The 60,948-nt window shown below is 30.9% G+C and overlaps 2 protein-coding genes across 2 annotated transcripts; one reads left to right on the top strand and one right to left on the bottom strand.

Annotated features, from left to right (window-relative positions):
- Window positions 1-2,043: 2,043 nt before the first annotated feature.
- LOC129945921 (protein artichoke) lies at window positions 2,044-18,359 on the top strand. Its single transcript, XM_056055896.1, has 4 exons — window positions 2,044-3,158; window positions 15,692-16,706; window positions 16,771-16,969; window positions 17,028-18,359. Exons 1-4 carry the CDS (start codon window positions 2,866-2,868, stop codon window positions 17,756-17,758), a joined length of 2,238 nt encoding a protein of 745 aa, XP_055911871.1. The 5' UTR covers window positions 2,044-2,865; the 3' UTR covers window positions 17,759-18,359.
- A 3,069-nt stretch (window positions 18,360-21,428) lies between these two features.
- Window positions 21,429-37,254, bottom strand: LOC129946169 (SEC14-like protein 2). The gene is made up of 8 exons (XM_056056252.1): window positions 36,652-37,254; window positions 23,324-23,393; window positions 23,191-23,234; window positions 23,005-23,122; window positions 22,653-22,943; window positions 22,388-22,587; window positions 22,005-22,314; window positions 21,429-21,939 (listed from the first exon to the last, which is right to left on the bottom strand). Exons 1-8 carry the CDS (start codon window positions 36,709-36,711, stop codon window positions 21,797-21,799), a joined length of 1,236 nt encoding a protein of 411 aa, XP_055912227.1. The 5' UTR covers window positions 36,712-37,254; the 3' UTR covers window positions 21,429-21,796.
- Between the last annotated feature and the right edge of the window lie 23,694 nt (window positions 37,255-60,948).

Here is a 60,948-nt window from a genome sequence, read left to right as displayed (position 1 = left end):
ATTGCCATTTGATGACGTACTTAGGACAGACTAACTAAGGCGACGCACGACGTCGATGTCGACGAAGACTAAGACTAAGACTAAGACGAAGACGACGACGATGATGTTAGACTCTGTCATGTGCCACAAGTTGATATTACGTCCTTTCTTTGACTTGGTGCTGTTAGTGCTGGGAGCTGGGTGATGGGTGCTGATGGTGGTGGCTGTCCGTCAGCCAGAATACTCGTAGTTTTGTTAGTTGTTAGTGCACGAGACATGCCCCAACTGAATGTGAGTATATAGTTTGTTGTACGCAGATTAACTAAAAATAAAACAACAGTATCAAGGATGTTTTTTTTCTGTTTTATCATTTGATTCTTTATTTTTCGTTTTTGGTTAATTAAATAGGAAAATATGCGCATTTTTGAATGGAAATTGCTTCAGACGTCAGAAAACAAATTGTTCTGGAATGCTGTCGTCAGTCGTTTGGATTGGAATTTTTCGGCCATAAAGCAGACGCCACTCAGTAAAGAATTTTAATTTAGTCAATAAGTTAATTAAAAAATTCCAGGGCAAATCAAGTCAATCGGTTTACGTAAGGAACAATAGCTACATATAATAATATGTATAGGTACCTATGATATGTAAGTTTTCAAGAGGACAGGCCTTTCAGAGTTTGTACGGATCATAAGGGTATTATATGAAGGCATATTCATACATATGTTTTTTTCTTTAACAATAATTTAAATGTCTATATTCAACTTTTACATGTTTGGGTGGTTAATTTTGGGCAGCGGCGGGCTTTAAACAACTCCTATCATGGAGAAGCAGTTCTTTATTATCACACTGAAGGATTTGGTAAAGGGTTATAATAAGTCTTATAACACAAACTAATTTTGGTGTAAACCCAGACTCTTGTAAATTTAATGTTTGACCTGCAGGCAGGTTATCTTGTCATTGTCATTAGTTTTTGGGGTTTTCCCAAGATGAGATTAAGGGCTTAGATATGTAGAAAAAATTCATCGGGTTTTTATTTATAATCTTTCAAAATTTCACTTTTTAAACGAGAAAAATAGATGCAGAAATCTCTCTTGTAGGTTTTTAAGAAGACATGAAACGCATATATGTTATAACAGCTTTGATAGGGGTTTGACAATTTCAACGATATTTATTTAATCTAAGAGCAAAAGCATCAACAGAATGACAAATAATTCGATTTTTATTGGAAAAAACAGAGCAATATTGGTTTTACATCAGAGTCAAAAAAATCCCAAAGCTTACCTGTTTAAAAAACACTGTGATTTTACTTAATTCTTTAAAAATCTAAAAAAATCAAACCATAAATAAAATGTAAATCAATTTTGTTTCAAAAATGAAAAATAATAACATGAATATAATTGCAATTTCAAGACCCATCATATCTTATATGGAATAACCAACGAAACGTCATACAGACACAGGCCCCACTTTACATACCCTCGCAGTTGTTATAATAATTATAGGTTCTGGTGTTATAGTTGCCCACAGCCAACCATCCCCAAAAATGTAGCCAATCCAAATCTTAAGCTCTCGGAACCCCAAAAGTACGAAAAAAGGGGGAAAGCTTGTTGATCTCTCCAAAACATAAAACTACAGCATTATGATAATTTTCCCGAATTATTGCGCGAGTCATAAGCGGGGATGTCATTTCTGATTGGCGACTACGCCACAAGTTGCAAGGGAGAGAAAACAATAACAATATTTAAGCAAGCGAAGCGGCAGAAACTTTTACTTTGGCTCTAAAGTGTGGATACGAGAGGATTCCATAGCATTCACAGCTTCATGCTCTCTCTCTTGAATTGATCTTGTCGTTTTTGGCGAAATAAAATGTCTCTTTTTTCTCGTCCGTCCGTCGTGTGTCGTCGGTCGTTGAGGATTGGGAGACACTGCTAAAAGTAATGCTCAATGACGCGACGCGATCTTGTTGACTATACTCCACTGTGCGCTCTGCTCTGACTCTGAGCTCTGAGCTCTCAGATCTTAGGCTATAGCTCGCTATAACTACTTGGAAAATAATAATCAACATTGGAGAAAAAACAACCACGACGACGGACAACGGACGACGACTATGACTACGACGACGACGACAAGATGATGCTGGTTGTGCTTCTGATTCTGCTTCTCCTATATTGATGAAGATCGCGGTGATCGTTTATAGGGACTCTATTATGGTTCTTCCATTGAAAATCGTTATCGTTTCCATAGTCGAATCCAAACCGTGCTGGTATGCAGACGTAAAATAGCTGCCTCTCTTATACGAACACGCTATTATAATAATTTATTTTTCAAATCGAAAAAGATGTTTTTATCGTTCATTTTAAAAATATAGATTGTTTTGTTTTTGCTAAGGACAGCATCTTCTTCTTCATCTTTGTCTTTTTCAAAAATTAAATCTGAATATCTCAAGATTCCGGGATTTTTGAAATTTTTATGAGAGTTAATTTGAATTTTAACGAAATTTACGCGATAGATTTGGAAACACCAAACATCTGGTGAGAGAGTGTCCTTTTTTGTGTCACGTTCACGTCGAATGGCCTGCGTCTTTTTTCAAAGTGATTTTGTGGATTTGTGCTTCGTTCCGTAACTCATTTGAATGTTATACGTCTGTAACTGAAGGGGATTTTCCCCGAAATAAGTAATACTATCTATAATCTTGAGCTTATGTAAATACTAGAAAAACGTAGATTTTTGCAGTACATATAGATTGTGCTTTTTGTGCAAAATATTTAAGTTAAGAATTTATGTGATAGAAATTTTGTCCGTTAAGAAAAATAATAATCCATCAGTGAAATCTCAAATTAACAAACAAAAATAAAATATATATTAAAATATAATTAAACCCCAAAAATGGACACGTTAATGATAATTTGGAACATTGCTTCGTTGCATTGTTCGGCGCGGCCAGAAATCTCACCGTGCACCTGCGAACCAATGCTTACTCAGAATCGCATCGCCCTATCATGCGAAAAAGTCGATTCGTTTAATCAAATCGTCGATGCTTTAGCCGCGGGCAAGTTCTCGTCGAATCTTACCATAAGCTTAGAGATATCCTACTCGCAGTTAGATGACCTGGAGATGAGATCCTTTTCTGAAATGAAGCTAAACTTGTACAAACTACGAATGACATCTGACAGCTTAAGGTAAATATTAAAAGTCCCTATTCTATCTTTCAAAAACGCAAAATCTCAAAAACTTGTACCAATAATTTTTGCAAGGAATACAAGTCGCTCGTTTACTCTGCTCCAATAGTATAATTTACTTAGTCTTTGTTTCACGATGAAGATAGATTCTTCTCAAGAACGCGGAGAAAGCGTGTATGTTTTGAACTACATCTGAAATGTTAAAGTCTTATCATCAACGTTTTTATTTTATTTTTTCTTCTTATTATTATTTTTCGTTATTTTGAATTATAAAGCCTCAGAATGTATACGAACGAAATTCTTTTGAAAATGTAATGTTTGTATAAATATGTATGTAGATTAATTATTATTATTGAAAAAAGAAACTGATATTATTATTGTTGTGATGGGAAAGAAAATATAGCGAACAGCACAGAAGCAGCGGCCGTAGCAGCAGCAGCAGCATTAGCGGCGCGGCGGCTGAGAACCTTTATAGCACGTCTCAAAAGATGCTTGCCGAAATCAAAATTCGAATGTGATATGAATAAAATTTAGAACTTTATCACGAAAATTTGTTGATCAAATACATTTCCTATCAAACTTCGTACATTTGTATGTACGAAACCGAAAAAAAAGAATCTGATACGAAATTCGAAAATAATAAATTCCGTCTTTTTGTTTTTATCAGAAAACAAGGTTCAAAGACAGACGAAACGAAAATTGAGATGAGATTTGACGTGCAAACGCGTCACAATTCGTTGGAAAACGACAATAAAGCGGAATACATAAAGTATTGGAAGTTTACTATATCAATAATAGCGACGTCAACGACAGAAATTATTTCTTGCAGTTATTGGAATATTTGTATGTGAGAAGATGATTTTTGTTTCAAAGATTTGTGCACTTTTCAAGCTCCAGAAAGCGGTTATTTCTAACTTCATATTGTTTTAATTGCTAAATTTGGTTCAGTACTTTATACTGTTTGTTTTTTGTTTAAATGAAAATTCAATTTTCCGCGAAAAAATTGAAATTACATGATAAGATTTTCTGATTCAGCAAACAAAAGATAGCAATCTTTTACTTTGAGTACACAGCTTTTTAAATGATTTGATTATATTTTGCCGCTATTTTGTTTTCATTGTTTTTGACGTAAAATGTTATTTTGTTTTTACAATAATAATTTTTATTTGATTTGACTGACAGGACGTTAACATTGTTTTATCAACTTAATAAGCGTGCGATTAAAGCATAAATAATTTAACTTAATATGCATATATTACGTTTATATAAGTTAATAAGCTAAAACCATGTTTTTTTAACGTCAACTGATATCTTTTAACGTTTTACTAAAGTTGAATACTTTAAATTTTAGTAATTTCCTTAATCTAAATTTATGTATGGCTTTTGAGTTTCTGACATTGCAAATTAAAAAATCTGATTAAGGTTTGTTTGATATGTATTTTTTTTCAAGAACTCTTACTTTTTATAAGTGTTCAGATGTAACGACTTTAATAAATGTTAGTTAGTATTTTACTAGTTTGCAAGCGATTGCGATTTTGGAATATTTATTTAATTAATAGAAAACAAGTACAATGCTATGTCTTGAGTTTTTTTTTATAGTAGGTTTTCGCCATTATCCTTTAAGGAAGAACAATGAAATCTACTTCTTTTTGGAAAAATCGTTGTTTTTTTTTTTAATTTCGAATTTTGAGGTCATATTTAAATTCTTTTTTTTTTGGATGGCGCAACACTCAGCTGAGAACTAGGTTCTGGTGACTTACAACTCTCATTCCTCTCATATGCAACTTTATAACGATAAATGTTTTTAGTTTCTTTGAAAAAATAGGCTTGTTGAGGCCTAAAACTAGTGAGATGTCATTTTAAATTTAATCATTATTTCCCAACAAACCCACAAAAGATTAAGAATAGCTAAGTAGATAAAACGACTGATTTTCTATTGGAATATCAATTGAATAACAATCCATATCTATTACCATATCTAGTTACCATAATAATTAATAAGGTGGCGCAACAGTCCGTTAAGAACTAGGGTCTAGTGACTTACAACTCTCAACACCTCCTGTTTGCGAGTACTGTTGTCAGGGATGGAGCCAAAGTAAAGTCTAGCCAAAATAGACAAACCATTCTTCAAACTTCAGAATTATTCGCATATCTTTTAAAATTGTCTAATTGCACTAAGGACATCATTAAAAGCAAGTGATAAAAATGTTAACAAACATCCTATTATGAGCATCTAGAAATTCGTTTTATTTATATGCCCTAAAGGACTAAAGCAATCAAAAATGTTATATTGATTGTCCAATTGTATCGTTGGTTTAAAAGGAAAATATGAAACTTTATATTTAAAAAATATATTTAAATTTATATCTTCTCCTCCGATCTCAGCTTAAAAGAATTAAAGAACTCTTTTTACGTTTAATGTATTTTGGCTTTGTAGTTTAAAACTTTTAAAAATTAAAGAACACGTCTACCTCCATAAACAAATTAAGGGTTCGGCCACCCTGGAGATAAAAAAATATGTTTTTTTGGGGATTTTTTCAGAAACAATAAAAAATAAATTAAGATTTGATTATACGTATCGGTGGCAATACACAAAAAATGTGTGTTTAAGCGATTTAATTCAAAACGGTGGCTGTGCAGAACCAGAACAAAATAACAACCTCTGTAATTTTTCAATCATATTAATCTTATGATAAAGTTTTATGCAAAATATACTCAAAATTTTAAGTCAATCGGTTGAAAAGTGTGTTGTGTAGTACAGGGACCTCTTCTATGTAACTTGATTTTACAATGGAATTGCTCGAATTAGAAAAATTGGTACTATTTATCTATTTCACTACTTTCGAACCAACGAGAATCGAATAGTTTTAGTATTGCCAACTATATTCTTATATGAACTTTCGAATGAACGAGGAACCACGTAACTCGAAAGTAGAATTGAAACCAAGTCAAAATAGAAAATAATCACTCTACATCAATTGTGTTTGCGAGCGAAGTTTTTATTGTCAAAGTGTAAGAAAAAGTTGAATATGAGTTCCATTTACCACCCCAATTACACCGGGAATTCGTGATTTTTACCAAAAATAGCTCATTCATTTCAAAATTCATCAATAGCGGGCACATGACTCTTTCAATTGAAGTCAAAACTTCGGCAAGTATTTTTGACATGATTTGCTGTGCAATTTCAGCGTTCTTGTAACCACCGATTTGGTTTTGGTAACGTCCTGTTGTCAACAAATTCAATGCTGCTGAAAACTTAATAATCGGAACTCATTTTGTCTTCTGCGAGTAGTCATGTCGAATATAAATCCGTCTTTAGAAAGACGATAGCTCTTTACAAAACTAAAACAAAAGTATATATTTTTCATTAAGAATGCGTTCTAATATTCTACCGTATATATTTGTACAAACCTTTTTTCACTCAGCTCCATTAACTTGGAATTATCTCTTATTTTTCTGCGTTCAATTTGTTTGTACCGTTCTTGGTGTCCATTTTTGTAATAATTATTCTTGTCCAAAAATTTGGTGTTTTATTTTTGTTTGTTTTTAAAACTGTCAAAAAACTCGTTACTTGTTTGAAAGTAGAAATTTTTTTGAAAACAAGTTGGTATAACCGGAACCCGATTCTACTTTTATACGTAGTACGATTTGAAAGTAGAATCGAAAATGAGTTTCGAATAGAATCAAAAGTAGAATCGAGTTACATAGTAGGGCCCCTGTATTGTGATAAACGCATTCAGGGATAGTATTTTTGAGGTCCTAGGAAATACCATTTTAAAATAAATTTTTTTTTTTGACAACTTCAGAGCTTCATAACCATTTCTTTTTTTTTTGCATAAACCAAATATATAACAATAGTTTAAAAACGTCTGTTTTCTATCGCCACCGAAGTCGCCGCCGGACGGAATCTAAGATTTCCCTTTTGTTTTAAATATTTTAATTACAAAAATAATTTATAGAGTTTATTGAAGTAAATCGCATATTTGATTTGGCAAGTTCACATTTTTTTAAATTTATGAAAATTTTCTTAGATGGATCAGGAGCGTGAAACATATGTAATTACAATTCACTTTTTAATCTCACTTAGCAATCATCCTTTCATAGTAAATTCTTGAGAAAGCGGATCATTATGATTTCTGACAGCAAAATTGAGAATTTGTATTTATGTATGGATATTTCTTTTAGAAAATAGATGGTTAATTGAAGGTTTTACGAAACATTTTAACAGCCACTTAGGTACTAAGTGACGTTACAACTATGGGTCTATTTCATTTGCGTTTTATATCAGGCCGTATCGTAATTTTAAGCCAACTGATAGAATGAAAAAAGTGAGAAGATTTTTTCTCTGGCGATATATTTCTTAGGTATTCAGGATAAGACTGACCATCCAGACCTCTGACTTGACCTGCGGATGACAGGCACTTCATACATATCTACTTTGTGTTATACTTTGTAAAAACAGAGCACAATTTAATCACATGTTTTGATTTTAATTTTTTTCTATGTAAGTTTTCCCATCTTATCAACAGAAATGTGCATCTGAGGTGATAAATTATTAAAAATCTACCTATCTCCCATATGAATCAATAATTATTATTTTGTTTTAGTTTCTCTTACTTTATCAATGAAATATTTCCAAAGGTCATCTCTCTCTGTCTAAAACATAGAATTTATTTAGTGCCGCTGAAAGGATTCTTATCGTAATCTTTGGTGGCGGTTAAGAGATTACTGATAAGAATATTTGTTGTCGTTGTCATATAATCAGAAACTGACATTTCATTCAATTAAGAAGATGGACGTTAGAAATTTAATGTAGAAAATTATTTCCTATCAATATTCAAATGGCAACAATTCTTGTTAAGCCGGTATGGTAGGGCAGCGGCGACGCGGCGTGGCGTAGGGGCTTTTTTTAGAGATGCCTGACGTTTCATAACATCGTACTTCTGTTTAAGGCAATAAATAAACTGATAAGGTACCTTGTTCTTTTTGCAATTTTATATGCAGTTTTACGTTAAGGTGTTGCCTACATCGTATGAGTTTAGGTTTTATTTTGCAATGGGGACAAATTTAATTCAAATGGAAATCCCGCGTGTCATCGGTGCTCGCCGAATATCATTGATCGGTGACAAAAAAAAAAAAAACAGAAACAGAAACACACGCGGTTATCGCTGCTTGCGGGACTGTTGTGTTGAGATTGCAGCCGTTTAACGACCACTTTGACATTTTTACGACTGGCGCCAGTAATATTAATTTTTTTATGATGATATTATATTTTCTAGTTATTGAATAAAACTTGTTGTTGTTGTTGCTATTTTGCGTAAACTGAACCGAGAAGATGTGTTCTTTCACAGCTTTAGCCTTTGTCCTTCCATAAAAGTTTGTCTGGCGTTAGCTATTTAACGCATTTATATATTGAAATCTATAAGTTGTTTCCTTTGTTATTGTTGATTTGGTATTTACAGATTAGCAATTGTATTACCTACTTTAGAGCTTGAGTACTGCGACGACGATGCGGACACCGAGAAGAAATTTAAATGATTAATTAAAAGTAAATAAAAGACATTTAAATTATTCGCATTTATTTTAATTATATAAAATCAAATAAATTACAATACCTTAAAACGAATTTGTGACAGGCAATTTATTTTGATTTTAGATCTTCTAAATGAAAGTTCCTTATCTTCAACGTCAGAGTTTTAGCATTTTGCTTTGGACTGCAGTCAAGAGGGATAACAAAAAGTATCGGGTGTTTTTTTTAGAGCTTGAGAACTTTTAATATTGAAACAAACAAAAAATATTGTTTTCATAATATGTAGAAAATAATAGAGAAACCAAAACATATAAAAAACCTTGCAATTTTTGATTTGTATTTGCAAATTTTTTATATTTCTGCAAAATATTTTTTTCAAAATAAAAGAGAATGTGAATTTTTCACAATAAATTAAGAAACAGTCAGTTTTGAAATACAAAAAAAATGTTTTGTGGATATTTTAATAGACATCTGAAGGAGTTTCTTCATTATTAATGACTGTCTCTATGCAACGTGGCATATACTCAAGAAGTTTTAGGAGTTTACATACTGGAATGACGTTCCATTGCTTTTGTATTACAAGGTGTTTATTGTTAAAAACCATGGTGACTTAACTGTTTTTCAGATCCGCTCGCAAATTGATAATAAGGTTGAAAATGGGAGACCAAGATGGCCATCATGGATTCGATGCTTGCGAATCCAAGAACTCACCAATTGCTTGGGTATAACGATCTTTCTCAATATGCTTCCTGAGTAACATATTTTCCTCCCTCAGCATTCAAAACAATTGTAGTACCCGTGGCGTGATGGTTACTGTGTAGGACTGTAAATCCAAGGATTTTGGGTTCAAACTCTGACTGTGCCATTGAAAGTTTTTTCACATTTACGGCCTTTCACAAGGAACTGCTAAATCCTCCAATAGTAATGCTTGTTATCAAAGGTGTATTCTCAAATTATCAGTTCGGATTTGACTTAAAACTCGAGGTTCCTTCCATTCCTAACAACATTACTCGCACACAGGAATGGTTGAGAGTTGTAAGGCCCTGGTTCTTAACGGATTGTTGCCCCACCTAATACTCTTTCAAAATATCATAATATATTTTGTTGGTATAATGGAAGTGAAGCTCAGTCAGAGCTATAAACGTATATTTTTGTTACATCATTGTCTGTCTCGTAGTAACCTCTTAAATGAACACTTGTGTAAGTTCGTGGGTCGGTCCAATTTGGACTTAATTTCAAAAATTTTGACCATGATTCAAATGCTTAATTATTGTTTTGTCTGCCTTAATCAATGACTAACCTAGCCCCACATTTAAAAATCGGAGGGAGCTTCTGGAAATAAAGTTGTTATTTTTTGAGGAGGATTGTATAACAAGCTTTATCGTCTTTTAAATATCAATTATAGCCAATATTTAGTTGATACATTTTGGAAACAATTGTGCTTATTGGCGAAGTCATTGAACTAGAAATTACCTTCTTTAATAAATATCGTTTAATGGATGAAGTGCTTATAATATCACGACCTTTTAATTTTTCAAGAAAATTTACATAATTTGAATTTAAAAATTTCATCATGAATGAACATATTTTACAAAATAGAAATGTCATCAGAGTTTTACTTACTTAACTGTCAAACTGTAAAAAGCAATCCTTGAAACTTTTCATGCAGCTAAAGTCCTTTAAAGATTTGAAACTTCGATTTTCTTGATAATTACCAGTCTTTCCTCCGGATTAGAGAAACAAATAATTGGATTAAGAAATTGACTTATTAATTAATAAAAGGATACATCCTTTTTTGTTTATCAATAATTTGAAAAAAAGACAAAGGTGAAAAGTAAGTCTAATCCGATTTGACCTTATAGTAACTAAACAGATTTGTGAAAGCAAAAAGCTTCCAAAATAATGATGCAACCTTTGCCTAGTTAACATCATACCAAACAGTTCTGTATTGGTCATGATCATTTTTGATGTCAGTTGTCAATATTATCTTCAAATAGCAATCTCCAACTATCAATGAAAATTTTAATAGCTAAAGTGACATGTGCTGTGCACTGTGCAGCTTTTTTAGAGATTTAATTTCAAAATTTATTTGGAAACGAAATTAAAACAATTCATTTCTAGGACTCCCACTAAATTGAATAATAAAATGGTAAATATGCAAATGTGACTTCGATATATTTATTATTTTGTAAAACACAAATCTTTGACACAAGACTTTATCTCTTTCCTAGATTTTAATTGTAAAATTGCTCACCCATAATAATATAGCAAATCAAAAGCTCCTACATATGGTCCTTGAATATAAAAGATCTTATTGCACTGATATATTTACAACAGTTTCTATACAATTTATTCCATAAGCAATTATGTCCAGAAGAACAACGCATAAAATATTATTTACAAAAATTATTATATTTCTACTGATTCTGATACTGATACTTGTTGAGTTGGTCTTTTGTTTATGCAAATGAGGAAGTTACTAATTCGTAAAATTTCCAAATCAAATTCAAACAATTATTAAAATTATTTATTATTGTATTTTCTTCTGTGTGTCTTGCGTCGCGAATGCGAGTGAGTCTACACGACTCTTAACTAAATTCAATTAGTCGCTCATCTTTGACGAAATTGACGCTTGACGGCTCGACTGTGGCATGGCGGGTGACTTGACTGGCTGACTGGGAGCCTAGGCAACCGGTGCTGCGGCGGCGGCGTGGAACTTTTGCGCATTGCTATTCCTGATATCTTCGCTTCGCTTTAAAAAAAAACAAAACAGAAAAACATGCGAACGAGATATACACGACTCGCATGTACTGTCAACCAAGAGGACACTCATAACTAAGTCCCCCTATATGGACACTTGCAAATATTTATGATACAAAATTTATTATATATTTGTTGTATCATTTCACCATGAGGAGGAGGAGGTTGACAATTGAAGTGTTTTTCGTAATGGGAATGAAATGTGCCGGGAAGTTCAGTAGTTCTACACTTCGACTCTTGAAAACCTATATAATAAGTATAATGGTGAAAAGATCGACTAGATCCTATAGAAATATCAGCAATGCGTTGCGTCGCCATCTTCGTCTTCGTCTTCATCTTCGTTTTGATCGTTGAAATTATTTATATGGTATCGAATTGGGTGCGGGAGAGGGTGTTCCTCATAAAATGAAAACATCATCATCATTATCATCGCATATATAACATCGTTGTCATTCGTCGTCATACGAGTAGTAGTAGTAGTAGTCGTCGTCGGATCAACATTCACTGAACTTGATCAGTTTTAATATAATTGTCACACGACCTATTTGGCCTTTGGCCTTTGATTGATCATAACAATTGATCATCATTTAATTTGCGTCCAAGAAAAATATTTTCTTCTGATATTTTATTGTTGTATAGTTTAGGTACTCATTTATAGATGTTTGTGATATTTGCTAAATTCATCTCTAAAAAAGAAGGAACAGAAAAGTCATTTGAATAGGGCTGCAATTGAGGTAGTGGTTTATTTTCTTTTGCATTCAATTGGAAAAATAAATGAAAAAAAAACATGCGTAAATACCTTTGAAATGACGAAGTTAAAAATGAGATACTTACTTGAAAAACACTTTTCATAACATAGAAAAAAAACAGAATAATCTTTGAACGACAATATTAAAAATTGGGTTTTAAATTAGTAGGATTTTAAAAAGTGGCACTGAAAAAAGCTAAACAACTTTAGATTCAAAAACTTCAGCTTACAATTTTTTTTGCATAAGTGAATTTTCTGTAAATAATTAAAAATTACTTAATACTTGTTAAAACTTTTCCAGAATAGTGGTTAAGGTTATTTGACTCATTACCAACATCTTTCACTTGGGCGTATACGTACTTTTTGTCTGCTAACATTTCGTTAGTTATATCTCTATTTTTGTCAGTGCTTGCACATTTGACGCTCGTATTTGTTTATATAGAAAAGAAAGGAGTATTAATAATTTGCTAAGTTAGGAATGAAAACAAAGCATTGTAAATTTAAACTCCGAAAATATGCCCTATCTTTACTTTTTCCAGTTGTTATATTGTAACTCATTCTCAACTTTGTAGATTTCGACGTGAGAAATCATCTTTAAAATAGAATAGATATCTAAAAGTCACTAAAACTTCTTTCGACAGGTTTTTCAATCCACCAAGAAATTTATACTTGCATAACTTATAAATTATTACCATTTAGAGTTAATAAATTTACATTCAACTTTTCTAACAAGTTTCTATTTTCTAACAAGCAATCACTCACCTTCAATTACATTCGATGTAATAACATACAAGTAGCTAAAACTTCCCACTTCAAACAGGTCACAAAAAGTAACATACGTTGAGCTCTGTCCATGATGGTTATTTTAGCTTCCATCATAGGTATATCCTTGTTGGTTGCATAATAATTATGAATATATTTAGAAATGTCATTTAAACACAAAATTCCCGTCTATTAAAAAGCTACTATCTGCAAAATATAATTAATCCTGAAAGCGCCGTTAATTGGAATCACTTAATTTACATTAAAATTAAAAATAGAACCCGCACTCTGAAACCATTATCGTGGCATAAGAATTCACCACCATACGCTGCGCTCGCTGGCGCTCTAAAAATAGCCCCCAACACGAACACGACTATTAAATAGCTCTTACCTCTGCGAGGCATAGCGCCAGCAATTATGGAAAAATGCGTAACGGAATGTGCTCTTAAGAGCCAAGAGCCAAAAGAGGAAAAGGAAGGAAGTTCCTGCGATAAAGCTGATGATGATGATGCTGATGATGATGGTGATGGTGATGGGTAGCCTGATCTCATAAAGGCAAAAATAACTAGGAAACGACTTTAAGACCAAAAGAGGCTGCTAATGAATAATGTATTTTATACTCCATGCATATTATCATACTAAGTTTTTCATACTATATTCCTATTAACAGGTGGATGAAGACGACGACGAATGGGGGCAGTGTCCTTTAGGCTCCTATAGGCGTGATTCTCTACAGTCGTCTGTCAGACGACGGAGACGGATAGTAAATAATGTCTTAACCTCTTTGATCATTTATGCATATTTCCCTCATCCGCTTACAGCGCCATCATTGTCTGTGTATGTTAAAGAATGTTTGAGTTGGCAATAAATTCCATCATCACCCACATTATTAATTAAGAGCTTGATATTTGCTTTAATTAAGACCAAGAGAAACCTGTCTGAGATGACATTTCAAATCGAATTCGAATGTTCTACATAACCCAAACTGAGCCGATTTAAAACAATCACAAAATCAATTAAAAGTTTTAAATGAATGAATTTGGCAAATTTAGTTAATATTAACATAACTATACTATCAAAGGTATAGTGATACAGCTATAGGTACTTGAAAATAATTGAAGAAACATTATCAGACTCAGAGAGAGTGATAGAGAGCCATCTCCATCATTCCACTCCACAGTCCACATGCTGCGCCATGCCGAGCGAGTTGTGGCAGAATTTCAAAACATTCACTTGAAATACAGTGCAAAAGGCCAACAATCAAATTCCCATCTATACCTATATACAAAAACAACACTCCACTGTGGTGCGTTGTGCCAGAAGTCGAAGCAGAACGAAGTCGAATGACTGTTCTCCAATCCCCAATATAAATGATCGTGTCTTCAATAAAAAGTATATCGCTGCCATTTCAATGCATGCGTGAGTAAGTAATAATCTAGAAATGGTGTTGTTCTTGTCCCTGGTGTTGTTCAAAAACAAAAAAAGAACAATATTAACGATCTTCACCCATTGTTCTTTAGCGCAAAGTATCTTCATCTTCATTAAGGGAATCAATTGACTTAGAGAATGAAAGATGTCATGTACTTGACGCTTGGCGCCTGGCGTCATGCGGTGTGGTGTGCGGACTTACGCTAGCTGCTGCGCTGGCCAACTGCTGCTGTGACAAGCGAAGTGCGTTTATTATACACTACACATGTACCTATTTATTATGATATTAAATCCGATTTAAGTATTAAACTTTAGCTGTGGAAGTAAAATCTAGCTTTAAATTTAATTAATCAGTTTGTTTATTTCCGTATGGTTGTTGTTTTGTGTTACTTTTTGTTTTGTTTCTTTTTTTTAATTTGGTATGAATAAAAAGAGACCATCAGTTATCTGTTGACGAATGGAAAATTTACTAGTTCCGATTCTTAGTTTCTCCTTTGGTTTAGTTGATTAGGTTGTTCTTGTTGATTCTCATTGATTTGAAGGACGGCAGACAGATGTTTTTTTTTTTTATTTTGAAAGATGTCTGAGTAATGTCTTGGATTTTAGTTTTTAATCGATTTTGTAGACATTTTTTGAGAGAACCAGTAAATGTTTGCATACCCAACATGAAATTAAATTGGAATATCCTGTTTTTTTGCCGTTTTTGATGATGATAAAAGTCTTTTATGTTCATTTATAAAATACCTTCTTTATTCTTTCAACAAAAATAAACTTGAAGAATAAAATCTCGTTTCATTTTTTTTCGGAAGGATTTCATTAAAAGAAAAATTCGGATTACTCGTCTTGAACTTTAATAAAATAAGGTGTCACTCATTATTCCCAATGTACTTACCCTAGATTCAATACATAATTTTAAAAATATATTAATTTTAAGCAGACGTTTATTATAATAACAAAACAAAACCTAAAGTTCTTACGGTTTTCTTGCTATAAATAAATACTTAGTGATAAGGTAAATAAACAAGTTCATCTATAACCTTAAAAAAACACACAAAAAAAGACAGAGAGAGAAAGAGAACAAAAAGTTCATGAATGGAAACGATGCAAATGATTCACTTCAACGACATCAGCCTCATTCGTTTCGGACATAATATACGTAAACATGTACAATTTAATAAATATGTATAAATGTTAAAATAACTTTATCAAAACAATAATTTTTAAAATTTCATGTTTCGAATAACAATAACAAATAAACAAAAAAAAAAAAATCATAAACATTCTCTTTTTGTTTTCTTATTATAGGACTATCCCAGAGATGCCTTTTCGGGGACTTTCGAATTTGGAATACCTTGGTTTAGCTGAAAACGAATTGGACGAGATACCGAGGCATGTGCTGCATCATCTACCGAAAACATCGACGTTAGACTTGGGGAAGAATAATATAAAAGCAGTCCTGCAAGATGACTTTAAAGGAAATCCTAAGATAACGTTCTTGATATTAGTCAGTAACAATATAGCAAGGTTAGATAAAGGGACTTTCCCGACAGAAGTCAAATCGTTGCATTTGGGTCGAAATCAAATCACGACCTTAAATGGAACACTGTTGAACCTTCCAAATCTTGAGTCACTCTTCATAAATATGAACAATATTCAATCTCTAGAAAATGAGTTGCCAGTCTTACAAAATCTCAAGTTTATTCTCGCGCAAAACAACAGCCTTGAGAAGCTACCTCAGAGTATGAGAGACATGCCGAACCTTGACTCACTGTTTTTCCAGAACAACCAGCTGAAGTCCCTGGACGGTGTGCTGCGCAATGCCAAAAAACTAAAGGAACTCAAGGTCCACAATAACAAAATCGAGTATTTAGCCCAAGACGAATTTCTTGAGGTTGAGTCGTTGGAAATTATCGACATGGCATACAACAATATTAAATCGCTCAATAATTCTCTGTTGCCAATGAAAAGTCTTATAAAGTCGAATTTTTCATTTAACGAAATGGAAGTATTTTCCATGAACGAAATTCGAGGCTTGGAATATTTAAGAGAGTTGGATATTTCATATAATCGCATTCAAAAGCTCACCGGACGTCAGGAGAATCGAATTGATTCACAGTCGTTTTTGGTTGAATTGTATTTAGATCGAAATCAATTGAGATCGCTAGATGGCGCTTTAAGTGGATTGAATAAACTAAGAAAGTTGATGTTGACTCACAATCAAATCGAACGTATAGACCCGGAAGACTTTATTGGTTTAGAAAGTTTGGATACTCTGGATTTGTCACATAACCAGCTACTGACTTTGGAAGATACTTCAACCGTGAGTTCATTGTGTTCTTATATTTTATTTACATTTTTTAATATTATATTCGTATTTTTTTAAGACGGTTCTTCCATCGCTCAAAACGATAAGAGTAGAGTACAACAATCTTACGAAACTAGAAAAGGACTTCCATGGCTTACCAGTTCTTTGCCATGCCAATTTGATGCATAACCAGATAACGTCTGTGTCAGCTGAGCTTGTATCAAAAACTAAGTGCTCCAATCATGGTGTTCCCGGTCGTCTTGAAATATGGCTTGAGCGTGAGTTTCCTCAAACTTAAATGAACAAAAACCGTGTAATATCAATCTTTTTTTGTAGATAATCCAATTATGTGTGAGTTTGAGCGTGTAAATGAGCTTTGTCCGATAATGTCCTCGCAGGAGGCCAGTATCCGTGGCAAGTCGCAATGCTACGAAAATGATCGTGAAGTCTGCAGCGAGACGCCTCTGCTCCTGCAGGCTACATATTCTGATAATCTTCCCTTGATTTTAAAATCGGGACAGATGTTTGTCGCTGTTCCGATAAATCCCATTCCTTTCAACCCAAAACCTATGAAAAAGGTAGATTTGTTGCCAGCCATCATATCACCGAGTAACTCACAGTATATCAAAGCTCTACCAGCACCGCCCCCCTTGATTAGTGCTTTATCCCCAACTTCCACAACAACAACATCGACAACAACAACTTTGCCCACCACAACAACGAGCACCACAACAACAACCACAACGACGACAACTCCAGCTCCAGCACCTTTGGAAATAGAAATAGAAACTGTGACACAAAGGGATATCCTATCAGCGCATCAGATACCACTGCAACATCAGGAAGATATCATCCAAGCCGTGATCCCATTGCAACATCCAACAGATTTCCAAACAGACTACCCCACAATTGAGTATGTTCCGTTGCCAGAGGAAGATTCGGGTCAGTCGAATTTCTCCGATGGCGAAGATAATTCAGTGCAAGAAGTGTATTCGCCAGTGGTTATTCCAAGTTTAGAGAATTCACAGAGGCGTCTAATGCAAGAAGAGCCGCCTGAAACACCTTAGGTGTTTCCTAGATGGAGGCGTGATATATGAAAGTTTAGTTTTTGTTGCGTTGTTGAGGACACGTGAGGACTATAGAGGAGAGGAGGAGAAGAAGGAGGAAGAAAAGAAAGCAGGAGAGCAAATGTTTAAGTTATTAATACATTTTTAATTATAAGTTGTTTTTAGTTACAGTAATTATATTATTTTTATTATTATTAACTATAATTTCGTTTTTTTTTTTATTTTTTATTTTCTATTATACATTTTTAATTTACTAAACATCTGATTATATTTTTGATTTTTATTATTATTTAATTTATGCTTAAAAAATGATAACAAGAAAATTACATAATGTAGAAACTGAAGCAGCGTAGAAAAAATAAGAATATTAGGACTCACGAAGTTTTGTTTTTTATTTTATTATTATTTTTTGTTTTTGTCATTAATAAATAATAATAATAATAATGTGTGTGCATGCAGGCTGGAGATATTATATTGTAATGTACTTGAGAATGTAAAGCCAATCCAAAATAGAAATGAAAATCTGATGTAATGTATAAGGACAATACGATATTATAGTTTTGTAGGAAATAAAAAAAAGGTATTTTCCAAAAACTGTGTACTCGTAACTATTATTTTTCCGGACTAAAATGGTTAAGACCAGGCTCTATTAAAGAAGCTATATTGTGAAAAGTATTGAGTTATTATTGCTTAAGCCAGTCACGTACATATTGGCTCAGAAGTAAAACTCTGATGCTTAGATAGCATTTTTCTCAGAACTTTTCCACTGACAAACATTTTAAACCTATACCTTTTCACTCTTGTTTGAAAGATTGAAGTTAGGTTTTGAATTTAACTCAAACAATCTTTATTAGCTTTGTTTCCAATAAAAATAAATTTCAATATGAAAACAAATCTGAAGGAAAATGTAAAAGTTTAACACTCGTCTTATATTGACATTTTTTATTATCAAGTTTCTCCACTTTTTGCGAGCCCAAAATTACTAAGTCTAGTGGTCTAAGCAATATTTTTGGTCTTTCTTTCATGTGCAAGTTTCTCTACGATACTTCCGTAGCATTCGATGATGTACGTTTTTCCGCAGTATCAACAAATAAACTATCACCTTTTTACCTAATTCAGCAAAACTACTTGAAGGTTTTTTAGTGATTCTAAAGCAATACTTTCAAATAAAATTCTACTTTTCTCATACAAATTCTAATAAACTTATCAACTTGAAATTATAGCTTTTTTACATAGTTATTTGAATCCAAGATTGTTTCCCTAAGATTTTTCAGAGTAAAAGTTAAAAATTTTGCTAAAGAATCCTTTTCAGTTAACTGAGATTGCAGATTATTGTGGTAATGGTTTGAAAGAGAAGTAAGCAGATTTTAGAAGCGTTATTAGAAATAAGTATTTTTCATCTTTTTGCATATGAAAACGAGCTCGATCTCATGGAGAGTTTTGAATTGTGAGATGTAACTCGATCAGTAATTTTTGTTTGCCTGTCACCTAAAGAAAGTTTTCAAAAAAGTGAGTAAAGAGTTTAATATCATCTTTTTGAATACGCCCCTATATCTAAATCTTAGATATTATGAGCATAAATGGTTTGTCGTGTTCTTCCAGTGGAAAGTGCTCCTTATGAACAACAACTTGTTTTTATTTCAAAAACCTCATTCAAAGAGTTTTTGACGTTTTTCACATTATTAAAAAAAATTGCACACTTTTTTTTCTAAGGTTCTTGTGAATATTTTCTGTTCTGATACCCTCCTGATTTTGTGCTAGCTGAACAGAGCTGTTTGCATGTAATAGAATATTTGTCAAACGCCTTATTGCAAGTACTAGAATTTCCTCAAAAAGGTTGTTGTCTTTGCTAGAGTTTGAATTTTCGAAAATATATGGTTTGAGAACCTACTCATCAGGGATTTAAAGCTTTGTATCTTTGTATTTGAAAATGGTATGGTTTTCATATACAAAGCTTGTATTAAGAAATTAATATTCGAAATAATTAAAATTTTGCCAAATGTGACTTCAAAAATTTTTAATTTTAAGTGAAAAAATGCAATATTTATTTAAATTTTATAGATTCATTAGAGGACTGCTTGTTTGTAGAAAGTGATCATCTATTTTGAATCCACTTTGTCAAAAAGTAAATCGAATTATTGATACCCTAGTTCGCAAATCAGCTAGTGCCACTTCTTTTTTCACAATGAGGTTTTGTTTGAGGCTTTATCTTTAGGCTCTTTTGCGTATTTAAAAAAATGGTAATAGATTTTTAGATTTGATAGATTTTTATTGGTCGTCTTAAATGATTTACATTGTATACAAAAATCAAAAAAAGCATGGCATTCTGCCGTCTGCCTAATTGACAAAACATGAATTGGAAACTTATTTTGTATGAAATATAATTTATAAATAAATGAACTAGGTACATGATTTAAACATTTTTTTTGAATAGTTAACTATCGAAATTAAATATTATCTTCAGAAACTCTCATTAACAATTCTCCCCCTATAATTTATAACCAGTTTGCAGTACATATACAGTTTTTTAACGTCGACTTCGTTCAACAATGATACAATTTCATTTTCGTTCAAAAAACCCGTTCTTTAAGAATTGGACATTTACCCATGAAGTTAAATATGCCTCCAAATTGTGATTGAGTTGATTGTAAATTGCCTTATGCAGAGATCCAGAGATCATTAAGGCATTTTCCCCATAACATATAATCCACTTTTGCAATTAGGTGGGACAGTGATTCCTTTCATTGATTGAAATCAAAGTTATCTATGTTAAGGTCCATGTCACTTTCCCTAGGAACTTTCATCCATTCTGTAATTATTCATATTCATGATTTTGAAAACATAAACAATTTGTTTTCGAAGTATTAGGACAAAGAGTGGCTGCAGTCCCGTTTCCAACATACCTATATAGTTAAGAGCATTTTGTGGCAGCTGGAAGATCCTTTTAACGTAGAAGCGTAACAATTTTTCCGCATCTTGCACTTGTAAGCTTTTCTCTCAGATGCGTTTCCATATTTAAATTTTTTGTCAAAATCACTCTAAGATATTTGAACTCTTTGACAATCTCTATATTTTCACCATTGTAGTTCCATTTTTCATTCAGGCAGTGTCTATATCTACTCCGTTGTTGAAAATCAAAATCTTGGACTTTTCATTGTTTACTATTAGGTTCCATATTTTACAGTACTCAAAAATCCGGTTTATCATTAGCTGTAGTGATTCTGGAGATGACGCGAGAACCACTATATCATCCGCGAACCTTACATATAGAACGAACCTTACAAACTTGTCTAACGCCTGATTCAGTTCTAAACCAATCCGACCTTTTTGTACCATTCCAAACTGCTGCATTGGTATCGATATACAGCCTTTGCAGGACTCTTCCAAATTTAAACTACATTCCCATACCAAAGTGCTTATAGAAAAGAGCTTGCCTATTCACCGTGTCAAATGCAGACATAAAATCCACGAAAAACACGTATAACTTCTTCCTTCTTCTTATGGTATGGTATATAAAATATGATTCAACACGATTTTTAATTTTAGAACTATGTAAACGAAAAGTTTCGATTTAACCAATTTACAAACTATGTTATCGATTTGATTATTAATTTTAATTACCTACCTGCGTAGTTAAAAAACCATACAAATTCTAAAATAGGAAAACACATTTCATAATTTTATTATTTTTTTTTATTTACAAACAAAACATTTTTAACGTTTTATACAAAGTTATCACAAATTCGTTGGATAGGACTATAACTTTTTTTTTGGCTTCTGGTTGAATAAAATGTACAAACATTGCAGCTTATAATTTACAAAAGTACAAAATCCCTTATTTTTTTACATGATATTACATAATATAATATTATTTTACAATAATACACCCTTGCTTACTGTCTAATTTATTTAAGTAAGCTTATAGAATTTTTAAAATTTCTAAATTTGAATATAATGTTGGAATTTTCATTAAAATGTAAAGAAAAAAATACTTTGTTTAGATTAAAGAGAGATGACTTAAACGATGATAAACAAATGTTAGTTTTGTTCTGCTAATGTTGTACTTTTAAAATCTTCTGTAAGTTCCTGAACTTCATCGTCAATGTCCGTAACAAGTTCAACTGAATAACGCAGTTTCTTATTCCTCAAGTAACTATGTGAGTTGTCAAAAACAGCAACATCTGAAATAGAAAACCATCTATAAATTTAACTATTCACAAAAATGATTTAATCTTTCTTAACAAACATTTTGAATTTGGTCGGCAGTTAATGAAACCTATTTCATCCATTTCATTGGAATACACTGTGGCTAAGGAAATTTCATCTGTCTTTTCACCAGTCTTATTGTCAATGCTGTAAATTCCAAACTTAATATCATAATCAATTGTGCGGAATTCCCAAGTCAGCAAACGGTCTCGAGAATCTTCGGCAACATCAAATTCCAGTTTGAGTTTTTTGCCTTTGTTAACAGTGGTTTCTATGAATGTCTTGCCACTGTCGTTATCATCACTTTGTTGAGTGTAAAGCTCTTTGGGAATCTTACCACCATAGCAAATCTGAAAACAAAAAAATAATACAAAATTTGTTAAGACCTCTTCTTAGTCTAACATCCCGAAAAAATCGACTTACCAAGGACTTGCAGTCAGGATCACCATTCTCATCCACAAAATTACCACCAAATCTCTTGGGGAATTTATCTGGATCAACATGAGAGAACATTTGTGCCTTCCATTTATCTGATCCACTCTTATAGATATTGATCTTGCTCATTGTGTATTCGTCCAAAAATTTCTTCACAAAGTTAAATGCTACAGAAAATAGTTTTGGAGCTGTGAAAATATAAGAAAAAAGACTTAAAATAAATGAAGAAGTAAAATGTTGTGTATTTCTTTACCATTTACAATATAACACATTTTAAGAAGCTCTGGATAATTCGCTTCATATTGCTTCATCATTGTTATTATAAGTTCTGCAGCAGGTCGCCAAGCATATTGTTTGAGATTGAAATTTGACATGTCGAAGAATACAACAAGTTGTCGAGCTTGAGGTCCAAATGTCTTGCTACTCTCATAACCAGCTCTCATGTATCGATCCAAAAGCAGTACTGTGTATTTTTGGAACTCAAATTTCGTGACACAATGCAGCATTCCCCACATATCCATTCCAGAAAAAGCACATACAATAACTGTCAAGAAATATTTATTGTTTAAAATTGTTTCGTTTTTAAAGATCCTAAGGTTATTTACTTGGGGATCCTTCTTTGTCAAATCCAACAAGACCAGATGGAGTGTATTCTATAAGGACTTTGGGACAGTCCCATTTTTCAATGTTATCCACATTCCACATCGCACGGGTTTTAAGGCTCTGAAAATTACCAAATTGTATATAAGGAAGGAGATCTTGTGAAAATTAGATTCGTCATTTGTACTTACAGTTCTTAACATTTTTTCCGCTGCTTCTGCATTCCACTTTCTGGCTGAAAAAATAAGGATAAATTTAAAGTGTTAAAAATAAAGTTTAAATTGAAGTGATTCAGGGAAATTTTTTAAGAAATTGTATGCTCACCTCGAAGCCATCGTAGTAGATAGTAGTCATCATGTTCAGGTTGGATTATATCAGCAACACTTCGCCGAAACTAGAAAAGATGGATACAAAAATAGATTAGTTCAAGACAGTTTTTGTGAATTTTAGGTATGACTAAGATTACGCTGGATGGTTTTTGGAAAAGATTTTAAACAAAACAAAATGTTGGAAGCAAATGTCAAAAGAATTGCTTTTAAGATGAGGATTAGGTCTAACACGACTAATATTTTAAAGACTCATCTGAAAGCCCCTGATTTATGCACATTCATAAATCAACAACAATTTTCTGACTAATCACACATAGTTCTTATAGTCAGAAAATATTCGTACTACGAATGGCTATAAAAAATGTAACAGATTCTCAGGTTTAAAACAAAAAACTTGTCCAGAACATTTTGAAATTCGTGAAAAGTTGTATCCTATTTCGTGACAAATTCAGTAGTTTTTGTTTGCCATTCATCTGACGAATCTTATCCAACGATGCTTGATGCTTGTGATAAGGCTAATTGTCTTCCGTTTTGAAAACTTAGAATAGATTTTATACAAAAATGTTAATAAAGTGTACTTTAACAAGACAACACAAAAATGGCAACGGATACAGTACAAAATATAAAAAAGTACGTATACGCCATCGAGTACCATTCGTTTTTATGTAATTAAATTCTAGTTAATGTTGAAAATTGGGATGACGGAAGAAGACAATTTAAATGAAAAAATGAAAGTATCATCAAAAGAGACCCTGAACATTATCTTTTGTTAAAAAAGTGGGTAAAGATTAAATTACAGATGTCATCACAAAAAAGTGCGCATCGACCAAAACAACATTACCCTAAAATCTCAACAAACGAATTGTTCACTGTCTAAGACTTTTGTTGTGTTCGTGTGGGAATACCTTAATTGTAATAAAGGTCTAATGGAAGAATTTGAAAATCTACTTCATTAATTACATAACGATGCCCAAAAGAACTGTGAATAAAATTACAAATTCAAGAGACACATCCAAAGCGTGACCCTGATTTTTTCTCATTGGTTTGAAATAACGTCTCCATTTTGAGTACCTACACTAATCACTTCTTGAAAATAAAGGTACTTTGCTACTACGTTGTTGAAGATTATATTTTACTTTGTTGAATATTTTTTTTCTCTCAAAGACAAAACAAAATAAACAATACAAAATAGTCTGTATTTAATGACAAGACGTCTTTGAGGTCAAAGACATTTCGCTCGTTTGAAAGTAAAACCAAAGACAGCAACAAACAAAAATTCAGAAAAAAACTATTAATTTCAAAAAGTCATTTAAATTTGAGACCGCGTGAAATTCGCATACATACATTTGCGGCTGCGCGTGGATTCATTTGCATGCCAAGCAAAAAAACCTTCGTTTATTTTTTAAGCGTGCCATTGTCAGTTCAGCAACAAATAATATAATTTATAGGAGCTCTTTTGATTGCCAAATTTTTCATGTGACAATTTGAATTTCCGTCTAAAATATGTATGTATAGTAAATTATATTTCCGTTTAATTTTGATTGAAAATGCAAATAAATATTGCATCGTTTGATGACATCTGCATTTTTATTGAATATCTATAAAATTTGCATTGAATTTCATTCGATTGAAATTTATCAGCAAAACTGAAATTCAGTTCGGTTCGAGTCGGTGTCTTGTTTCGCATATTTGCCTTCCTTTCAAACATAACACAGAGAAAATTCAACATAATTTGATTTTGAAACAAGTAACGAAAAAGAAAAAAAATAAGAAATAATTGACTTCATGCACTATCCGTAAAATTATAAATACCGCTGCGTGCGAATTGGTGCTTTGTTGTTAGTTTTTCTTTTCTTTAAACAATTAATTTTGTTGTTTTTGTCTTAATTTTTTTTTCTTCTGAAGAGTTTTTTTTTCTGTTTTGTTGAATAATTTATAGTGTTCGAAAGCTAAACGCTGCGATGGTTTTCTTTTATTGTTGAAATGCTGCACGCTTGAATTCAATTAACGTTACTTCATTAAAGTGATGGATCTAAAATGTATTGCAATTGCAATGAAGTTTTTCTAACAAGTGGCAGGAGCCGTTGAATAAAGCAATAATTGAAGCTTATAAAATGTCTAATTTTTTAACAAGCTACAAAGCAGAAAAGAAGTTGCTTTGAGGGAAGTTCGATCGCAATACGATTTTAGTACATCAAAAAGTTAGAAGAGGAGCATCTTTTTTGATAATTTAAGATTATTTAAACAAGTTTTATTGTAACGACTCAATACAATTTGGTACAATAACGGTTCAAAATAAATGATTAAAATTAAAACTTAAACAAAATTACTTATGATTTTTTTACTGAAAAACGTCATTAATAACTTTAACTAGTTTCTTTTCTTTTTAATGTATTTTTTTTTTAATAATCATCAAACATTTTTATTTATTAACTTCCTATAGGAAGTCATTATAGTCAAGTGTGGATCCAGACTTTTAGTCAGGAAGGGGTCACACACTTACCGTAAAGTGTAACTTTTGTACAAAAGCTCTTAAATTTTGTATTTAATGACTTGTCAAGACTGCTAAAAAAATGTAAATTACATTGTATTAAAAAGTTCGACAATTTATAGCTTATGAAAGTATTCTTTTAATTTTAATTTCAATTTAAATTTCTTCAGTGTCATAACATTTTATACGTAAAACGAAAAATTTGTGTCAATACCTAACAAAATGTTGTAAAGAAAATTCTATTGTCATATTTTTAATATCAAAATAATCAAAAACATCCTACATCCTCGTAGAGTAAATGTATTGAAGAGCATACTCTGTTCAAATTTTAAGTTTAGCTAAATTGAAAAACCTCATTGCGAGAAATTCACATTTGAATTTCCAAACAGGAATGTTCGCTTTTAAGACTTATCCATTTAGCGGAATATTAGAGATACAAGCTTGAAATTTTTGAAAATAAACATTGTTCAAAAGGAAATAAGATGACTTTTTCAACATGTTACACTTAAGATTTTAAGAGTTTGATATTTAATCAATTATGGAAATAACGTACTCTTAAAGGCCTCGAACTTTTAATGTACGCTAAGTAACTAAAATGAAGCTGAAGATGAGCTTACAATTTTTTTTTTATAATTAGCGAAAACTAAAAGGGTTTTGAATATTTTTAATATGCCAAAGACACAGTGTGAGCATTAGGAAAAGAGGGAAGGGTTGGATAGGAGGTGTCGGTGTTCATTGATTTTGAATTCCTGAACATTGCAATGACAGGAAAGCTAGTGCGTGGCAGGCATTCCACATTAGAGTAGTACGGCTAAAAAATGAAACTCCGTACTTCATAGTACAGCCGAAGTTAGGCTCAAGGGCAAACTGATGGGCATTCCTAAAAGTGCGGGTATTACGGTTAAATTGTTTAAGGGGAGGAATGCAACTGGCTATTTTGCTAGTCCATTAAAATAACGGTGGAAAAGGGTGTGACAAGAAAATTTTCGTAGATGTTCAAGTGACGTAAACAAGTTGATGATGTTAATGTCACCAATCATTTTAACAGCTCTTCTTTGAATACTGTCCTAGTGGCTTTAATAAATTACTGGAGCACCAGCCCAGAGATAAGAGTTATATTCAAGTTTCGGACGAATGTATATAGGTTTGGTAGATTGTAGCCAGACGGGGATACAAATTTCTTTCATCTTCTCAAAAAAACCTAGACATCTTGCGGCATTTGCAGTTGCAGTTCCACATCTGAAGAGGAGGGTTGTGAGTCTGGAAACGGATATGAAAAACTGAGAGTGCTATATTCACCGAAACAATGTATTAGATTAGAAGTATCAGACAGGAGATAAATTATAAAAATGAGGAACAGGGTCGGAGACAAAACGGAACATTTATATTATATGGGTTTCAGACTTCAATCCGTCCAAAACAACTTGTATTGAAGTTTGAAAGAAAATTTCTAATCCGACAAAGAAGAAATTCGTCAACACCAAAAACACGCATTTTCGGTAAAAGAGCAAGAAGCCAGATATTTTCTAACGACTTTGAAATATCAAGTGCAATAATATTACTTTCTCCACTGTTCGGTGAGATGAACCATTAGATCACCAGTGGACCTATTGCTACGAAGGCGGTATTGCCAGTCATTAAGAAGCTTCCGTTCCTCAAGATATTTCTTAAGAAGATAATTAATCAGGATTTCCAGGACTTTTAAAAGAAGGGACTTTAGTGCTATTAGTCGAAAATTTGTGGGAGAAAAAGATTCGTTTTATTTATGCAAACAACATAAACATGTAAAGCAAATTTAAGTTCGCTAATTTTATTTACGCTTTTTTCAAGATCTCGAAAAAACATGTGCCTAAAATCATACAATACAGAAACTACAGATATTTAATCAAGTTGGAGATCTTTTATCCTATCTAAATAAGTTCTTTTTGAATGATATTGTTGAATTAATTTGAAAGGAATTATTTATTTGTGTTATTTTCATTTCGAAAATACCTTTAAGACCATTACCCTCCTGTACTTCCGTATGTTCAAAAAACCACCTATAGCAAAGATATAGACCAAAATAGACCAAACAGAAAAATTGTTTTGCAGATAAAAATATTAAGATTAAGAGGCAATTTTAAAAAAGTTAAAAACTTGTAACCAAAATATCTCTTGAACCAATAAAATATCCACCGAAGAATAACGTTTTTGAAAATCAAAAAATAACAAAAGGAGTTGGTAAAAATTGATTTTTGACTCGAATATCTTGACAAGAATTACCTTAAGATATTTACTTCAAACTAATTCAATCTTATAAAAAACATTGTTCTTGAACAGATTTTCGACTCGAACATCTTAAAAATATGTACATAAGGGTAGTGAATTCAAAGTTATTTCATTCTTCAAAAAATGTTTTTGTCTACATGAGGTTATTTTCTTAGAAGAATTTAATCGGAATTTTTTATCTGAAATACAAACCTTAAATATCTTGGGAACAGAAATCAAGCTCATCTTTACATATACAAAATATTGTTGTTAACTTTAAGATATTTTCTTAGACAAATCCAATTAAAAACTATTTCTTACAAAAAAACAAAAACTCCACAAAAACAACGTTAAACTGATGAAAAATGGCTTTTGACTTAATTATCTAGAAACCAAGTTAAGATAATGACTTCAAACATTCTTTTTGTCTCACATAAAATGTTGTTATTATTATTTTGTAAACATTTTAGAAATATCAACAGACGGGAATGAATCGGAAGTTATTAGTGTATTCACAACACAACCCAGGCTCTTTGTTTTTATTTTGTTTGTTATCATTTTTAAGCATTACAGTCTATCTTTTCTTTATTATTTTCCAAACAAAGTAACTTTAAAAGTAAAAATTAGTTATATTTAAAATGTTTGCTTCTTAGATTGGACTAAAATGATGTTATGAAAAGAATAAATCTAAAAATAAAGATTTGTGTTTCATTAGAAACTTCTTTTAAAAACCCTAAAAAAATGAAAATAAAATTTGTTCAGTTTATTTTCTTGATTACTGGGTAATTGTTAAATTAATTATATTTACCGTGGAATAAACTCGAAAGTCGGAACAATAAAGATATATATACAACATTTTATTGATTGATTATGAGTAGAATGTTATCAAATTATAGAATTTAACTACGACTGATTTATGTTATCAATAGACCTTTAAAGCGCATTGGCCTATATGCATATTTGTTTGTTATAATTTATATATCCATACATATCAATATTTATTTTATTGTTAATTTGTATCCTTTGTTTATAATTCTAAAAATGTATAACGATAATATTATGCATATTTTTAAAAATAAACTTTCTATAACCGTTTTTTGAGAATTTTAACTGATAAGATATTTCATATTTCAACTGCGTCAAACTCAAATTTTTATAATTTTTTTTAATTGCAAATATTTTTTTTACAAGAAGGCGTATGTCTGACTTGAAATCACTAAAAATATATAAAACTTCAAATAAATACTTTTAGGTACCACCTTATTCTAAAACTCAGCGTTTAGAAGATTTGTCATGTATAAAAAGTATACAAAAAAAAACATTCTTGATAGTGAAAAGTCTAAATACTTCAGTAAAATAAAGGAAGATTATTTAGAACTTTAAATTAAAACAATTTATAGTACTTAAAAAAAGTTTTCGTCACATTTATGAAAACATGATTTTATTACTACCACTAGTAAAGGTAGAAAACAATCACCCTTAAATCTTCAATATCTGTATGGCTTTTTTTTGGATAAAGGTTTTCTTGAATAATCAAACCTATTAACGAATTTTCAACAACATTCTATATTTTGCTGAAAGTTTATGGCAAAAGATTAACTAGGAGTTCCTCACCGCTCAGAAAAACATCTTTTAACATTAGATATTTTTAAAGACTCTTTTGATTCTTATTTAATACGAATCTAATTTAACACTTATTAGAGGTTTCATTAACTCAACATTATTTCAAACGGTTTTCGATATTGTTCTACCTGCTGTACTACAAAAAAGCCTAATTTCTTCATAAAACAACTATAAGAATTTATCTACCTCTTCGAATTTGAATATAATAAAAATACAATGGAATATTAAATTATAAGTTTAAAACCATTGTTTACATATATTAACATATTTTTAAATGCATCGTCTGGACTTTTAAAACATTAATAAGGGCAGTAGCGTCGTTTCCAGTCATAAAATTTCATAATTGAACTACTTTGACGTTAGATCCTACTTTTACTAGCCAATATGCCTATATACAAAATAACAGGTTAAACCTAAAAGGCTTTGACTGGATATTGATTAAACTTATGATAACAGAAAAACAGCAGTATCCTCGTATTAAATAAAGCCCAATGTTCAGCTAGCCTATGTATAAGCTTTACTCTACCTAACACATCTTGACATATTTAGCAAACAAATAGTTGCAAACTCTGCTATTCGCCTCAAAGCTTCGTCGCAATGGACCAAGAACAACATTGGCCACTCAATTCTTAGGTATTTAGAATCAATTCCAAAGCACACAGACTATACTATCCCCCAACTGCAATTTGGCAAAAATTTCCAGATTTCTATACCTACCAGACCATTCTGGGAGGTTTAATATTCACCTTTGTCAGGTGCCGGACATTAGAGATATTCCAATTAACTGTAAGGCAGATGAACCCACCAGGAACGGTACAGTGCAGCCCATCTTGCCACGTTTGGCTCATACTATCATACCAATCGCTACTTCTAAACTGTTGCTAATACAAGACGCTATGAAGAAGACAAACACCAGGTGGAACAACATCTCTACGTGCCAGGTCACAAAAAACATCTGGCCAACACTAGATTTAAAACTTAAAAGGTGCTTGCTATCTCTAAGAAGATAATAGGTGTCATAACCGGACAATGTCTAATAGGACAGCACGCCACACAAGTAGGCGTATTCTCAAATGACTTTTGCAGAAGCTGTGGACGAGGAAGAGGAGGAATCAATTCTTCATCTTTTCTGTACATGCCCTGCACTAGCTCAAAAACGCAAGAATTACATAGGAAAATTCTTCTTAAACGATCTAAATGATCTAAATCATATCATCGTAAGGGACGCAAACTGGTTCCATTGAGCTTAGGAGGAAGCCTCAAAATGCATGTGGTATCACAATGGGCCATTAAACTGGCATAAGTTTGTCTGTTTCCATCTTGGACAGCCACTTTAACCTAACCTAACCATCCCAGTATTATAAAATTACATATTTATAATTAATAACTTTTACATATTTATAATTAACTTTTTATAATAAACTTTTAAAGTATAGTATATAAATTAGTCGTTTGATAAATAATCTTTATTTGTTAATAATTAAAATATCAAAGAATTAGCAAAAATTGGATTCATCAACTTTATTTTGTTTACGTTAAGCAAGAATAATTTTATTTTACCTTGATAAGTTTTTAATTAGATTATATTACCTTTTAACATTTTCACATACAATTCAAATGTAAATTTGTATAAGCTTGAACAATCGTTGACCCCTTTGCCTCATAACTAAATTATCGATTGAATTAATAATAATAATAATAAAAAACGAACGACTATTGCACCGCCAATTAAATATAAATAATCTTGATTTAAATCAAGTAAGTTTCATGCGAAACAACTTAGTGCGGGGCTTGACTTAGTAAAATTATACCTAATACGTTTAGAATGTTTAGATCTTGTAACCTACATTCATTATAAAAAAGTATAGTTTTTGTTGTGTTGTGTCTTATCAAATTGCCAATTAGAGGCATAATAATAAATAACTATGTATAGCTATTATTTTCGCGATAGTAGCATTTATTAGTCAATATCAGGTTTGAATAAAGAGAACCTTGTTAAAGTACAATATTTAATAGGGTTTAAATAGAACTAAAGATCTATAATGCCTTCAACTGATAGGTACATAATATCAGGCATTCTATAATTGATCGCATGTGTTCTCTTCCTCATCTGTTTTTTTGCTGTTTTCACGAATGAGTAGTCATACGAATACCTTCTCTGACCTTGACAGTAAAACTTGATTTACCTATTATAATTATTATAAATTAAATTATTTTCTAGAAATAAAAAACTAAATTTTTTTTAATGAAATTTATAGCTACAGGGTGGCATTTCTGTTAGATTTCCATCAAAAAGTGGAAAAGAAAAAAAAATGTCAAGGTTTGCTTTGATTCAATGACTAATTCATTTTCGGACTTTGTAAGTAGGTAAAGCTTTAAAAAAAAGAGAATTATTAGCTTCTTAACATTTCAAATACTTCAGAATAATTTGATTACTTTTTTGTTTTCTTTTTGTGGAACAAACTTCAAACCTTTCAAGTCGAAATTATACTTAATTAATGATTGTTAAACCGTAATTGCAGTTTTTGTTTTGTTTTCATTAAATGAAGCCCCAACAAGCTTTTCTGTGTGCCTTTTATTTTAATAAAATCTGCACGATATGTTAATGAATATACAATAATTTGTCCTTCAATATTTTATACTTCAAGTTGGTCATTGAAGTTCGACTTAATTTATAAACTTTGCATAGATTTGGCTTTGGTTTAATACTGATAGCTATAGCTACGAGTATAAGTGTGACCAGTCACAAAAAAAAAAACGAATGGCCTCATTAATTATATTTTAAATCACACAAAACTAAAAAAAAAAAAAAACAAACAAAACTTTAATTAAATAAACATTGAAATGTTGCCTTCCTAGAAATGAGTACAAATTAAATTGGAGAATGCAAAAATATAGATAGATTTTTAATTAAAATATAAACAGCTAATTTCTATTTTTTCCTATTTGTTTTTTTACATAGAGATGGTAACCGTATATCCATGAAAATATAAACAATATACAAATATTTGAATGTAGAATAGAAAAAAAAAAACAAATAAAGAACTTTCAGGGAATTACAATAGTTTTTGGTTGTACGAGTGTTTGTTTGTTTTTTGAATTGTTTTATTTCATTATGCAAAACACGTTTAGTTTGTTTAACAAAATTTGCTCCCAATGAACCATTAAATTTGTATTGAATACCAAAACAACAAAATAAATTCATTATCAAAGTTGTCAGACTTGATCTTGAAAAAGTTCTTTGATTGCATAATAAATTTATACGAAAAATCCTTGAACAAATTTTTAAAAGCAGAGATATTTGCGATAAGAATTGTTGGTTATCCAGTTTTGACAAAAAGAACAAGTCTATGAATCAGCTGGATTTAATGTATAAACTATAAACAGTAAATGAATAAAAACAACCATGTAAAAGTTGTTCGTGCCTTATTCTGTTAACGACACTTTTTTTTTTAACAATACTTGAGTTCTTTCAAATTAAATTTCTCATAAAATTCTTAAACCCAGAAATTTAAAACTACTGTACATTACACCAAACGAGTTTAGGTAAATTTCCTTATTAGTTTGGAAATAATATTGAAAACACTAAACCTTGAAATTTTGTAATAAATGCTTAATTTATCGAGTGAAATAAGAATCAAAAGAGTCTTTGAAAATGACTGACTAAAAGAGGTATTTTTTGTGCGGAAATGTTTGACTTAAGGTTATTTCTAGACACAGCTTAAAAATTACAACAACTTGTACATCCCTTTATTCTCCCGCATTTCAAATGTAAATAAAAAGAAAGCGAATTAGGGGCTTAAGATACTCTTAAGAAGGTTGGTAAACTCTGCTTTAAAATTTTTCGAATTAATCTTTTGAAATTTGTGTTACCAAATATGTGTAAAGAAAAGTGCAACAAGTAGAGAGATTTTAAAAACTGTCAAGTACACAATTGCAAAAATATCCTATTTTTGAATTGTTTTGGAAATTGTTTGAGTTTGTTTGAGAAATCCGTAAATTATGATTATAAATGATATAAGTCACTCAGCTGTAAAAAAAAACAATATAGCTGCCGGTTGATTTGAAGTACTCAAAATATCTTCGAAAAAATCCGTTCTTTCGGATTTACATAGTTCAAAAAATTCGAATAATTTACAAAGTAAATATAATTAAGAGGCAACATTCAAAAGTCAATCAAATAAAATCTGTTTTTTTTGATAATTGTTTAATGTATTGTTATGACATTTTGACATTACATAAGTTCTATATATACGATTTTTGCTAGCCAGGAGGATTATAAGGAGTTTTAAGGAAGCTGGAGAATAAATATTCCTTCTTTCTTAATTGTTTAATATTTTTTTTTAAACTTTTATAGGAAATATTATACAGTAATCAAAATAAGTAAGTATACACCGCAGTGTTCTAATGCTTTAATGTTTTAAAAAAATGTAAGCTAGCCCTACATGTCCCTTTTAACAAAGAAAGTAAAAGAAAAATTCTTTTTTGAAAAATTTCCTCCCCACAATTAATTGAAAAGAAATAATCTTCTATTATTTGATACTAAGTTTTCCTCACTTCACAAAGTACAGTGCTAACCTAGAATTACATAACAATTTTTATTTCAAATCTCAACAAATCTCCCTCAAGAAAAAAGCTACAATGAAATGTTTACTTATTTTTTTTTTAATTTCGCTACATTTTGTGTTCTTTTTATAAATAAATAAAAATGTTAATAAAATTTGGTATTTTTTTTTTAATAACTCCAAAAATCAGCTAGAATTTTGAATAATTTTTCTCAATACTTTGCGTTCTCTCTCAAGCACAGAATAATTGCAAACATTGGAGACTTTTACAAACGTACATATGTAAATTTCACTTGAATAACTGAAAATAGATACAATTTAATTTTGAAATTGGATTTCACTCGATGTCTAGATCCATTCTGATAGGATTGAAAATGAATTGCTAAGAATAAGCATAGAACATGTAACACGGAAAATACAATTTAATACTTTTTTTTTACCCAAGCAAACAGAAAAGGGTAATGAGTACCCTTAATAAGTTTAAAGCTTAATCACAGTATGGGAACTAAATTAAAATGGAAGGGAAACACAGAGTTCCGTAAAGCTTTCCAGTTTTTGTATGTCCGCCGGAAAAAAGAATATCTATACTTGGCAGTAATTCAATAAGTTGAATCTGAAATAGCAACTGCCAGAAATTGATTTTTAAAAAATCAAATGTATAAATCAGTTATCGTACGAAAGTACAAGTACAAATACAATCGAAGTTACGGAGAGAGGATAATTCAACACTTGAAGGAAACAAACCTATTACAAATATCAAATACAGTCCACAAATAAGCCACAAAATTTTTATGTCAAATAATTAATGAAATGATTGTACGATCATCATATACATCAAGTCTTATGACTAAAATACAATTCAAAAGATTTCTTACAAAGTGGTTTGCGTTTTATTTCTTTGTCTTCTTTTTTTACTGTTTTTATAATAAAAAACTTAGACATTACATTTGGTCCTTCGAGCCGGATTTGCAGATTTTCCATGTTTAGGGACATTCAACAGACTAGTAATGCTGGGCAGAGACAGAGGCCTGTGTAAGCATTTACGAGTCAAGGTTGTGGGTTCATGAGGGGTTTGATAAGTTCCTCCTTTAGAATGACAATGAGACATATTTAGGCACTGAAATAATCATGCAGTTATATTACGCTCAATTGAATTGAATCATATTTGTTTCTTACTTTTTTTAAATTCCAAATATCAAAGTCATTCACTTAAGAGTTATAATCAAGAATTGGCATTTATTTCTTTTTCAATCATCATTTAGGTGAACCTCATTTCATTTAGCAAAAAATCTTGCATGCAAAGATGACGAAACGTACATTGTCATTAAGAACCACTTATAAAATCAGTAATAAAGGTTCAGCACCTTCTAACATAGTTCGAAACATCAACACAAGCATTTGACTTCACCTTAATGAGAATGAAATAAGTTATGGGTACTTTGGTACCTACTAAAGAACATTAACACAACACACACAAAAACTACGCACAAGGTGAAAAATATAAATTATACTTTAGTTCTTTCTTACTTAAAGCTTAGCATAAATTAAAACAAAAACGATCAAAATAACCCAACAGAACTCGTTCTATACCAATTAAATTTTTGTATATACCTTACCTTTAGATAGTGTATGTCTCTTTGAAGTAACAGACTTTAGACTTTTTTAATTTTTTAAAAAGTTACCTATATCTATCTTCTTATATATGTAGATATATATGGAAATAACAATCCAAACAAGTTTTATTTTTCAGAATCTAGTCATTCAAGAAACTTAATAGTTAGCAATTCATTTGGTATAACTAAGTAAGTTTGTATTTTTCATTAGTGTCACGTTGCAAAATAAATCAGCAAAGTTTGTATTTTTTTTCTTCCTCTCCTGCAAATTGACCTACAAATTTAATAGCAAACTAAAAGATTTGAAGAAAAAAGCTTCGAAGACACAGCAAAAGTCAAGTCGAAGACAATCTAATCCAAACACTATAAGATGTTTTATCTGCATCTACACTAAATAGATTGTTGCCTCAAAGAGTTAATTTACAATAATTTACCATCAAACTACTCGAACTGTTACAAGAAAAACAAACAGATACAAAAAAACTTCAAAACAATTAAGATAAAACTTAAAAATTCTTCAACAGATACAATATCTATAGTTAAGGTTTCTCATCACGCAAGTGCGTATAATGTTGATATACCAACCAACGCAACGTGACACATGAACGCTAACATATTGATTAGTCACCACGATTTATTTGTTAAAAGTCAATAACAATTTATTTTAATATAATTATTGTAATATCTTAAATATAAAAACCAAATAACAATCATCAGCATCATCAGCAGTAGTAGTGGATGATGAGCAATTGTAGATAGGTTAGCTTAGTTATGGCTTATTTACCTTCATCAATGCAAATCTTTGATCGTCTTGTAGATCAGGTGTCTTTTTGTGCTGAGACATGTCAACAATTACAATTACACCTTCCTTCCGGTTTGAGTCTGGTTTTTATTGTTTTCACTGAAGTGTATTATGTTGTAGGAAGAAGATTTCCTCTAGTTAAATTGTTGGTAAACAATTTATTCTTGTGGCACTCTTTTTGAAGTACTTTTAAATCACTTTTCAACTCAACTATGATGATGTGACACGCACGACTCGTTTATTTGGACTTTCTTTTAAAAAGCAATAAAAATAAAAGGAACACACCAAGATTTCAAGATATGTTGCGCGATAAAAATAATGTAAACAATGAAATGAGAGTTTAATTGACGTTGGATAAAGTTTTATTTTAATATTTTTCGATAAGATGAGGCCGCCACTTGGTAGGTGTAGTAAAGTACATTAGACCTACCCAAAACGTAAACGAAAACTAACGCTGAAGGCAGAGTTTTTTTTTGAACGGAACCTTAGCCAAGCACAGAAGTTCTCTGACTGAAATTGTTGAAATGGGAATGAATATAATGAAACTCCTCTTGTGCAGCAAAGCGACGAAGACTCCAATCTCCAATGGGCCAACAACTGAATAAATATTGAAACTTTCGCTTGTTTTGTTGGGGCACAGTGTTGTCGTAGTTTGTTTTGAGAATAACTTTAAAAATGAGCTTTTGAAACAAAAGCTTTAAATTGGTAATGTTTCAATGTTGTTGAGAAGAGGCTTTGAATCTGTTTAAAAAATCAAATTGTTCTACTCTCATGAAGATTCCAAACCTTCGTACTTTTCAGCCTCTGACATTCATTTGTTTACCTTCTACTAAAAAAACGTGTGCAATTCCGATATGTCAATTTGACATTACATTACAAAATTGTTTAAATAATTAAGGTTTTTTTAAAATATCTTTTGAATTTCGTTAAATGAAATGAAATAAAAGTATCCAATTCCAAATTCTTGCATTAAGTCGACAACAACTTAATTACTTCAAATCAACCGGCAGCCATAATGAGCTATGATGTCGTTATTGGCTGTATAAGTTATCCATAGCTGAATCAAGATAGTTGTCGAAAAAAGCAGAGACAAATTTAGATTTTCGACCCCATCAAATCATTGTAAAATGAAACGTTCAATAAAAATAATTTAAATAAATTATGGAAAAATAAAACAATCAAATCAATGTCATAGAAATATATACCAGACATATATTTTGTATAGTTTTCGAGTTCTTTTTTGACTTAGTCCAGGTATTTTGGACCAGCTATTCTTTGACACGTTAAATACTTACAAAATGGTATTTGGATATATTCTATCTATCACAGATTGAAAGCAGTCATTAATGAATGTTAACGATTTTTCGACTTGAGTTAAATGTTACAAAATTTATTATAAGGCACACATTCTTTGGTATATGATGCAACGGCAACACTGTTAAGGCTTGAAAAAGCTCTTAGATATAAAACAAACTAATATCAACTGTTGGTGAATTTGCTATGGTAACGTGCGACGACGCCATCGCCACCGGCTGACTATGCCCACGACGAGTCTTTCTCCAAAACGCATTTGCATTGTTTGCAATAAATATTTAAAATTTTAGTGCAAATGCACCCAAAGCTTTTGTTTTTTTGTTGTTGTTTTCCAGTTAAAGAAAGCTTTAAAAAAATTGTTCACATTAAAACAAGCAATCATTTCTGTAAAAAATTTGATGGGCAATAATGATGATGAGCACTTTATTAAATTTTTAATTTATTATAATTTTTTGATATTGTAATGTGCATTGCATATGTTGACCTTGTAAAGTTCATTGCCATTCAAAGTCTGGTTTAAATAAAAAGAAGGAACAAACAAAAGTGCCTAAAAGAACAAGTTTTTGAACTCAATGAATTTATTGTATTTGTAAGCATTAAATGCAGGCTTACAAAGAAGTGATTTAATGAAAAAGAGCATAATGTGGGGGGTTTGTCTTAGTGATTTTTTTTTTAATAATAGTCCAGGAAATGAAACTCACTTTGAAAAACCTTGATTTTGATAGAGAGCTTTTATTTTAGACCAGATTAACAAATTTATGGGTAAAGTATTTTTTCAGGTCTTTTGAAAAAAGTTGCACGAATACTCTGTACCACGTGAGATTCTATACAAATACTTTCATATTTAGAACTTCTTTTTTTACAGTTGATAAATTTGAAGAACAATGGTCGAAAACGTTGGCATATAGTGCATCTTGCCCATATTTGTGTGTCCAGTTTAAGTGATGTTCTAAACAAATATGATTTTTGAGTTTCAGGCATTTGTAATTAATATGTCTGTTTATTGTCATTGAAAATTTTGATATTTCTCTACGTTTCAAGTTCCCTAGAGTCGAAATAGAAGATTTTTAGAAAGATGTCTATGCGTGCATGTGTACTAACGTTCGTACGTCTGTGCGTCCGTACGTCTGTATGTACGCTACGATTTTTCGTCCACCATAGTTCAAGAACCAGAAGAGATATCGACATCAAATAAATTTTGTTATACAGATAATAATGCAGAAACATGTAGAAAGGGCTCTAAAGAAAATTGCGTGGGTTGTTTTTTTACCATAGCAGTTTAAAAAAACGTGAACATTTTGGTTAACCCTAAATATCTCACAAACCAAAAACGCTAAAGACTTGAATTACATTTTATATAATACATTGTAACTTTTATACCAGACAAGTGTATTTTTTGAAAAAAATAAAATCAACGGTTTTTTTTTTAATTAAAAAAACGAAAAAAATAGTTTGTCACCTCGAAAATTTTACGAATACAAAATGATTTTATCACCAAAAATATTTCGTGCAACAAATAAGAACGTTTTTAACATCTGGTATAATTTTGAGGAAAATCGAATTGACATTTTTTCTTATAAAATATAAAAACCTTAAAAAAAACATTACTCAAAGTTGGTAAAAATTGAATTCCGACTTAAACATCTTTTCAAAAAAATTGGTATCATGGCTTCTTACTTATCTTATCTTATCTTATCTTAAAAAAAAACATTGGTTCCAATATTCGGTAAAATGTTAAGAAAAATCGAAATGACAGTTTTTTTTTACAAAAAATTAAAAACCTACAAAATATTTAAAAATATTGATTTTCAACTTAAATATTTTTTCAAAACTTTGAGATTTTGGCTTACATCTAATTTTATCTTATAAGAAATGTTGTTTTGAACATTCGATACAATTTTTTTAAAAATCGAATTGAAAGTCTTAACAAAAAATAAAAACCTACAAACAGAATTTCTAAAAGTTCGTAAAAATTGATTTTCGACCAAATTTCATTTAAAAATTAAAAATATTGCTTTCAAACTTATTCTATCTCATCATCTTCATCATAAAATCAGTTACTAAAATTGGTAAAAATTGGTTAACGACCATAAAAATTTTGAAATCGAAATATTTCATTGTATACAAAACATTGTTATTAATTTTAAAATTTTTTTAGAATGATTGAAGTGAAAACTTTTTTTAACAAAAAAGAAAACCTACAAACCTTTTAAGCAAGACAAATCGACAGACAGGATGGGAAGTTATCGCAGCCCAACCTCTTTTTTTATATTTTGCATAAACACGGCCTTTTACGTATCCCTCCAACAAAAAGTCCAGCGGTGTCAAATTGAATGATCATGGTGGCCAGTTGATGTCGCCACAATGAAAAATTACGAGGCCAGGAAATGTCTCTTGCAATAAAGCCTTATTCACTCGAGTTTTGTGGTATGTGGCACCGTTTTGTTAAAACCACATATTTTCTAAGTCGTACTCTTCAATAACAGACAAAAAAGGTCGGTTATCATATGACTATAACACTCCGAACTGATGGTGATAGTCATTCCATCGTCATTTTCGAAGGAGTAAGAACCAATTCTTTAATTACTTGATGATTTCAGAACCCCAAATACGACAATTTTGTTTTTTTTTTTCTTAAAATACTCACAGAGTGAGAAATGTGCATCGTGGCTGAAGAAAATTTTGTTCAAAAAATCATATGCAAAACACGCCATAATGTTCCGTAAGACAGTTCTAATCCCTGAATACGATTAGGAATCAACACATTCGGGTCTCAGGCAACACTTTCACTTACAGCAGCGAAAGCCAGTCCAGTCCAATCCAGTCACTTCAAATTTCTTGACAATTTTGACGATTGCTTGAGTTTTTGAACGATTGTGTAGACCACAATTTCCACATAATACACTACGTGGCTGTAGCAGAAGCACCATTTTTGTTGTAGGTTTTGACAATTTGTATGTTTTGTAAGCAATCCATCGATTGAAAAAAAATTGGTTTAACAACTTAGTTTGACTGATGTTTAGTTCCCCAGTCCCATAATTTTGAAACCGCAAAATATATAACCCGGTTTATTGTGACGTAATATTAAATTCATATAAGCTGGAAATAAAATGTATCTTACCGTTTTCTATACATACAAAAAACTGGAAAAAAAATATGCTCGAATATTTTGCGAACATAAAATTATATTTACTGCATAATAATTGTATGCATCGAAAACTAGCGTTTTTAATGGTTACATTCTTAGACAAATCAAAGTGACAAATTTTTCTTCAAAAAATACATATCATACTAAAAGAAAACACAAATTAATTTCCAACCGAAAAAATATGGAAGAAATCCAATAGCTAGTTTTCTTATTCAAAATATAAATCAATAAAAAAATTACACAAAACTGGTGAAAATCCATTAATATTTTTGATAATGGAAATATTTCTGTTAGAAAAATCCCATTGGTATTTCTTTTATAAACAATACAATTTAAAAAAAAAATGCTTCCAAAAATTAGATTAGCCGAATTTCTTCGGAAATTAATTCTAGAACAAGAAAAGACATTTAAAATCAAACTTATTTTATTATATACAAAATATAATTGTTAAGTTTTCGTTAATTTTTTTTTTGGAAAAATCAAATTGACAACTTTTGTTTACCTTAAAACAAAAACTCGGCTCAAGTATCTTCAGAGCAAAGCCAAACTCTTTTAGTCTTAAACAAAATGTTGCTATTAGTATTGTGTTTGACTTAAATACCTTTTTGAATACCGACCGACAGATGAGCAGGAAAAGGAAGCTATCATTGAGGGTCATTTACATTTGTTGTTGAATTTTGATTTTTTAGGCATTAATATTTTCTATTTTTTTCTATTGATGTTATCTTAATTTAAATGTCTTTCGATATTTCAGTATTATTCTTATACGTGCGTCGCCTTTAAAGAGTTTACTGTATAAAAAAATGTTGTAAGCAATTTAAAATCTTTTTCCTCCACCAACGAAAACGTAACTCAACAACTTGGATGGGAAAACCGTAAAACATAAGTTTCGTTAAAATTTGAAAGATTCACCAATGTTATTGCAGTCTGTAAATTTACCATTTCTTGTAGTTCAGATGTCTCTGCTAAGTAAATGCACAAACCTTTTCAGCGAAAGAAATGTAAAATGCAGTTCTCTAGTCTTTTCATTAATAAACTATTTGAATTTATTGTTTAACTATCACATATTTTTGAAGCTAAAAGCATTTTATTTATGTACACTTTTATGAAATTAAAACAACATTTATTAAACCAATCTCAAACAAAAAAATAAAAACATGATGAAGTCTTCGTCGTTGATGATGAAAATGAATTCAACCAATTATGATGATTATACACCTCAAAAATGTTTATTTTCCTAGGAAGTGAAAATGTTTACCTTTGAAAGGAAAAAAAAAAGATCTAACAGTTTATAGACATTGTTCCGGCAATAGTACGAGTATTTACATTTGTTTTTGTTTTTGTTTCTTTCATAATAATTTGAATATGAGGTAAGTTTGGTTTTTATTATTTATTGATTCAATGAAATATTGTTGTGATTGATGAAATCAACTCAACTCAGGTACCAAATTATTTGTACTTTTAGTTGTAGTTAGTTATTGTACGCTTCTGTTTTCTTTCGCTTTTAATTGAATTAATTGATTATTTTGTTTGAAAATACATAAATAATCGTTTGAGTAATTGCATTAATTCAAAAAGTTATACATTAGTGTTCGAATGGGTTTGTATTTGGCATTGAAAAAAAAATATGCAAAATTGAATTTACAAATTCAGGACTCTTTTCAATCTTTTTTCAGAAGTTAATATGGGAATTCCAAAAGTTTCTAAGCCACCATAAATGGATTCTTTTATAAAAACATCATAAATCTTATTTTATCAGACACTCCTATATCAAGAAGGTTACCTAGAAAATATTATTGAAGATATGAATCATATGTTAATTTCTAAAAATCCTAGGTTATGCTCACATATACTTATGTTTTTTTTTTTTACAAATGTATTAAATTCATATTAATTATAATATAAGCAAATTAGATCAATTTGGTTGATAAGTTAACTAATTGCTTTTATTTTTGGCTGAAGTTTGAAACGAATTTTTTAAACTTAAAATTAAACAAAAATTGATTGTTTTAAATTTAAATGAATTTGTTTCATTATAAAACAAAAACCACATTACTTTAAGTTATTTGCTTTTGAATTTTGAAAATCCAGTTTTGTTTTTCACCCACGCAAGATAGCTGCTACGTCAATTATATTTATATACCTAGTAGCATTAGAATTAGAAATACTTTAATAGCCCGAAGGTATATTAAATTCTTCTGGCGGCGGTGGAATCTATTTTATGTAAATTAGATGAACCCGTTGAAAACTTATCTTAAACACATTTAAATGCTAATTAAGTGATAAATACTTTTTTGCAATTATTCACATCATGTGAGTCAGAAAAAAAAATAACAGAGAATATTTCAGAGGTGTGCCTTTTTCCAAAATTATGTACATACGTTTACTTATTCGCGGCACCCAAATTTTTTAAAGTATTAAAATCCTAATGTTAAATTTTATGGTTTAACTAATTGTAAACTGATATTGAGGTAATATGTTAAATTCAGTGAATTTATTAACGAAGTTCTTACTCAAAGTTTTTTTTTCCAAAAACTATTGTTAGAATTAAATGCGTGCGAGCGGAATCTATTTGAAATGTAAATTAGTTTTTCCATATTTTTAAATTTGTAATAAAAAAAAATTCTGTCTCTGGGAATGAAAAATTGCTTACGATTTGGAAAGGCATTCTACGACTTTTCTTTTCTGCCATGGTATAAAAGGTTTCTTACTATAGGTCCTTGTTACTCCCGGCTTTGGGTATTGGTTGTTTTTTTTAGGAGCTTGAGAATTTTACATAATACTAGAAATATTGATGGAATTAATTTTGTATTAATATAATTTGGTACATAAATTCTAAATATGTAGATTCATTTTTTTCAAAATCAATTTCCACAATTTAAAAGACTTGTTTTAATGTTAAACGATTAATACCCGTGTTTTTTTGTCATTCTATAAATAGTATAGTAGACAATTTCCAAGAAAACCCATCGGCAGTAGCCAGATTTTTGTATTTAAAAATTGAAAAATTGGCACAACTGAAAGAAGACCTGTCAGAATAATAATAAATAAAACACAAATAGAATTTTTTTTTGTGAAAATCAAAAGTTAAAATTAATTTCAGCAAAAAAACTCACTAAAACTAATAAAATGGACACTTTTGAAGAAGAAATGGTAAAAAACATTTGGAAATTTATATTCTATAGCAAAGTTTGACATTAAATAAAAACTTCAAGAAGGGGGTTTGTTCGTAGACTAATAAATTAACATGTGGTGTTGAGTCTTTATATAGATACCTAAATCGGGTTGAAATGAGTCGGAGTTGGTTTTACAGATAATGCATTATGGTCTGTTTATTTGCATGTTTCTGTACAAAAAATATAGTTTTGTTTTAATCAAATTAAAAAAAATTACACATTCAGTTATTCATTGTTTAACACGAATCCAAACTATCTCACTTGCACTCCATAAAAAACATCGAAACATCATTTGCTTTTTAGAAAGTGCTATTAAACTTAATCATTTTTAAGTTTTCTTGTGCTGTGGAAACACCAAAAAGATTTATTTAATCTAAACTGAGATAAACCTTTGGTAGAAACATAGCAAAACTTAATTATCTTTTCTATTGTTTTTCTTACAGAATAAGCCCAGTTAGTCCATTTTCATTAACAAAACTAAACAATATCAGTAAAAGATTGATTTTTTCCCCAATGGAAAACACATGATTGCAAATGCAAAACTACCCAACGAACACAGCCATCGAGATACAAATGCAATATCAATCGTACCAACATCAGATGTACTGCGAGCAGCTTTGTCAGGTAGCGGAGGGGTCCAATGGACTACGACTTGCTATTTAAAGCACTTGGATTACAAGGACGATGTTTGCTAACTCTCTAACAGGATCATTGATCTCTTTAAAATGACAACAAGTGTGGAGAGAGAAGCAGAAGTTGTGGGGCTGAAAATTAATTCCGGCAAAACAAAAATGATCAGCCTCGGAAACCGATCATCCTCTCAAATAAATATTTCCTCGCAACCAGTCTAAAAAGTGGAGAGCTTTGAATAACTTTAAAGTATCTTCTCCATCGAAGGCTTAATCGAACAAGCCGTCATCTGCCGCATCGGCAAAGCAAAAGTGGCGTTCGGTATGTTGTCGACAATTTGAAGGAATAACTCTAGCAGCTTGGGAACAAGAAAGCTGCAATCCTTCGTGAATAGCTGTCTTCATAACATCGTAAGGATTTTCTGGCCAAGCCGTATATCAAATGAGGTCCTTCATAGAAGGACAGGTCGGGAACCTATAGAATCTATAATACGAAGACGTAATTGGCAATGGACTGGACATGCGCTTCGTAAAGGTAACGACTGCTTGCAGGCCAAGCAATGCAGTGGAATCCGCTCACACAAGAAAGAAGAAGAGCTGGACGACCGAGAAGCACATGGCGCAGGACAGTCGAGTTTGAATCAGAGTCACAAGGCAAAAGTTGGAGGGAGCTGAAACATATCGCTTAGGAGTAGTAGAGACCCTATGCCCCTTAAGAGGTTCCCAACGGACTTAACAGGTCTTATAGGACCTAAATGTAATATAAATGTATTAAGTAAAAGGGATTTTTTTTTTAGGCGAGTAGTTCTCAATCTGGTAATACTACTTTCAGAGTATTTTTAAGTATTTAAGTTAAGTATTTTTGCCAGCTGTCACTGGATTTATGCTTGTGAATAGACAAACTCTAAAACATCTTTTGCAAATCTAGCAAATATATTACCAAACTAGGAAGGAAACTTTTAATAAGCACATTATCTCGTGGCCTTTAAGACTAAGCGATAACTTCGCTGTCCTATTTATCCCTATAACCCCGAGACGGTTGACGCGTTGGCATGTTACTTATGACCTTAAAGTGGCCCATACAGAAAAAATGGGTTCAAAAATTGGACCTCTCGGTTGGGTGGTAATTTGCTCGAATACAGTTTTAAAACATAATGATAAACCCTTTGCTTTACAATAAAGCTTAATACTTGACAATAGCATTTATGTGATATTCCTTTTATTCTTATTTCTTTTTTAAAAACCACACGCCTAAGAAAATCAACTTTTAGAATGAAAAACAAACACATTTTTGCTTTTTAAGGTTGGCTGCAATTTAATTTTCAAATAGAACAAAAACATTTCATTTGATAAGTAAATATATTTATCATTTTATGATCTAAAAACTATGGAAGTACCTATTACTCCCTGAGGGCGTCTCGTTTATAGAAGTTATAATTAATTTGATTTAATATTCATCATTTTTAATCCTGCAACAAATTATGTTATTTCTAAGCAAAATAATTTTTTTAATATGCATTAAACAAACATTTATAAAAAACCATTTAAATCATAAAAGAACATCACATAAGGTTAACGCTCGTTCATAAAACTTAATATGAGTGTCTTCTAAATTTAAATTTCTTCAAATTCATTAAAACTCACAAAATGTTCTTAGCTAAACGAAATTAACTATAAATCCCGCTCGTTCCACTTCAGCTTTTACTTCCACTTTCAATTTATTAATTCAATTTGCCATATTCTCATCCAGGAGCATAAGCAAAGAGCCCCTTCGCCTACCTGACTTACAGCGTTTTTCTTTCATTCAAAAACACTTAGAAATTCATAAAAATAAAAAATAAAAAAAGAAAACTCACATCAACCCACTATATACAAACATAAGATCCTTCTTAAAGGAGCTGGAGAAAGCTATTAAACAAATTTAAATTACACTCGTTCAACCTTTGTCGCCTAACCTCTGAACGAGCTACGAATTCACTCTTGAGAATGTCATATTCTCTTAAGTGCCCTATTTATGTCAACCGGTGTGTTGAGATATGTTTGGAAATATGTGATAATTGGTAGCAAAAGGAATAAAATTAAGTGTTTCGTTTCTTCATTTTGTGTATAATTTTTTGTGCACCCTATATTCAAATAACGATGTTCTCATATCCATTGTTATGTCCCTCTCCATCTCAACATCATGCAAGCACGGGTCCTAAAAGGCCCTCGCACCGCGCGGCACACGGTGAATGGTGACGTTGAGGGAATTTCTTAATGTTTCCTATAAAAGCCATTAACGTGACGCCCTTTTCTGTGCCTTACTTCCTATTAATATTCATAATTCATTTTTCTGTATGGATGAATAAATGAGGCCCATGCCAGAAATCATTAGATTCCAGGAATAGCTGATGCTTAGAAATTAATTAAAACGCATAAAAATGCGGGTCTCAAAATCTTCCAATCAAAACATCTGATTTGAAGTGACAGTTGGCAGTAGGTTGGATTAATGATCCCGAGTTGATCCCGCAACTAAGATTGGATCTTAAAAATCAAACTTCAAACTCAACTGAAATAAATTGAATTTAAATTTTTGCAATTGCACATAAGTGCACTTGAAATGAAAACTTGAGGGTGAGCTAATGGATTTTTGACTCAATCAGTCGAGTATCTAATATCAAACCCTTAGAAGTTTCGTGAAGATGGGAACAAATCTCATCCATGATGATGAAAAATCATCTCATTTAAACTTCTTGATATTAGGAAAGTCCCATGATTTTTGAAAAGTCTCTGAAATAGGGGATCATTCCCATGGGAAAGTATCTAAAGCCTGAGGTAGCTAGAGATGTCTATTTTACTGCCCTTTCACTTCTTGATCAAACGGAACTGTTTTGGGAGTGTTTTGTGTGTATTCTGTTTTGAACTGGGCTACATAAACACCTACATAAAAATAGGAAGACTTCTTGCTCAACTGATCAATTCTAAACATAGTTTTGATGTGTGATATAATTAACTTTTTTGGATACAATTTTACCATTAACATTAAAAGTGTTTATAGATTGAGGTTCATCTTTAAAAATCAAAACCAAACAAATCCTAGGTATGGAGGATTGATTATTTTTGTGTGTAGACTAAACATAAACAAGCATTAGAAACATTGATTGTGGACTGTTTTTGTTTTGTTTTAAGTGCATTTGGGGTGAGTTTATTAATTGTGTCGATTTATCAGAGTGTTTTGAACTTTGGCATTACATCAGTTCTATGTTGATTTGAATAAGAATTCGAAAAAGTGCGTTGTTTTTAGTTTAGTTTATTTCATCAAAAAGAGTACAACTCCTACAGACTACTTTAAAAACTTAATATAAAAATTAATTTAAATATATGTATGTATATGTAGAATAATAATAATGGTGGCAGTAGATACATTTTAATTACAAAACATTTTGCGATAACAAAGCAGACAAACATTATTTTTTAAAAACATCTCTTGAAATTTTAGAAAAACAATCTATAACCTAAAAAACAGAATTCGTGTCTCTTATGCAAATGGTTCGTTTCTACTATAATTTCTTCTTATATGAAAAGTCTCTTGCAAATAAAAATTAGAGCGGAGAGCCCTTGATGGAAAGTAAAAAAGTATTCGTTCTAACAAATAAGAACCTTTGGTACGATTGCTAATCAAATCTTTTACAAACATTATTGAAAAATATTTTCTCCTTATTTCAAGCGTTTGAATGTCAATAAGCAGGCATCTAGATAGATAAGATGGTACTTCCATATTCCAATTTAATTTATAGAAAGCATACCTAGTAAAACTTTTTTGAATTTCATTCTATTCTAGAAGAATGGGTAAAATAATAGGGGTTCCAAACTATGCTGCAATATTCCAGTACCGATGTAACATCTGCAATACATAATGATTTGAGGGTGTAGGGGTCGGAAAAATCCCTAAAATTTCTTCTGATAAACAATAGCATCCCATTAATCGATGTGCTTATTAAACGAAAACTTTTGAGCCAATATAACTTAAAAATCCTTTTTTGCCGAAATCCTATCTAAACTCGTATTGTTGATAGTATAATCAAAAATGATAAGTGTTTTTTTTATGGCATGTAAGGCTCTGACATTTGGCAAAATTCAGAAAAAAACTTGTTGAATTCACACCATTTAGCCAGTTTTTGAATATCCTCTTGGAGATACATACAGTATGTAGAAGATTTTATGAGCCTGAAAATGTTGACATCATCGGTATACATAAGGTACTTCGAATTTTTAAAATTTACCCGAATGTCATCTATAAAAAGGGTAAATAACAAGGGGCCAATATGACTTCCTTGCGGAACTCCTTACATCAATACCTTTCGTATTAAACTTTCCCAATTTTACAAATTGAACCCGATTTTTTAAATAGGAAGAAATCCATTTTATGAAATTAGAATGGAAACCAAGTTTTGAAAGCTTAAAAATTAGTATACTATGATTAACTTTATAAAAAGCTTTTGCAAAATCTGTAAAAATAATATCTGTCTGTAAACCATTTTCGAACCCGCATAGTACAGAACCACAATGAAAGGTTTTTAGCAGTAGATCTTCCAGAAACAAAACCATGTTGGTATTCAGGTATTAAATCCTTAACAAAAAAATTTAATTTTTTACAGACAAGCATTTCGAAAATTTTTGGGATCACTGATAATTTGCAGATAGGCCTATAATTGGTCACATGTTGCTTTAAGTCAGACTTAAATATTGGAGTTATTTAAAAGATCTTCCAACGGTCCAAAAACTGGCCACTTTTTAAAGACTGATTGAAAATTAATCTGAGGTAATGCCAAAGAAACAGCACAGTTTTTTAGTGCAACAGGGGCCCAGCAGTTTTATTTACATCAAAACTAGCTAAAGCTTCAAAAACATCAGAAACAGTTAAGTCTATACTTCCAGTATCAATAGCATAAGATGACGAAAAATCAGAGGCTTCACAAGGAGCAAAAGGCAAAAAAATTAGATTTAAAATAATCGTCAAATAAGTCGCATATAACGTTCATATCACTAGATATACAATTTTAGTACTCCATACAGTTTTGAATCCCTAAATACGTTTTTTTAATATTTATAAACTTCCAGAAGTTTTCGAAATTATTAAAAAGTAAGGTATTGAGACAGTCATATTCAACTGGCACTGAATGTATTTCTGCTTGAGGGCCAGATTATCTTTTGTTGTTTTATAAGCTTTATACGCTTTGTTTTTTCTTTTTTGTTCAGATTAGATAATGTTCTTTTAAACATGGGTGGGTTTGAATTGGGTATAGCTATTTTTTTTAGGAATATACATATCAAAAGTTTCATGTAGATATATTTCAAATTTTTTAAACGCATGATCAAGTCTTTAATTAATCAAGCTATTATCCCAAGGAATTGACAACAAAAAGTTATTGATTACAACAAAGTTTGCAAGTTTATAATCAAAATAAAATTCTGGTACATCAATTGTATTTTTTATATAAGTTAAAAACTTACACTTTACAGTCCATCCACAAAAATTAAGTCTTATATACGATTTAGATTATTATGAAAGTTATTAACTTGAATTAAGTTAAATTGAATACAATTATCTATAGCTGACGTTTCTATTTCAGTATGAACATTGAATATGAATTATATCACCAAAATTGAAATATCTTAAGACCATTACATGATCATTTGGACTTAAGTTATTAAGAACTGATTGACAGTTAAACATATGCAAATTATATAACTCCAATGAACTTCCTAGTCGAGTAAAACTTACGCTCACAAATAAGTTTAAGTTTCTATTAAAATTAATTTTAAATGTCAAATGATCAAGATCGAAATCTGATGGATTGTTATCGGAAATGAGTTCAACTTGACTTCAAACAAAATTATTTCGTACTGCAATAATAACACCTCCTCCTCTGTCAAAACCAGTTGTAAATGAACATCTATCTTTGCGAAATACTACAAAATGATTACAATTAAATAATTCAGAAGTAAGTATCAATAAGTACAATTATGTGATAATTTTGAGATGCAAAGTTGACTCAATTTAGTTCGAATTTCACCCACATTTTGGTAGTAAATATATAGATTATTAGAATTTGAGACATTAGCAGGTCTTACAACCGAAAGAAAAGAAACAGGAATATCAGGTACAGCATAAACTAAAATTTCGTCGGTAGTTAAGTGCGAAACGCCAGTAGAAGAAACGAAATCGAAAACAGCAATTTCATCAACTCAAAAATACTGTTTGAATTTAAGTTTGAAACGCCACATTTTACAACGATGTTTAGAGATTACACTAATGTCAAATTTCGCCTTGATGGTTACAGCTTTGAAGAGTTGAGTGTGATTCAAAAGGTAAACGAAGTTTAAAGTTCTTTCTGTTGCCATATCGATTGGAATTTGTGTTATTTCAATACATTTTACAAGATATTCTATGGTAAAATATTGCGGTTATTGCAAATTTATAGCTTTTCAAGGATCAATAATTATTTCAAGTGAACTATAAATTCTGCAAAGTATGTTATTCAATTCTTAGAATCCTGCAAAAGTGGTGTAGTAAGATTCCGAAATAATTCAATTTCATATATGTACCTTCCGAAAAATAATACAATCTTTTATTGAAAAGATCTTAATTAACTTGTAACACCATAAGAGGTATAATATCATTGTTCTTTCTAATATAAACACTATCTAAATGCACAAATTGAATTCAATTAAATTTACTTCAGAAAAAATATATACACAAGTACAAGAACCATATCTACTTTCCTAGACTATATCAAGTAAATAGTTTTTGAATTCAAAAAGGTACCAACCTATATAGGTATACTTATGTGCATCCAATTTCAATTATCATTAAGAGTCTCAATCGATAGACAGATATATATACATAAGTATTTATTATTTTAATAGAGATACCTACTTTATATATAGAATTTCAAATAAAATTTATAAAACATAATTCTATATTCTTCAGGACACTTGATATGAATACACCTTGAAGAGGTATTTATGAAAATTGACGATATGGCATAATACCAATCACCATTTGGATTATGCAAAATCCTTTAACTATACACACATTGAATTCTCTCCAAGTTTGATGAATTGTAACTAGAAATTCAAGAGCCCCTTACGTTTATGCACATTAGGGTGGAGCCTAAATTGTTTTGTAAGCTAACAATACAATTTTATACAAAATATACTTCTCTTTTATTAAGCCCTTACAAAGACTGATTATTTTATTAGAATTGTAATCAGTTTCTATAACTTTCTTTCTTAAACAAAAGAAAAAAATTGTAATTTTCGATTAAACAAAACTTCTTACGTGACCAACTTTTGAAAAAGAGCGTTAAGCACCCCACTTAAAATATAATTTTTGAATTTCATTATATTCTAAACTACATCAAATTCGTAAGACCGCTACAATGCTTCAATCGTCCTTCAGCCTCATAGGAAAACCTCGTAACTCACAAAATACATTAAAAGACGAGAATTTTGGATCATAATATTTGTTTCAAATAAATTTCAGAGTAATTATGGATTTAGTTAAGTTTAATCTTTATTTAGTGAAAACTATGCTTCATAATATATTAAAAATGAAGAACATTTTATTGAAAATTAATTTCAAAAGGGGGAGGCAACTAGACGAATCTCTTGGCATACTCGTATTGAAATATGCCGAGAGATTTTGTCGGTCTCTTCGGATTTTATAGTCTTATTCTCGATTGAAACCTTCTAGAAATGAAGCCAAGTTATGATAATACCACCTATACGTTCAAGAGTTTTAGAATTGAATAGATTTATTCAAAATATGAGTAGGAACGAGATAAAGTAGAGCTAGATGAAACGAGACTACTGATAAAATAATTGACGAGAAGAAATGGAGACCGGGATGTGATTCACGAGACCGATTCCAACGAAACTGAAACTTTTTAATTTTGAAGAGACCGCGATCAGACTATCAAAATTGACCTATACTGGGCCTCAAATGGTCCATCAGCTCCAATTTTGGTATCTCAAGAATAAATGCTTCAATGTTGTGTTCCAATTCTTCAATTGTAAAGGAGTTGTCTTTATAGACATGAACTCTCGAACTTGAAACAAAATGTTCACCAAACTCGCCTCTGAATTAGACCATTGTTGCGTGTGCTATGTGACATGTGGAACTGTCTTGTTGAAACCACATGTCATGCAAGTCAAGCACTTGAATTTTGGGCAAACAAAAGTTGGATATCATCTCACGTTAGCGTTCACCATTCACATCATCTTTAAAGAAGTATGGTCCAATGATGCCACAAGCCTAAAAACCGCATCAAACTTTGACTTTTTCTGAATGCATTGATAGCTCTTGTAATGCTTCTGGTTGATATTCACTCCAAAACCGACAATCTGCTTATTTACGTACCCACTAAGCCAAAAATGAGCTTCGTTGCTGAACACAATTTTTCGGTGAAAAAGTGGATCTTCGGCCAACTTTCCAAAACTTCACCAACAATTTTACGTTGCAGTAGGTTGTTCGGCTTTATTTCCTGCACCAGCTGTATTTTGAAAAGGCATCACACGTAAGACCTTCCGCAAAATTTTTCACGTTATTGAGTAACGGAGGCCCAATTGCTGCGAACTGCGACGATATTTGATGGTCATCATTAACTCTGGCGATATTTTCTTCAGTTTGCAATTTACGTAAGCGTGTTGGTGGTTTAATGTCCAACAATGTAAATTTGGTGCAAAATTTAGTCACAATAGTCAGAATAGCGGCTTCAGTGGAACTGACCATAAAATGGAAGAAGCGCTTAAAGAACTTTCTTAACAGAACACGAATTTGGATAATAAAATTCAATAATTTGCAAGCGTTTATCGTTTGTAAAACGATTCGTGCGTCAGCTGCTTGCACCAGTGTTGCCAAAAAGATAATAGCTAAATATTCATTTTATCATCTACATTATGCGCTCAGCTTTATTCGAAAAATATTTAGAAAGAGCTTTATAATCGTGCCGACTTTTCTGTTGCTAATCTTAAAATAGAGCCAGTTAACTTACCATCTTTATCAAAAAATATCCAAGAATTCCTAAGCGCATGTCAAACACTTTTGTTTTAAACGGTATAAGTAAAGGACCTTGTCCTATAGGTCTTTCCAAAATAAATCCGACTTATAGCTAGAAACCACTTACTGAATATATTTCAAAACTCTATGGCCTAGTTTGGTTCAATATAAAACGGTACCTCATATAAAAATGTGAAGATATCTTTTACCACATTTGATATTTCACACGGTGGCTACAACTGTAAATATTTAATGAAAATATTGAATACGGGGATTATACATATATTTGGAAAATTGGTATTAATTTTTCTGCGCAAAAACTACTCAATTAATTTTTATAGCTTTGTTATATTATGTGTTCGGGTATTTAATTATTCATAATAATTTAGTGTTACCTTGGCCGATACGCAAGACGCACCCTTTAACTCTTATTGAGCTTCCTCAAAATCTGTCTGTATTGTTTTTAAAACAAAGAACGTTTTTTATATTCACTTAATTTTTTATCGATTCGAAATATTTGTATTCTTGTTACTTTTAAATAAAAGTTGATTTTTGTAATTATTTGTGTGAAAACTTAAAAAAAAACGAGAATTTTTTGAATTATTTCCACGTAAGTTCAGAAAAAATTTAACTTGGTTTTTTATGTACAGACTTTTTAGTTTTTCCAATATGATATAGATCTGAAAATTTAAAACTTTGAGCTGAGGTAGAGGTGTAAAGATGTTTTTTTATGTCAAAATATTGGACTAATAAATCAACTTTTTTTTCTCCATACAATAATGCGCTCCACCCTAATGTACATAAATTCTCATTTATATGTAAGTATAATACATTTGAAAAGGACTCAAAGAAGGATTACCTTTACATTATACGAGAGTCATTCAATATGCACAAAACTATACTATACATATATTTCCCTATAGCTATGTTTATATCCTTACGGAGAACAAGTGCTCCGTTTCGTCCTTACTTATATCATCATCATCAACATCGACATCGACATCATCGTCATCGTATTATATTGTATCCTTTCAATTGAAAATATCATCTATATGTTTGTTTGGACGAAATGCGTTAAGGCATAAAAGTGTAGGGTGTGTGTTGTGAAATGAAGCGATTATTGCAGGGACTTTATACCACATAAAGTACATACATACATAAATATGAATTTAATTATAATATATGGAAATGAATCGAATATAAATGTATACAAACTTAATTTATGTCCAGCAAGAACCATCATCATCATTGAAAGGATCCCTTTCGACTATATGATAAGTTTGTTTTGTATTCTTGTCAGGGATCAGATGAAGATGAAGAATTTTGAATTGGATAAACTATTCTCTTACACATAAAATACGCATATTGTCAATTTTGAAATATTGAAATTACACTGATATGACAAAGTATAATTCTAATATAGGACTATTTTGTTTGAGTCAAAGTCAAAAACAAACAAACGAATTTATTGGCATTGCTAATAAAAGATATTTTGGCGTTCCATACATCAGAGTTTATCATTTCCCTAAGTAAGGAAATTTACTATACTCATAATTTTAATATGTGTGTATACATTTATAAATTTAAGAGATATATTGAAAATCGATTAGAATATGCACATACATACATATATGTACATTTGTGGAAGGTCTTTAATTTTATTAATAATTACTGTTTGATTTAAAGAGTCAGTAGTAAAAATAAAAAATTTGTTTATGGTTTTTGAATTTAATTATATACTACAAGCTAAAGATAAATACATTTTTAATTATTAGATCTTGGTGTCACAGTAGGACAACAGTGCTGGAAAAATTAAGAAACACAATTTTAATGAAAATATTGTATCCAACCCCTCATGAACCCGCAACCCTGACTCGTAAATGCTTACACGGGCCTCTGTCTCTGCCCAGCATTAGTCTGGTGTCCCTAAACATGGGAAATCTGCAAATCCGGCTCGAAGAACCAATGTTTAATTTGCACAAGAATTTTTATGTTAAAAATTAAGAAAACAAAAATTAAATATATTTAGAGCAAATCGTTGAGATGTTGCGTTTGAACAAAAGTTTATTGCAAAAGTAAAAGTATATGTATAATTGTAAAGCATATTAGCCTTATTTATAATAACCTTAATTTGACATTGAATTACATATATTATTTCTTCGATAAGTTTATTTTGAAATTTAAATGTTGGCAATACTGATATACATAAAGCTTAATTTACTTTGTTTTTTTAAATTTTACATTTTTATTAATTTTATTGATTTAATTATTGTATCTAAATATAAAATAAATAAATAAATCCATGTATTTATAATCGCGCAACTGTTTCATTTTGAAAGCATTCGTTAATTGAAATTTAACAATAATAATTTTGAATTTTGAAGATCTGATACTTCTAGATTTTAGTGAATACATTTACAGCTCCAAATTGTTTTGGAAAGCATTCAAAATCATAAAAATCGTGTTATCGATACTCAAAAAGGTCTTGACGGTATATACGTTTGTCTTTTATTTATTTACTACATCAATCAGAGAACATCTTCCCCTACAGACTAATACAATAGTTCTTAACAACTAAACTAGTAATTAAATGAAATTATCTTTTTACGTAACACATAAATAATTTCATTATTTAAATTAATAAGCTAGATAAATACAGCTTAAAAGTATGTATCTCTATTGCAACTACCAACAAATTCTAATCTGTTGCAAACCAAACTAACTTTCCTGACGCAACAAGAGATTGGTCCATTACGACCATAGTTCGTTCTATGAAAACGCTCATGAAACAAAATGAAATCACGAGAATTACTCGTACTTCCAGGAACGCGTATATATATTGAAGAAAGTAATGGAGGACATTTAATATGGTATGAGACTTTGTCCCTGATAAACATTATTCCAGAGTATGAGCGACAACTTTTCAGACTTTGTATTCCAAATAACTGGCACATGGTTTTATATGGTGGAGTATCAATCCTCCAATCTAATTTTAAAAATTCATGACCTGTAAATTTCCTTTGTACTTGTTCGATTCGTTTTAAAAGTTGGATTCCAAACCGTACTGCAGTACTCAAGCATAGATTTAACCAAAGAATTAAAAAAGGACTTATGCGTGTATGGGCCATTAAACTCTTTAGTATTTCTCTTAATGAACAATAGCATTTGATTGGATTTATTGATTAGGTAATCTATGTGCGGTAAGAAGGGAAGTTTTGTATCGAGTACAACTCCTAAATCTTTTTTCTGAAACACCCGTTCTAGTTCCTAATCGTTAATAGTAATTGAAGTATATAGGTGAACTGATACGGAAACAGGACATAACCGGCTATTACAAAATTCTGTATATTCTTAATGACAAAACTCGGTAAATAACCTGAAAAACAAAAATCGTTTTATCATATAGAATTTTGTAGAGCAGTATTTTAACCGGCTCCCCAAAAAACACAATCATTTTTTCAACACAATTTTTTTTTTTGAAATTTAAAGAAAGTCTAGTTGAGAGTAAAAGCTCTTTTTAAAGCACTTTCGTCTGTCCTTGAAGCAGTGTCACTTATTAAAAATTATTAATTTTACACATTTATCATAAACTTAAGTGAAAAGAAGAAAAATCTGATTCATTTTTTTATCCAAAGTTTTGAATTTTTGATTAAATTTTGTGCAATCAAAACTTCTGTTCTGGGGGTTCGTCAAATATATCATTCAGTTTTTTTTTTTGTAATTTAGACATGCTGGGTGAATAACACCTTTGAACTCATTTGTCGCCACTCTGGTACAATGCAAATATAAATTGACCATGATCTGTCAACGTGCAATGTATAAGCTTTTTGCAAATGTCTTGACTTGGGATAAATTTTAACATCTTTGGGTCGAATTTTTACCATCTTTTTCAAGGGTACACAGACTTTATGTTCTGTTCTAATAACTATTTATTATTATTCAATATCTCAACCAAAAATAGTTATACCAAGAATGAATGAACGAAAGATGTGACATTTGGGAGCATATCATATCTGATTTTGTTCCTACAAGAGGTCTACAAACAACTTATAGCTTTAAGATTCTTTCCTTTTGTTCTCAATAACTCAAAATAACTTGAAAAATGTAGGTACAACACATATTCATTACCACAAAGTTCTAAAAGCAAAGACGACACACCAATGGATAAGGTTACATTTTCTTGATTTTTGAATATTAACAAAATTATTGAAATGGAACTATTCCAACCCTAAAAAATATCTTTAGAAAAATGCATAATACAATTTATGGAAAATTCAAAAAATCAACAGTTATATTGAGTTTCCTCCTTCCAATGATTTAGAAGACTTGCAAGCAAAAATGGAAGAAGTCATATTCATCAAATATTATCCAGAAATTCAGTCAAATGCAAATGTTTGAAACATTTAAAATTATAAGAACTTTTAAGTTGTCAGGAAGAAATGCTTTAATTTATTAAGAATTCAAAAATTAAACAATTAAAATAGGAAAGGGACCAGCAATGAAGTCGTGTTTTAAAAGTAAATATAAGAAATGTATCGGAAAAAGGTTTACTAAAGTGGAAAATCTCGAGAATTTGACTTTACATAAACAAAGTGTCAAAATAAGTTGTTGGCTATTGTGTATGTTCAAAAACTTATATAGGAAACTTGAAGCTAAAAAAAACGAGCAAAAGAATAGTCTTTTAATTCAAAGTTTAATTCACCATTCCATATGGGTCAAACTGAGTTCCTTGTAGATACAGGGATGCTATATGCTTTTTGCAATCTGGAAAGAAAAAAGTACTTACTTGCAACTCCACGTTGGTGCTCCTGGGGAGCAAGTTAAAAAAATCAGTGCAGGTCGGTGATGAATGATGCTGATCAATTCATAATTATTGAAAGAGGCCAAGCTTAGAACTGGACTGAGAAAATTCTCAACTTGTGAGTGAACGCAAGAAGCTACGGTTTAGTTCCTTCCTAAAATTAAATTTTACGATCGATGGTAAACACAAGTCTGTCATCTTTCCCCTGGGCCAGGGGTTAACTTACTGATAAAAATTATTCAATCCCTATAAGTATCAGTTAATATACAAATCCAATGACTAAGTGTCATCGATATTTATTATAAGTTTAAAAAAGTCTGAAGTTTGATTAAAAATCATTTAAAGTCAAAGCCCCCTGTTTAGTTCCAGGAACATAAGTTGGGATGGCCTCGTTGTGAGAGTATCGTGGTGGCTGTGGTTTATCCTATATGCATAGGGTATTGATTTTACATTACTCAAAAAATCAATATATAGATTGACAATGCCATTACCAAAAATTAAAAAAGAAGTGAATTTGTTATGCATTTCACCAAATAAGAGAGAGTTTATCTTTGTGTAAATCCTTTTGGTTAATTTCAAAAACTAAGCCAATATACAATGCGAAGGGCAGCAAGTGTAAAAACTTGCAGTCAAATTAAGGCTCATAGCAAGGTGTTGATGTTGTAAGCAATTATGTATACTCTCATCATCCAATAATTTTTGTAAACTTAAAACTCAATCGTAGAATGAAGAATACTAGCCAAAATTTATAAACAAAAACTTTCCTTTACAGACAACCTTCAAGCAGTAAAAGCAGTCCTAGAGTGATACTTTTAAGAGCAATCATAAGAACGTAAAGGAACACGACCTTAAAAATTGTATTGTCACATCTTCTGAACTAATCGTTGAGACCCATGTCAACTAACATCAAAGAAAGGGCTATAACCATAAATCAGCTCACATACGCTTTTCCAAAAATCCAAAACTACACTTTTGAACGTATGTTTATTGCACCCTTTGTTTTGCGTTGTTCCACCACTAAACGTGCATTTTTTGTCAGTGGCAACACCATGCATCTCAGAATTACCAAAAATATAATCAGATTGAAATACTCTCCCGTTTGCAAGCAGCTTTAGATTTGCTTTCATAGAAAAGAGTATTGATTAACACACTTTCCAAAGCTATAAAGTTTGAATGAAAATTTTCACTTCATAATTTCTAGCATTATTCCGAAAATAAAAAAAAAATAAGAAAAGTATATTATCTACTTTATTTGTTCAACACTTCATAACACTACACAATATTCTCGATATCATGTGATTAGGTAATCGTATTAGACCAGGAAGAATAGAACATTCACCAGATGTAAACACAAAACACAACAACCCAAAAAGCAAAAGCAAAAGCAAAAAGAGTTGCCTTTGATTTCTTTTCTGATTTCAATCGATTGGAAAAGACTATAAAAATGTATAGTAACACAAAAATATAGATTGATAGAAAATAGAGAAACGTGTTCATTGTTCAATGACGTCTGAGAGATAAATATTTTTGTTGATTTGAACCCAAAAACTGTGGGAAGAATCCAACAAACCCGAACTCCTACTCGTTCACAAGAGATATCAAAACAACCTCTCCTTCGAAAGATAGGTTTCCTTTATAGGAGATATCTATTCCTATAAAATAAGAAAACAGTTAGCACTTATATTGTTGGCCAGAAAAGGAATCCCTTTTCTTATACATACATATTTATTTCTCGACGAAAAACACACTTGATATTTATTTTTGGGTCAATTGGTTTAACTCTATCTAGGGAGTGCTTTTATAAGATACTTACTCTCATATTGGAAAGGTACTTTGACAATTCAACTCAACTACTTTGTATGTATGTTGTCTTATTCTCAATGAACTTGAACTAGGTTCGAGTATTAGGTACAATATTATATAGCCCTCCGAAGACCAATTGAAAAGGACACCATCAGGATATCCAGATGAATGAAATTCGATATTTGTCCTTTGTGAAAGCAAATCAAGCCAGCCAACAAAACAACCCATCCTCTTCCTAATAATGCGGAGATCAACTCACATGGAACATAACTTTATCTTCAACCCATTACACCGAAGACCGTATACATTGTTGTGAAGGATATGGTATATTCTATTCTGTGCTTGGCTTTATTCAATTGTTCGGT

Source organism: Eupeodes corollae, chromosome 2 (genome assembly GCF_945859685.1).
Source record: "Eupeodes corollae chromosome 2, idEupCoro1.1, whole genome shotgun sequence".
Lineage (NCBI taxonomy): Eukaryota > Metazoa > Arthropoda > Insecta > Diptera > Syrphidae > Eupeodes > Eupeodes corollae.
The sequence above is the reverse complement of the archived record's forward strand: the minus strand, read 5'-3'. Positions and strand labels throughout refer to the sequence as shown.

Bases quoted from the DNA above. Each gene is read 5' to 3' on its own strand.
- LOC129945921 (XM_056055896.1), top strand. From the start codon at position 2,866: ATGGACACGTTAATGATAATTTGGAACATTGCTTCGTTGCATTGTTCG. The intron at 3,159-15,691 runs GTAAATATTAAA...TTCTTATTATAG, and splicing joins ATGACATCTGACAGCTTAAG to GACTATCCCAGAGATGCCTT. The intron at 16,707-16,770 runs GTGAGTTCATTG...TATTTTTTTAAG, and splicing joins CTTTGGAAGATACTTCAACC to ACGGTTCTTCCATCGCTCAA.
- LOC129946169 (XM_056056252.1), bottom strand. From the start codon at position 36,711: ATGTCTCAGCACAAAAAGACACCTGATCTACAAGACGATCAAAGATTT. The intron at 22,944-23,004 runs GTAAATAACCTT...ATTTCTTGACAG, and splicing joins TGACAAAGAAGGATCCCCAA to TTATTGTATGTGCTTTTTCT. The intron at 22,588-22,652 runs GTAAAGAAATAC...ATATTTTCACAG, and splicing joins AATGTGTTATATTGTAAATG to CTCCAAAACTATTTTCTGTA.